The sequence below is a fragment of the Prionailurus bengalensis genome, chromosome D1, assembly GCF_016509475.1.
Source record: "Prionailurus bengalensis isolate Pbe53 chromosome D1, Fcat_Pben_1.1_paternal_pri, whole genome shotgun sequence".
NCBI lineage: Eukaryota > Metazoa > Chordata > Mammalia > Carnivora > Felidae > Prionailurus > Prionailurus bengalensis.
In genome coordinates, this window is record NC_057346.1 from 101,367,276 (window position 1) to 101,439,364 (window position 72,089).

The 72,089-nt window shown below is 36.5% G+C and overlaps 3 protein-coding genes and 3 pseudogenes across 3 annotated transcripts; 4 read left to right on the forward strand and 2 right to left on the reverse strand.

The window, feature by feature from the left end:
• Positions 1-903: 903 nt before the first annotated feature.
• LOC122484326 (olfactory receptor 4P4-like) lies at positions 904-1,842 on the reverse strand. The gene has a single exon (XM_043582287.1). The coding sequence runs from the start codon at positions 1,840-1,842 to the stop codon at positions 904-906; it is 939 nt and encodes a 312-aa protein (XP_043438222.1).
• Positions 1,843-16,997: 15,155 nt separating this feature from the next.
• On the reverse strand, positions 16,998-17,929 carry LOC122482745 (annotated as a pseudogene).
• A 12,946-nt stretch (positions 17,930-30,875) lies between these two features.
• LOC122482746 (olfactory receptor 5D13-like) lies at positions 30,876-31,808 on the forward strand. The gene has a single exon (XM_043579046.1). It carries the CDS (start codon positions 30,948-30,950, stop codon positions 31,806-31,808), a length of 861 nt encoding a protein of 286 aa, XP_043434981.1. The 5' UTR covers positions 30,876-30,947.
• Positions 31,809-43,997: 12,189 nt separating this feature from the next.
• Positions 43,998-44,938, forward strand: LOC122482747 (annotated as a pseudogene).
• Positions 44,939-52,829: 7,891 nt separating this feature from the next.
• Positions 52,830-53,780, forward strand: LOC122482748 (olfactory receptor 5D18-like). Its single transcript, XM_043579047.1, has one exon. It carries the CDS (start codon positions 52,830-52,832, stop codon positions 53,778-53,780), a length of 951 nt encoding a protein of 316 aa, XP_043434982.1.
• A 12,427-nt stretch (positions 53,781-66,207) lies between these two features.
• Positions 66,208-67,152, forward strand: LOC122482749 (annotated as a pseudogene).
• Positions 67,153-72,089: the final 4,937 nt, after the last annotated feature.

The window sequence follows — 72,089 nt, forward strand, 5'->3', positions numbered from 1 at the left end:
TTTTTATTTTTGGGACAGAGAGAGACAGAGCATGAACGGGGGAGGGGCAGAGAGAGAGGGAGACACAGAATCGGAAACAGGCTCCAGGCTCTGAGCCATCAGCTCAGAGCCCGACGCGGGGCTCGAACTCACGGACCGCGAGATCGTGACCTGGCTGAAGTCGGACGCTTAACCGACTGCGCCACCCAGGCGCCCCAATTTTAGGATTATTTTAAACTTGAATTTAGATAGTAAGTGAAAATCTTTTACTTTGAAAAGGTCCCTCGTTTGGAGAGATTTATATTTTCTTCCTTCCTGCAGTACAAGTAGTTGTGGTTACTCCTTGATTATATATATTTTATGTCAAACCAGTTAAAATAGCATGGATTCAGCCATACCAATCTTTGCTACCCATACACATTTTGGAGTGTCTTGTCTGGATGATTGGATCCAGGGTAGAATGTAGAATCCTGTCTGGTCTGGATGAAGCCAGAATATTTAGAAGTAGAAAAATAAGCAGAGAAGATACATATCAGAAGTATCTAATGCGTAAGTAGATCATTAAGCCATGAAGGTGGTTCCTATAAGGGATGAGAAGCAGAGCTATGTAATAAGATATTTATAGATTCATTCAATAAATATTTATTGAGCTTCTATATGTGATATAGACTTTGCTGGCTACTAGGAAATTAGAGTAAAATAAATACGATATGCCCTTACTTTCATGGAACTTAAAATTTAGCGAAGCAAGAAAACAAGGGAAGCACACCCGGAAAGGAATATGAAAGAGTAATCCACTGATGGCGTTTTGCTGTTTAAGGCTTGCCTTTTGCATGTTGTGACTGATTTTTCCATTGGCAAAGAATCAGAGAAAGGGGGTGTGTGATGAGATGATACACATTTACATTTAAAGATGATGAGCCTTCAAATCATTGACTTCCCTTTCCAAAACCTTGCACCGCACCAAACTTTCCTTATGGCATTTTTCATCTCTGTGTTTCTAAGTGTGTAGATAAGAGGATTGAGCATGGGGACGATAATTGTGTAGAAGAGTGCGAACACTTTATCTTCCGGTAAAGTTGTGGCAGGTCGAATGTAAACAAAGATGACGGGTGCAAAAAACAGGATCACAACCGTGATGTGGGAGCTGCAGGTGGAAAGGGCCTTGTGGCGGTTCTCTGCAGAATATGCTCTCACATTGCATAATATCATGAAGTAGGAGGCCATCAAAACCACGAAGATCCCCAGTCCCATCAGGCCGGAATTGGCAATGACTAAGAAACCAATTTTGTGTGTATCAGTGCAGGCCAGTTTCAACAAAGGATATACATCACAGAAATAGTGATCTATTTCATTGGGGCCACAGAATGGCAGAAAAATTGCAAGAAGAAACAGGCCAATGGAATGCAGAAACCCACCTGCACATGATGCTCCGAGAATTGAGTTACATCGTTGTCTACTCATGAGGATGGCATAATGGAGTGGTTTGCAGATGGCCACATAGCGGTCGTAGGCCATTCCTGTGATGATGCAGACCTCGACCCCCCCAAAGAAGTGAGTGGTGAACAGCTGTGTCATGCAGTTATGATAGGAAATGACCTTCTTCCCTGTCAGTAAGTCAGTCATTAGTTTGGGTGTCACAGTGGAGGTGTAGAGGAGGTCTGAGAGGGCAAGGTAATTAAGGAAGAAGTACATGGGCTGGTTAATTAGCTGACTGTAGGTGATAGAAGCCATAATAATCAGATTCCCCAACCAGATAGCGAGGTAACAGAGTAAGAAAAATAAAAAGCAGAGGATCTGGACTCTCTTACTCTTAGAAAGTCCCAGGAGAATAAATTCAGTAACATTATTCCTATTTTCCATGATCCGATGCTCCAGAAAGGTATCTGAGAGGACAAAAGTAATGAAGCAAATAATTGATGAGACAATGGAAATCTAATATTCAATTAAAATGGCCTGATACATATTTTAAGACCTTAGCCATTTGGAGATCCACTGAAATCACTCATTCATTTAACAAAATCCTTTTAAATATCTAGTGCCAATACTCGTCCAAGAACTTTGGATAGCATGGTGAATTAAACAAAGTCCGAGTTTTTGTGTAGTTTGCATCCTTTTGTGAGAAAACAGGAAATTATGCTCCCTAAGAATAAAAGGGGGATATCTAATAGTGTTAAGTATTTATTCAAGTACTAAGTCAAAGTATATGTATTAATGTAAATAGTGTTAAGTGTTAATTCCATCAATGTTAAGTGAACAATTTTAGGATGTAAACTGGAGAATTTACTTGAACAGATGGCTTCTAATGAGGTCACAAAAACAGTGGAGGGCATGTGAGTGATTTATACAATGCTGGGCATATAGTCAATGTTAAATAGATACTAACTAAAAAAACTGGGGTCGCTTGGGTGGCTCAGTCAGTCAAGTGTTCTACTTCAGCTTAGGTTAGGTCATCATCTCATGGCTTGTGAGTTTGAGCCCCGCCTCTGGCTCTGTGCTGACAGCTGAGAGCTTGGAGTCTGCTTTGGATTCTGGGTCTCCCTCTTTCTCTGCCCCTCCCCTTGTGCTCTGTCTCTCAAATATGAATAAACATTTTAAAAAATTAAAAAAAAAAGAAACAACTGGCAAGTACACAGTTTGCTAGAGGCTTAAAGGAATAACAATACAGGACTAGAAATGACCATTAATCCACTAATCAAGTAATTCATGATAGAACTAAAGAGGAAGTTATTTTTCTAATTTGCCCTGTAGTTTTGAGGGGTTTATAAGAGAAAATAAGTATAGAAATTACTCCATGAAATTTTTATATTACTTAAGAGTTCTTTGTAGCATAATGTAGCTACTGTTCTGTTTTTCCTATTTCTTTCTCTTGCAGGATTATAAGAAAACCAACCTTACTTTTAAAATTTTATTGTTGGTTCAGTAATTTTTATTTTATTCTTTTAAATGTTTATTTATTTATTTTGAAAGAGAGAGAGAGAGAGAGAGAGGGAGTACCTGAGCAGGGGAGGGGCAGAGAGAGAGGGAGAGAGAGAATCCCAAGCAAGCTCCATGCTGTCAATGCAGAGCCTGATGTGGGGCTCAATCTCATGAACCATGAGATCAGGACATGAGCCAAAATCGGGTTGGATGCTTAACCAACTGAGCCACCCAGACGTCTCTGGGTCAGTAATTTTTAAATGAATTAAAACATGTTTATACATCACTGATATCTTCTGCTTTTCTGTTAAATTGGATGTATTCTACTACAAGAGAAATTAAACTTAACAATAATTAAGAGCCAAGTAGTTGAAAAATATTAACTTTAGAATTAATACTTAGGAGTCAACGGTGCTTCCTTATAAGAAATATATATCCAAAGTGCAAACATTCTTTAGTTTATATCAAGTTATGTTATATCCAAGATAAATTAATTTAAATATTTAAGTAAATTATTAACAATGGCTATTTCATAATTACACTACACAGATTTTAGTTTTCCAATTTATACTTTTTTTATTGCCCAAAACTTTTACCATGAACCTCTATTCATTTTTAGAAAAAGATATATTTTATAAATAAGTGTATTTTATATATCTAATGTTTATGATGTAAGTGAATTTGAAAGTGTCTTTGTAAATTTATCCTTTTATCCTGTCCATTTATCCTTTAAATGTAGTTTAAAATATTGAAGGATTATGGCCACTAGATTCTGGAAGCCCACTTAGATTTTTATAGGAAACTGAGGCCAGGGGTCACACTGAAAATTATTTATCCTTAAGTGAGAATTTATTGAGAAACAAAAATGTTTTGATTTTTATCAGGTTTTTTTTAGTTGAACGATAACACCCACAAATTTGCTAAATAAAAGGAATGTTTCAATTCTGTGTCAATAATACCAAAGATCTTGCAATGTCAGACAAAGAAATAAGGATTCAGAAAATGCCAAAGCATTACACAATTTTAAATACTGTTGTCACAAGACTGTGACTCAGCATGGGATGAAGAAATGATATGAGGGGCGCCTGGGTGGCTCAGTCGGTTACATGACCGACTTCGGCTCAGGTCATGATCTCACGGTTTGTGAGTTCAAGCCCTGCGTTGGGCTCTGTGCCGACGGCTTGGAGCCTGGAGCCTGCTTTGGATTCTGTGTCTCCCTCTCTCTCTCTGCCCCTCCCAAGCTCACGCTCAGTTTCTCTCTATCTCTCAATAATGAATAAACATTTTAAAAAATTTAAAAAAGGAAATGATAGGAAGATCAATGTAAATTTCTTTTGAATAACTCCATATTTTTTCTACTTATCAACCCGTTCAAAATAAGCAGTGTTTCAGAAAAGTTATTTGAATTGCCTTTTTTCAGGTGATCAATTATGGTTGCCTAAGTTGGAAATATACAAAAACGTGGGCTCCTTTAATTTCAAAATACGTCCTCAAACACAATACTTTAAAATAATGGAGTTGCTTTCCTCCATCATTTTCTTCCTTACCTTCTTAGAGAATCTGCCCACACAAGTGGCATGATTCTAGAAAATGATTTCTTCATAGTCTGTCAAATAGAAGCAGTTATACGACATTCCAGGTAATTATCTGGCAAGTGCACTGTACCAATAGATCTTTCCCCATTCTGTTAATTGCTTATTCCCTACAAATCAGACTCCCATCCATACAATAAAGAAGTTGGATTAGATAATCTTTGAAGATTAGATAATCTTTGCTCCCCTGACTTTGACTGTATGACTCCTGATTCATCAGTAGTTTGGGGAAGACATCTGTCTGCCTCCCTCATGCCTTCCCTGCTCCATTGGATAAATTGAAACTACAGAAAATATAGTATTAGCAAGTTCACTACCATTTCTGTACCTCAGTTTCCTTCTCTGTAAAATTGAAGTAACAATAATACCTCCTTATAGGGTGACATTTTGAAATAATAAAGTTAATAAGTGGGAAATTTCTTAGAGCAGTGTCTGGAAAGTATTAGGCGTTTAATAACTGTTAGCCACCTTCCACAATGACTGAACGTAAGATCAAAGCCCTAGAGAAAAATGTAAGTAGACCAGATCAGAAACTGTTATCTGAGACTATCCCTGCCTTCACAATATTAGGAATAACAAACTTTGGAGATGGACCCTAGTTCTTAACATAGCTCTGATACTTAAATGCAAGATTCTTCACTTCCTTGAACATTTTCTTCCTTCTTCCATAAAATGAACATTGCAGTGCCTAACTTACAGAATTACTGAGAAAGTCAAGTAAAATAATGCATATGAAGCTCAATGTTAAAAAACATACTAGTTGCTCCCGTTTCCTCCTTGCAACTTCCTGTAGTGTTATAAACGTAGGAGAAACTCAGGATATTCAAGCGGTAGGAGATCCCACTAATTAAGAAGTTAAGTTCTAGAGCTATATAAAATAAGATATAGGACTTGGCTCCAAAATTCATGGAAAAATCTTGGGAAAAATATGTAACCTAATTTTCCTTCATTCACAAAATGAGTAATACTGTAACTCTGAGGTCTATTGTAAAGATTTGATGAGTTTATTTATGTAAAAGCTTAGTACAGAACCTGGTATGTAAAAATTAGATATTTGATGAATATTGTTAGCATTAATATTTTCATTTTTGCCATTTCAGTGGACATAAATATAAATTAAGAATAATAAGTCAGATTATGATTCTTATTACAAATTGTGAATAGCTTATTAAAAGCACATATTTCAACATGGGTAAATGAAGGTTAAGTAGATAAGACATAGCATAGTTTCCCTGTCATAAACAATCTGTTTTTTTCTTACCTGAGGGCTGGGGTTTCTCACATCAGGATTAACATTCCCATAACATTAAATACAAAATCTTTCCCACCTTGTCAGCTGACCTTCAACCCAGAAACCTGAAGGTCAACTTCTCGCTCACTACAGTCATTTAATGCTTCTATTTTCTTTCTTTTGGATTCATCAACCTTCTCTAAATTAGATGGATGTTCAATTCCCCTTTCACCTCAAAAAAAATGTCTATATTAAACCTGGACAAAAAGAAATGTACCCCTTAGATATTATACAATGGAGCAGGTTGATTGAAAATTTTGCCATACACTTTTGCTTCTTCAGTCTTAGAATCATATGGGTATTTTAGTGTTTAATCATTTTATATTCAGCTCCTTTACTGAACTTCTGTCCAGGGACCTCCTAAGCCAGTAAACCCCTCTCCATATTCAATTATCCTCGACTATGGAATATCAAGGGATAATGAATAACTACATTCATGATATTCTAAATGAGGCCAAACAGATAAACCCACAAATACTTTGATAGCTGTTGAGGATGCGGCACTAATGACTAGAGCATCCGACACGCATATCTTCAGCCCACATAGCTACCGTGTGTTATAGATGGAAAACAAGGCGGAACTCTCCCCAGATCGTAGAGGTTGTATTTTCAGTGGTTATGGAAGTTTTCCCATGCAAAGATTTCTTAAAAACATCAGATACAAATTGCATTTGGAATGACTGGCGTATTCTTTTGAAGTAGAATGACTGGCTTCTTTATGAGCTGGATTTAACTTACCAGCTGCTTCGCTCAACAGACAGATTTCTTGTAAGCTGAGGCTTCACGCCTAAGATAAAATTGGAAGAGAAAAAAATTAACGTTGCTTTGCAATAATAAATCTTAATTGCATACAGTCTTATGAAGGAACTCTTGTGATATATCAACAAGAGAGATACCATTGTAAACTGAGCCAGATTTGAGATCTTTGCAAATTATTTTTTCATTTCTGAAAAAGAAATGTGTCTCTCTGACATTCATCTTACCTTCTAAAAACTTACATATATACTAAGTATATATATACTTTTTGATATTTATATATTAATGTATTTTTATATATTATATATAACGTATATATACATTATATATACATTATATATATATTTGATATAGATATTGAATTGGTATTTAAAGCAAATTTTGAGAAAACATGTTATATAGAATAGCTCTCAACATCTCTGAGGGTTTACAAGTTTCCCATCAGTATACTTTGCCACAAATATAAACCATTGCTTAAGTTTCTCTCTAGTAACAAAGTTAATAATTATATTTCCCTAATGCATAGCATCCAAAGCACTGAGATTAGATGTGGGACACGGGACTAGAAGGAAACGTCGAATGCAATGTTCGTATGTCAGTACAGGGCAGAAGTGGGTGACTGAGGGAATAGGAGAGCTAAAATGAGAAGCACCAGAGAGCCTTATGACCCAGATGAAAAGTACAGACTGTAGACCAAGGTTAAAGAGTTATTTTTTTTCCCAGAAAAACAAGCCTATTAAGGTGTTGGGATTTCTAACTGATGCTTGGAAAAGACTCCTTTCCTTTGCCACTATTCTTTCATGAAGCTTGTCTGCTCCCATGGGTTCTCTTGCTTGGTGTGCATGTAGCTTAGAAGTTTATCTCTGTATGACAACCTCCTTTATTAAATTAAATTCTTTTATATTGTTATATGATTATATTATTAAAATTTCACATGTGTATTTTTGAAAACACAGAAGAATATTATAATAAATAAGATGGTTTCCTCAATTTCTTCATTTAAAAAATATTTACTGTCACCGGGGTACCTGGCCGACTCAGTTGGTTGAGTGTTCAACTTTGGCTCTGGTCATGATCTCATGATTCATGAGTTCAAGCCCCATATGGTGTTTACTACTGTCAGCACAGAGCCTGCTTAGGATCCTCTGTCCCTGTCTCTCTGTCCCTCTCTGCTTTCACCCTCTCAAAAATATTATGGAAAGAGCCTAAATGTCCATCAAATGATGAATGGATAAAAAAGATGTGGTTTATACATACAATGGAATACTACTTGACAATGAGAAAGAATGAAATCCTGCCATTTGCAACAACGTGGATGGAACTGGAAGGTATTATGCTGAGTAAAATAAGTCAGTCAGAGAAGGACAAATATCATATGTTTTCACTCACATGTGGATCTTGAGAAACTTAAGAGAGGACTGTGGGGGAAGAGAAGGAGAAAAAAAAATAGTTACAAACAGAGAGGGAGAGAGGCAAACCATAAGAGACTTTTTTTTTTTTAATTTTTTTTTCAACGTTTTTTGTTTATTTTTGGGACAGAGAGAGACAGAGCATGAACAGGGCAGGGGCAGAGAGAGGGAGACACAGAATCGGAAACAGGCTCCAGGCTCTGAGCCATCAGCCCAGAGCCTGACGCGGGGCTCGAGCTCACAGACCGCGAGATCGTGACCTGGCTGAAGTCGGACGCTTAACCGACTGCGCCACCCAGGCGCCCCCATAAGGGACTCTTAAATACAGACAACAAACTGAGGGTTGATGGCGGGAAGGGGGGTGGAGAAGAGAGGAAAACAAGTGATGAGCATTGAGGAGGGCACTTGTTGGGATGAGCACTGGGTGTTGTATGTAATTAAGCTGATTTGACAATCAATTATATTCATAATATTATATTCATTATATTATATTCATAATAAATTAAAAAAAAGTATATGTTTACTGTCACCTACATCTAAAAAGTGTGAGTTGGATAAAATTCACTATAAAGAATGCATATATTGGTGGACAAGACAGTCTCTGCCTTTAAGGAGGCTAGAGACTAAGAGAAGAGGCAGATAATAAACCAAACAAATATATGATTACAAACAGCATATTCAAAAGCAAAGAACAGGGAACTGCAATTTTTTTTAAACATATGGAACCTTTATTAAACAGTAAATCTTTGACTTTTCTATGTTATTTGGCTACTGCAACTTGGTTGTCTCTTGAATTTGCATTGAAGTAATTCTACAAGACAATTGTATTTTCTCATCTTTTTTACATCTAAAAAGTCTTGTCTTTCTATCTGTTCTAAAACTGCGAAGACACGATTAAATTAACAAAAAATTTATTTTCTCCTTACCGTCTGCCTGAAAGCTTAATAGAAATTGTCATTATTATTGAAATGTTTTTAAACAGCATATGTCTATGAATGCATCTATTTTTATAGATTGCTTTTTACATTTTAACAATATTTGAAGACATCTGCATGCTCCAAATATTAATGTTCATGTTTTCTTCCTCATTTCAAGAAAGTTACGTTCAGTGGGAAATTCCTCTAATCTATTTGTGTTCTGAAAGTAATAAAAGAAAGAGTTACAATTGTATTAATATGTCTCAATTTCTATTTTTGAAATATTAATTATAATCTACACTATGTAGGAAACAGGTGTATGTTTGGGAGAAGGTGGGAGGCTCTAAACTCAGACTGCCTGGTTTCTTTCTTTCTTTCTTTCCTTTTTTTTTTTTTTTAATTTATTTATCTATTTTGAGAGAGAAACAGAGCGTGAGCAATGGATGGGAAGAGAGCGAGAGAGACAGAGAGAGACAGAGAGACAGAGAAAGAATCCCAAGCAGGCTTTGTGCTGCCAGCATGGAGCCTGATGCAGGGTGTGACCCCACAAGCCAGGAGATCAAGACCTTAGCCAAAGTCAAGAGCCAGACGCCCCTCAGGCTGCCTGGGTTTAAAGATCACACGTTCTACTGGTTCTGGGAGACTTTACTGGAGGCTTAAAATAATAAATGGATTTGACATCATAGTAAAATATTTTAGAACTCTACAATACGCAGAGGCTGGTAAACATAGCCTACATTTGTATCACCCCAGACTCCTTGATGATAGGATTAAATTCTCAGTTTCTTCAAGTTTATTTCAACACTCTAAGTTTACCAGGTGTTACATTGTTAAAACGCCTTCCTTGTTTGCCAATTTAGCCTGTAGTCTCTTCCTTTCAAGCTGAAATTTTCCTGGAGAACATTTTAAGTATGTCCATATGCTCCACCCGTAAAAAAGGCATTTTATAAAATTACAATATTAGGCTTTCAGCCCAGAAACAATTTATCTCATACGTAGCTTTATTTATTTTTTATTTGTTGAGAGAGAGAAACAGAGTACTAGCAGGGGAGGGGCGGGGGGGGGGGGGAGGGACACAGAATCTGAAGTAGGCTCCAGGCTCTGAGCTCTTTGCACAGAGCCTAAGGCAGGGCTCGAACTCACAAACTGCAAGATCATGACCTGAGCTGAAGTCGGATGCTTAACCAACTAAGCCACCCAGGCACCCATAACTTTCTCTAAAGCAACCAATGGCTGCAATGATTTCATGAAGCATGCCCCAAACTGGGAATTAAAGATAATTTGTTTGCTATTAATTTAGTGAGATAGATGCTAAAATTCTGCAAGACAGCTTGATTCATCTATAAAATGGAGTAGATTATACTTCTATAAAATGGAAAATGGGAAACATGGTAAAAATATCTAGAATTAATAAGAAAATTGGTAAGGTAGCTAAATCTAAGATATGTATACACAAAATAAATAGATTGTATTTAATCTAGGAATAAAAATAGAGAAATAGAAAAATTGTTCACAATAATGAGAAAACAATGTTATTTACAAATACATTTTACTAAGAAACTCTGGATCAATAGGAATAAAATCACATAACCTTAAGTAAAGCCATATAATAAACACTGACAGAATCAGATCTCAAAGATTTAGATCAGGTGATATCATAAAAATAGCCGTTTCCTGAATTAATATATAAATGTAATTACGTTTTCCATTAACATCCAAGGATATTTTTGTTTTCGTTTTGATAACATAATCCTAAGGTTTCTGAAGAAGGATAAGTGCTCAAACAGGGGCAAAACCCAAAAACAAAAAACCCCAAACCCAGATCTCTATTAGTTGAAATTTCCCTCAGTTAATTGGGAACTATTCCCAACTGTTAATAGAAAACAGGTTAGGAACTTAAGCAAGTATTTCTTAATGTAGTAATAAGTCAATAAAAACAGCATATGCACACAAAGATCGTATTTAAAACCACAATATAGTTGATTGAACGATGTAGTTGCTGATCTAGTTGGGACCCACAATCCTTCTAGATTCTTGCTCCACCATGTTTTTTGTGAAGCACTTGTCCCTCTGGTTGCAAAACGGCTGCTCCCCCTATAGCTTTGGAAGATGCCATCTCTATTTACAGGCTAACAAAAAAGTTTAAGTTCAACAAGGTATAATACATTTGTCATAAATCCCATAGATTTGAAGCTGGCCCTAACTGGAAGGCTCACTGAGTCGAATAGTGGTTTTCATAATATGGATGTCTGGTAATGTGCAATTTACACATGAATCAATGTATTTTGTTTCTAAACATGAAAACAAAATAAGTCCACTCTGTGAGGAAAAAAAAAAAAACAAAACAGCACCAGTGGGGCACCTGGGTGGCTCAGTCGGTTGAGCGTCTGACTTCGGCTCAGGTTATGATCTCACAGTCTGGGAGTTCGAGCCCAATGTCAGGCTCTGTGATGATAGCTTGGAGCCTGGAGCCTGCTTCGGATTCTGTGTCTCCCTCTCTCTCTGTCCCTCTCCCGCTCATGCTCTGTCTCTCTCTGTCTCAAAAATAAATAAACGTTAAAAAAATTTTTTTTAATAAAAATAAAAAAAAAAACAGCACCAAAGACAAGCTGTGTTAACTTTTGACAACTTTTCGGTCGTATTCACGATGGATACTGTAGAAGAGAATTTTAGGGGCTAATATGTAATTACATATACACATACACACAGCCCTCACATTCTATTGAACATTTTTTCTCAGCTATTCTGTCTGTGTGCTCGTTTGCATATTTTTCTTTTTTCCCTTTTTAATTGTAATGGCTTTGCAACAGTTCTCTCCTTGTCTGTTTGGTTTTGTCCTAGAAACTTGAGGGTTGGGAGTTTCTTTCCCATAAATGTGAAGATATAAAAACTGCTTCTCTTTGAGTTTATAGCTCTTGGCTCATCCCCCAGAGGCCATATATTTCAAAATGAACTTAAAAAAAAACACATTTAGTTTTTAGAGAAGAGGTGTGAGTGGGGGAGAGGGGCAGAAGGAGAGAGAAAGAATCCTAAGCAGCCTCCATGCTCAGTGCAGAGCCAGATGCAGGACTTGATCTCATGACTCTGGGATCACGACTTGAGCCTAAATCAAGAGTTGGACACTCAACTGACTGAGCCACCCAGGTGTCCCCTGAAATGAACCTTTAACTGGCTATACTTTCTAAGCATCTGACAGGAAAGCTCACAGTAGCATCTGAAGAAGAGTGTTTTTGTATAGACTTCACAGACCCAGGTGACACAGGAATGAAATGAAAAGGGAACTGACTTGTGTAATTTTCAACTACCCAGAAAATGTTTCATTCTGCTCTTCATCCTTGAAAGGAGTTTATGTCATAACCATCCGTATGATCCATATAACTCAGCATCTTCATAGAAATGCCAATTCAAGGCTATTAAAAGACTCTTCATGGATTTACTAGATTGTTCTTAAAAATCAAAAGGTTTTAGCTAATATTTCTGAAGGATTCTAACAGATAAAGGATATTGTCTGAAAAGATGCCATGGCCATCCCATCCCAGGCTGTGTTTTAAAAAAAAGTAAAAAAAAAAAAAAACATGGTGCCAAGTCACAACAAAGAAGTTTTCAGATGTGTTACAATGGAATTCTTTTGTTTTTAATTAATTAATTAATTAATTTATTTATTTATTTATTTATTTTTGGCTAAATGAATACACTGGCTAAAATCCAGTTTGAAAACCTCATGTCATACCTGGGGGATGTGTTTGGCGATGAGGGAAATGCATAAGTGTAAAACTCTTTTCTTTTTGCTTGTTTATTTATTTAGGGCGCATGAGCAGGGAAGGGGCTGAGACAGAGGGAGAGAGAGAATCCCCTACAGGCTCTGTGGTGCCAGTGCAGAGCCTGACATGGGGCTCGATCCCACAAATTGTGAGATCATTACCTGAGCTGAAATCAAGAGTTGGATGCTTAACCGACTGAGCCACCCAGGTACCCCCAATTTTTTTCTTTAAATAGGCCTAGCCTATCAGGAACCAACAATAACATGCAGCTTGCTTTTTTGGTTGTACAATTAAATACTCGCTTTTGGTTGGAGGCGACATTATGCTGCGAAGTATTTTAATATCAGTAACAGTATATACTATGAAATGCATTTCTGTTAGAAATTAGCATGATGATATACATATTAAACACACCCAAAACAAACCATAAGTGAACAATAGTTAAAACATAACATTTATAAATAGCAAAACCACCAAATAAAGTATATATTGTATAGATTTACTTATGAACAAATACATTGTGCATCTAGGGACAAAAAAATGTGTTTTATGTCACATAACATCTGAACATTAGAAATGAAGATACTTATAATCCTCTAAAAGCCTTGTCGTTTTCCCCCACTTAACATTCCCTTAAATGTATATACATTAAAGCAGTGATATTGGCAAAACTATCACCTCTTTAAGTGTAATGTTTTCACTTCCCCAGCAGGGTACATTGGCCTGTAGAACAGTAAGTAAGAGAGCAGGCACTTGTTCTAACTATAGGCTTATGTTCATGTTTTAGGAAGGAAGAAGGGGAAAGGAAAGAAAACAAAAATGTCAAGACGTAAAATTTTCCCAGAATTCCCCAAGAAGCTCCCATTTAGTTTTCGTGGACGACGGCTGCATCACTGGTTGACCTAGTTAGAAGAGAGACTGGGGAACCACCAGCAGAACAATCTCAGAGCTCTGATAGAAATTTTTTTAAAAAGGAGAAATCTAGGTAGGCATCTGGAAACATCTGAAATAGTATACACAATAAGAACCCTGAAAGGGCATTTGCTTTCTCAGATTATCAGTTCAATAAGGAATTGGTTTTAGGAAGGACAAATACTTTTTGGAAGAAGATTTGGAACCCAGAAAAATTTCTTAATATATATAAAGAATGTATTACATGATAAATATATAGTTCTATTAATAGGCTCCCTTCTTTTAGGTTATATTCTCTGTCAGAGTGATTTTTCCCAGCATATGTATTTAGCGTTTATTCATTCCACAATATGTGTTGGTTATTTGTTATGTACTAGCCGTTATTCTAGGAACAAAGTGAAAACAAAACAAAACAAAACAAGCAAACAAACAAAAACAAAAACACAGATACCCTGGCTTCATTGAGTTTGCATTTAATTGAGACAGCCACTAAATAAAGTAATAGGTTAAATGCTAATAAGTATTTAGTATTAATGTGTAATAGGTTAAATACGAATAAGTGTAACGATTAAATCGAACAATGAAGAAAGATAAAAAGAGTCTGAGTATAGATGTGAATGTGTGTGGAAATTTTAAAGAGGTTGACCAGTCCATAGACTGATGAATGGATAAAGATGAGGTATGTATGTATGTATATATATGTATTACTGAACTATAAAAAAGAATGAAACCTTGTCATTTGCAATGACATGGATGGAGCTAGAGAGTATAATGTTAAGTGGTCAGTCAGTCAGAGAATGAGAAATACCATGTGATTTCACTCCTGTGTGGAATTTAAGAAACTATTGAAACTATTTAAAACCACTAGATTATGTGAGACGACCAAAATAGAAAACAAAAGAGTTCTAAGGCCTGAGCCCTGTGACAGTCTGACACAGAGTTTAGTGAGAAGAACAAGTTCAATGAAGAGAAACTGAGACATAGTTTTTACATGCATGGACAACCAGAACTATGATGACCCCAAGGCCAAGTCAAAATGTCTCAGGGTAAAAAGAGAGATCAACTCTGTGAAATTCCAGATACATCAACGTAAAAACCATTGACAGTGCTGCAAAGGACAGTTTCAGTGAAGGAAGAGAGGAGGTAATCTGATTTGAGAAACTAAATAAACCTGAGCGTAGGGAAATTATATACAGTGAGTACAAGATGAGAAAAAAAAATCAGAATTGGGGACATGGGAAAGAAAAATAAAGGACAAAAGAGGATTTTGTTTGTTTGTTTCATTTAATTTATTTTTATGGTTACTCTAAGTAGGCTCGTGCACATCTGTTCAAGCCCTACTCTGGAGTTCCAGTAGAAATGTCAGGAATTAGACAAAGAACAACTAAGAACGTATGTTAGCGTATTTTTCAAGAATTTTAAGTATGTGATATTTTCACTTCCATTTTTTGGGGTATTTTAAATGGAGTCACAACAATAGGCTATTCTCCTCTTTATGTTCTTCGCCCATTTTAGGAAAGCCTCAGCAATAATAACCCATCTTTATTTAGCATGTCTCCTGTATCAGCCCGAAACAAATTCTGCAAAGCATTCATGTGAGAAGAGTTTCTAAAAGAACTTGAGAGTTTCTCCTCTGTTCTAATTAATTATCCAGTGGTCTGATTTTAATCCTAGCCATTTATTTCTTTTTTTAAAAATTTTTAATGTTTATTTATTTTTGAGAGAGACAGAGCTTGAGTCGGGGCAGGGCAGAGAGAGAGAGGGAGACACAGAATCCGAAGCAGGCTCCAGGCTCCAAGCTGACAGCACAGAGCCTGAGGTGGGGCTTGAACTCGAGAACCTCAAGAGCCGTGAGATCATGACCTGAGCCAAAGTCAGACTTTTAACCAACTGAGCCATCTGGGCATCCCTCATCCTACCCATTTCTGATTTGAGGCAAATTTTAATTTTTTCCAGGGTGACTTTCAATTACCACTGAAAACAAAAACAAAACAAAACCCGCCTTTAACTTTTATGGTGCTAAAGAGTGCACCATTGGATGTAAGTGTTGTTTTTCTACCTGCCCATTCTGAGAACGATGTAATTTCACCAGTAACAGGAATGTGACATTCATGTGAGTGTTCCCTAACTTTTCCTATCCTCATACCTCACGTCTCCAGAGAAAAGTCATTTAACAGAATGGTTGCTTTTCTGATGCTGAACAGGGGATAGGGCCAACAACAACAACAAAAAAACTCATCTTTTTGAGCGCTGTCAGTGTTTCAGCCCTTCACTTATCACCCTCAGAAGACTGTTGTTATTTCCATGTTATAGATGATTTCTTGGGCATAGGTGTTAGTCCTCACAGTGGATACCCAATTCTGGGTCTAGAATTCATGTCTTAATCAACACACCAGAAGGGGCTAGAATTAGCTAGGGAGGTGCAGTTAGTTAACCTGTGAACAGAGCTGGAGAGGAAGGGCCTTAGAACAAACAAAAAGGTTTTGACGTGGGGCTTGGGATGGACTGCTGGTTTGGGGGCATGTGAAATGCTCTAAAATGCCACTGGCTACAAAATGATTGGAGTAGATTTTTTTTTTTTTTTGAGCACTACTGTTATGGTACATCAATTAGATCTTTCAGGATATTAAGAAAATTCTTCAGACATTTTTGGTGCAAAAAAGTGTTTTTATTAAAGCATGGGGGCAGGACCTGTGGGCAGAAAGGGCTGCACTGGGGTTGTGAGGGGTGACTGAGTATGTAAGACTTTCAATCCTGTGGAGGGGAGGGTGATGTTAGGGTTCCGGAAGATCAAGTCTATAGGTTTCTGGGGGCCTGGTTATTGATAAGATGGCTTTTTTCTGGCAAATCATTAAGACAGTTGTAAACTGGTGGAGGCTCATGGCCATCATGACTGCCATCTCTATCAGTTAGCCATTTATTTTCTTGTTTTTCCCTTTCCTTTGTTCTTGGGTAGCCAGGAGTGCCTGAAGAATCTCGTGGGGTTGAGGGGAATGAGAGGTGGGGGGTGCGGAAATTGCCCAGGTTTTAACTCGCGTTTGCCCTCAGCTTGCCTTTTGCTTCCTCATCATAAGTAAAAGATGAGAGTTTTTTTTTTTAAGGCATTGTTTGGTGGCTAGAATTGGCTTTATTGAATATAGCCATATCCAAAAATGAGCTACATGGGTTTGTAGTGTTCATATGTGTGACACTGCTTGGGTCGTCTGCTAATAAATACCTAGGTTAGTTGCACAGACAAAGGATCAACAGGGGCAAAGGAGATAGAAGTAAGAAAACTAGAAAAGAAAGCATAGCAGAGAGGAACCTGGATAAATCCAAGGAATCCTAATATTTTGCTCATATTTGGGGCTATACATGTGGCTACATACAAGACACCCAGGCGAGCACTGCGCATCTGAAAGGTTTCTGAGTGGAGAAGTCATGTATTCAACAAGTTCCGTGGTGAAAATCAGGGATGCCTTTCAGCTTCTGTCCTCACTTCCCATGACATGGCCCCAGAGTTTCTTTACGGAGTTCTTCATCCCCATGTTTCTTAGTGCGTCTATGAGAGGGTTGAGCACGGGGGCAATGACAGTATAGAAAAGAGCAAACACTTTGTCCTCTGGTAAGGTCGTTGCTGGTCGAATGTAAATAAAGACTAAAGGAGCAAAAAAGAGAACCACCACGGTGATGTGGGAACTGCATGTGGAAAGGGCTTTGTGGCGATTCTCCGCGGAGTAGGACCTGACAATATATAGGATCATAGCATAGGATACCAGCGAGACCACGAAAGTCACCAGACCCATCAGTCCTGAGTTGGCAACCGCCAGGGAGACCTATTCTGCTCGTGTCCACGCAGGCCATCTTCAGCAAAGGATACACATCACAGAAGACATGATCTATTTCACTGGGGTCACAGTAGGGTAAGACGATGGCGAGGAGAAACTGACCAAAAAGGAATGTAGGAACCCACCCGCACACGAAGCCGCGAGCATGGCATTGCACTTCCACTCATGATGACTGCACAGTGCAGGGGCCTGCAGATGGCCACGTGTCGGTCATAGGCCATCCCGGTGAGGACAAAGACCTCGATTTCCCCAAAGAAGTGCACGGTGAAGAGCTGTGTCGTACAGCCACTGTAGGAAATGACCTTCTTTTCTGTCAGCAAGTCAATGATGAACTTGGGGGTCACAGTGGAGGTGTAGAAAAGGTCTGCCAGGGATAGGAAACTCGGGAAGAAATACACAGGGTGGTCAATAAGTTGACTGCAGGTGAGAGAAATCACGACAAGAAGGTTGCCAATCAAGATGGCAATGTAACAAAACAAGAACAGTAAAAAGCAGAAGACTTCTATTTCTTTTTTCTGAGAAAGTCCTAAAAGAATAAATTCTGTGATGTTATTCCTATTTTCCATGATCCAGACCGGTTTGTAGCTACCTGCAATTAGATAAATTATTAATTCTTGTGATATATATTTAAATATGATGATCCATATGATTCATTGGTAAGGAGCTGGTTATAATGGAAAGCATTCGAAGGTTGATGAAAATAGAAATTTAATTGTTATCCGTGAAGGTTTTTCTGCAGGCCTTTTTGTTCCTTTCTTGAAAACATTAGTTAGTGATAAACATCTTAGGTGCCTGAAATGAAGACGAACTTTGTAAAATATAGGGTGTTTGCGTTACCATTCTGTTAACATGTATTATAAAACATAACTGGATATCATGCCTCAATAGAATTACAAAAAAGGTATTTTTAGAGAAAGAAAAAAGATATCTCTTGGCTGTTCTCATTCTTCATTATTGAGAAAATACACATGCAAATGAAACATTGAGTGAAAACGAAAAACTGCAAATATATATAGTATAATAAGTGGGTAATATTAGATGTGAAAAATTTCTTGCCATATGTCCCGTGTGGAAAGGGAATAAATTAAAAAAAAACCAGCCCATATATTTAGAAACGTGAAGGATTTACACATGGGTATAATCAGTTCTATTTTTCTTGTGCTCAATTTGTAAATATGCTTAATTTACAAATGAAGGATTTGTTACATTTCATAGGCAATATATGGATAACAAGAGAAGTATAATTATCTCTATTTTTCAAAACATTATCATTTGAAATGTCTTTGACATTCATCAGGGCATTTGAGGATAAGGGTAGTAGGAATAGCTTGGATTTTAGAGTCTCCCGTAATGCCTTACTCACTTGCATAAATTGGCTTCTTTTTAATGTCCACAAATTGTTCACCTCTTCCTAATCACCCATGCTGAAAGTGTGTGCTCCCTTCACTTAGCACATTTCCAGTATGTTCCTTCTTTTCTCTCTTTCATTCCATTGAATGAAATGTAATACAGTAATGTATTACTACCCTCTCACTGTAATATAGTAATGTACAACTGGCTGTATTAAAAAAAATAATGCTTATTTATTTTTGAGAGGGAGAGAGACAAGAGAGTGAACAGGGGAGGTGCAGAGAGAGAGGGGGAGACACAGAATCCGAAGCAGGCTCCATGTTCTGAGCTGTCAGCACAGAGCCCGACGCAGGGCTCGAACCCACAAACCTAGAGATCATGACCTGAGCAGAAGTCGGATGCTTAACGGACTGAGCCACCTGGAAGTCCCAACAACTGGCTCTATTAATGTCTCTTTGGTATAACCATTAAGCCTCAGGACAGAGAAATACCTTTCTAGTGATAGACTTTCAAGTGTCATTGATAGGCTAAGGAAGAATTATTGAGAAGAAGCTAAATACACTCTTGTTTTAAATATTATAACCACATGAATGCATCCAATCCAGTTTGTGAGAAAGATGGGGGAAAAAAAAAGATGTGGACAGGACCTACCATTTAATTTACCTTTTGAAATACAAAATCTGTGTACTGCATGACTCAAAAACTATAATCTATGTTCCTGAACACTTCAAAGTATTAGTTCCCTTACTGTCAAGTATTTCTATAAAAAGTTGACAAGCAATGACTCCTATATTCTACAAGACTCATTCTGCATTTTTACAGCATAGATAATAATACCACTGCATCAGTAGATATATCCCTTAAAACACTGGGCTGTTTGTAAAACAGAACAAAACATTATCTCCTTCATCTGGATGCATTACTTCTTAACTGGATGATTTTAATATGCTGCATTCCTTTTATTCAGTTTCACCCTAAGTGAACTGGAGGGGCAGGGGGGTTGTTAAACCAGATCTTTTAAGGAAGCATCTTCTGGGCCTGACCTGTCCGTGATTCTGACCTCCCTTAGGAGGAGTCAGCAGCTGGCTACTGATGGCCAGTTGTCTTTCTTCCAAACACATCAGAATAAATGAATAGCTTCAGCTGGTTGTCCCTCTTATCTCCTTGAAGGGCAGTTGAGTTAATTGTGCAATCAGAACAAAATGGCCTTTCTCCCTGAAAGAAGCAGGATCCATCATAGTCTGCTACTTTCAATACCCTAAACACAGTTTTCTTTATGTACACCCGTATGCCGAAATCTCTAGCAGTGTCTGTAAGCTTAAACTTAAGTATCTTTTCCTGGAACCCCGAAGGGCTTTCTGCAGTACTGTAACTGGACCTTTACCATTCCCCATCAAGGCCCTGTTCAGTCCTGCCGGTCAGTTCAACTCCTCTTATTTCCAGAGAGATTTCACAGACTCCTGCAGCCCACTCCTGCAACGCACACTCAAATATTCCAAATCTTTCCTATTTAGAACTAACAATGTCATTCCATTTTGTTTATGTTTTTATTGTTTTTTTTTAAATTTTTTTACATTTAATTATTTTTGAGAGACAGAGAGAGACAGAGCACAAGTGGAGGAGGGGCAGAGAGAGGAGACACAGAATCAGAAGCAGGCTCCAGGCTCCAACCTGACAGCACAGAGCCCGACGCGGGGATCGAACTCGACAAATTGTGAGATCATGAGCTGAGCTGGAGTCGGATGCTTAACCGACTGAGCCACCCAGGCGCCCCTAAACATATTTTTTTTAATGTTTATTTATTTTTGAGATAGAGAAAGTGTGAGTTGGGGAGGGGCAGAAAGCGGAGACAGAGGATCTGAAGCAGGCTCTGTGCTGTGAGCAGAGAGCCCCACATGGGGCTCGAACGCATAAACTGTGAGATCATGACCTGAGCTCAAATCAAGAGTCAGCGGCTTAATCGAGTGAGCCCCTCAAGCACCCCTAGGAAGGTCCTTTTGATTTCTACCACTACCTTATTTGTCAGTAAACAAATTACCTTATTTGGTAATCACGTAAATCTCAGCCCTGTGATATTCCCTCCTTCCTTGCTTAGTCCATTGGCTTATTGTGGAGATGACACAGTTGGATATAGTCTTATATGTTAACACTCGTGTTACTTTCCTGAAAACCACTGGTCTCCTCCCTTGTGGTCCCCGAAACGCACAGACGTAAACCTTGCTGTGTTTTATTCTCCACTCTTTCACCCATCCTCAAGGAATATTCAGATCTTCTTTTATGCACATCCTATTGTTGAATTTATTGTGTTTTACTCATGGGCTGAAATATACTCAATTTTTATAACTACTCAGGTACAACTGAAAAAATTATATTCTCTGTTAACTGGAGTTCTGTGCGATATTTGGGATTGTACAGTTTGCAACTGTAGCATTAGGAAATGCTTGCTGTGTTTTTTCTCTTGAATTAAGAGTCTTTCTACACTTCTCGTCTCTTCTAGTTTCTGCTTTATGGAAATTGTTGCTTGATCATTAGATATATAGATATTAATAACTGCTGTAACGTCATTGTGAATTCTAGCTTTTGTAACTGAGTGTTTGTTGCTTTTACTACAGTTAAAGCCGTATGGCCTGCATTCTTCTTTGCCACTTGCCATCATTTTGACGTGGAAATGTTTGGGGTCAGAGCCCAGGGACAAGAAACGATTCTTGAGATGTCTTCAGTGCAAAGAGTAGTTTTATTAAAGCACAGGGACAAGATCCATGGGCAGAAAGAGCTGCACTGGAGTTGTGAGGAGTGACTCCTTATATACTTTAGAGTTGGGGGAGATAAAGACAAGGGAAGTTTCCAAAAGGATTTTCGTAAGCTAAAGAAGATTCACGGGATCCTGGAGGCCTGGCTATTGTCAAGCTAAGATTGTTTTTCCCTAATGCCATCCTCTGCCAGCCTCAAGTATTTGTCAATGGGCTGCAGGTTATAAGGAAGTTTAATTTTATCTACATTTCCCTTTTGCCTTTGTTCCCCACGACAATTTTGGCACATTGTTTCTTTTTATATGCTTAATATCTTTATTCAGTTTTAAATGTTTTCTTTTTTTTTTTAGGGTTTTTTGTTTGTTTTTTTCAGATGGATTTATTGGTTTTTTTTTTAAATATAATTTATTATCAAATTGGCTAACATACAGTGTGTAAAGTATGCTCTTGATTTTGGGGGTAGATTCCCATGGCTCATCGCTTACGTATAACATCCAGTACTCCTCCCAGCAAGTGCCTTCCTTAAGGCCCATCACCATTTATTCCATCCCCCTACCCAACAACCCCACCAGCAACCCTCAGTATGTTCTCTGTATTTAAGAGTCTCTTAGGGTTTGCCTCCCTCCCTCTCTGTAATGATTTTAGCACGCACATAGAAAAGGCTACTAATAACACCAACGATTTTAACAAAATGAACACACATCTGTAACCAGCATAGAGACCAAAAGCAGGACGTTAACAAAACGCAGAAAAATACTTGCTCTTTTCTCATTTACTAGCCCCCTTTCACCAAAATTCAAATTCAAATTTCTAATACCAATATTTTCTGGTTTTAACTTTATGTAAGTAAAACTATACAGAATATATCTCTTTTATTTGTTTGCTTTCTTTTTTTGTATCTGGCAACTTTTGATCAACATTGTGTTTATAACATTTATTCATCTTGTTGCAAATTCCTCTATTCTTTTTGCTGTATGATACTTAATGTATGAATATACCCCAAGTTTTATCCATAAATATGTTGATGGCTTTCTAAGTTTTGTTTTGTTCTGTTTCTTACTTTTCAGGTATTATAAATAATGGCATTTTGAACAATCCTGCATATTGTTTGGTGAACATAAATATTTCTGTTGGTTATATATTTGGGAAAATTTTCTGGTACATTATGCGTGTGTTCATCTATTTTAGATTTTGTAAAAATATGTACAAAGCAAAGTCTCTCTGAAGAAAGCTCATGCAGCTATGATAATATGAACCATTGTAGGTTTTAAGTAAAATAAAATCACTAAAGATAGAGGATTATTTCACAGTGATACAGAGATTTACCTAATAAGAAGAGATTACAATTCAAATGTCCATTCACTCAACTATAGGTCTTCAAAATAAGTAAAGGAAAAAATCCAGAGCTATAAGAAGAAATAGACAAGTCCTTCATCATTGTGGGAGATTTTAAAATACTTTTTTCAATTAATGAATAAATAAGCAATATGATGTCTAAGCTCTAAATGACATAATTTATGTATTTGACCTACTTAACCTATATAGAATACGACTATCAACAAAATCAGAACATACGTGTTTTTCTGTGCATGTAGAAAATTTACCACAATTGAGTATTTCGTGGGTCATAAAGCCAACTACCACAAATTTCAAAGGACTCAAATCTTTCAGAATATTTTCTGTGAGAAAATTAAACTAATTTAGAAATCACTAATTTATTCTTTAATTTTAACTTTCCTGAATCTTTTTGCTTATGTTTCTCATGTTGATAGCACAGTGTTAGGTTTAACTTTGTCATTACATCTATTAATATAATCAATGTGTGCTGCTTCCATTTTGTTATATTTTATGTCATACATATGATATTTTACATCATGTATATGCATATGTATAGATATGGATATTGTGTGTGTATGTAAATAGATAAATGTTTTTTTCACCACTTAGCTTTGGCTTGAGTAAGGTTTGTATTTTTGTAAGGATTTTTATCCTTATAATAAAATCCTTATATATTATTAATCCCCTTTTGATTTGTGTATTTACTCATTACAAATCAATTATGATGGATTGTTAATGTTCTTTATTCCCCCAACTGTGTGATTGTGTAAGTGACCGAAAGCCGACACACATTATTTCTAGCTCAAAATTAATCCATGTGAAAACAAAGATAAAATTAAAGGTGAGTCAGTGTTTGAATGTGGTCAAATGATTTACCATCTTTGAATATTTGTTCCCTTGTCTCTGAAATTAAGGTATGTGGAATGAATAGTCTTCAAGGTATATTCAAGCTATGAATGTGTTTTCTATGGGTTTCTGTTCCTCTCTTTAAAGCAAATAATACACAGGGATTTTAATGTCTTGATTCAAATTTCGGTATCATCCTGCCATCTAGTGGATATTCTATTTGTATCACTTATAAGAAAAAGACAACTCGGACTCTATTTTGACCACATGAAAAAAATCTACCAATTACAATGTAATTTCGTTGAAAAAACACAAATAGATGATAATCAAATCTGCGATGTTGGGGGTAATTGAAACCAACATTTCATTCTCATTACGTCAAACTAGGATAAACTTTTTAAAAAATTAACTCTTGTGTAATAAGAAATAATACTGGACTAGGATTTAAGAGATTCATTATCAAGTCTACCTTAACTCTTTCATCTTTTCTGAAATATATGCCATATTGGAGACTCAGCTTAGATCAGGGAAAGATGAAGAAAACTGCCTGTAATTACATTAATTGAGATTTATCTTAGATACAGAATATTAGTCACGGGCATATATTTATACTTTTTGTTCTATATACCTGTATATCATAGATGGATATTGGAGGCTATTTTGAACTGAATTTCTAACTTGTTATGATATGCCATATTTATATACTTACATGTGCTTGCTTGAATAGTCCCCTCATTTATAGATAATAAGTAACAGAGATTGAATTGAACCAAATCCCTAAGGTAGCAAGATTAGAAAATGTCTATTTAATTATTATAATAGCTACTTTTATTGGAAGGGCAGTTAAGCCAACCTGTGAGATAGGTGTAGGTTATGGGTTTTGAGAAGCATAAAGACAATTTAAAAACAACAGCGTATTTTGAGAACTCCAAAAATGAAGTGATTTTAGTGAGAGCTCCTACCCAAAATGAGGATTAGTCACAGAATAGGAGAAATACAGAAGGACGCTATGGAGTTTTATCTGCATTCTTCCTCTTGAATCACACCCTTCATTCTACTTACATTAAAGTTTATTTATTTATAGTCCCTACTAATACCCTATTAGTGAAATTGAGCAACCCAAGGACTCTAAAAATCATTCATGCTATTCTAGTTTTGGACAGTATAGAGAGAAAGTTCTTATTTTTTTTGGTTCTAAAATTGTTTTCCCTGTGTTTTTCAAATTAATGGAATTAATTTTCTCTCTTGAAGATGCAGGAAACAAGGCCAGTCTTTTATTTTTATTTTTTTACACTTTAGCCTTGAAATATATAAACATCATTGGTCAGAGTCCCCTCTCATTTTTCTTCTGTATTTCAGATGTCTTCAAGCACTTGACTGGCTTATATACATAGGTATGTATATATGTATAGATTAGATATAGATATAGATATAGATATAGATATAGATATAGATATAGAGATATCACTGTTAACTACTTGACTTTGTAGAAACCTATACAAATACCAATGATTATTGGGAAATGATGGCCTACCTGCATTGAGATGCCATCAAGAGCATTCTGCTCCCTTCCAAACTAGAATGAAAACAGGAGTTACCTGTATCTGTCTACATGATCTATTAGTGCAGCCAAATTGAATGTGTGATTATATTAGAACTACATCGGTTGCATTCACAATGCTTGTACCTTTTTACAAACAAGCTCTTCATTTTTCCACTCTTGTCCTATCAGCATGGAACCCTATTACAAGGTTCATTGACCTACAGTGATTCCAATTGCATTCTTTATACCATTTGGTCCCTCTGATTCTCCAATCTCATCTGCTACGCTACCTGCATAAATTCTATTTCTAATTGATAGAAACGTAAGCATCCAAATTCCTACCTTGGCTCAGGCTACCTTTTCTGATTGAAAAGCTTTTGGTTTTCTCTCTTGTCCCTGTAATTCTTTTTTTTTTTTAAGTTTATTTATTTTGAGAGAGAGAGAGAGAGAGAGCCAAGGAGGGGCAGAGAGAGAGGGAGAGAGAATCCCAAGCAGGCTCTGTGCTGTCAAAGCAGAGCCTGATGAGGGTGAGATCATGACCTGAGCCAAGAGCTAGTGTTGAACGCTTAACCGACTGAGCCACCCAGGTGCCCCTGGTCCCGTAATTCTAACATTATAGTTCATCCCGAAGTTCAAATTCCTATTATGATTTTGCCAATCAGTAAAAATCTTGGACTTTATTTAATTATTTCAGCTTCTGAAGAGTACCCCTAATGTACTCAACGAAAGCTTAAAGTAAAAACCAAACCAAACTGAAACAAAACTGAAAAACCTTACGCATGGTGATGATGTAGAAAAGTTCAGTGTCTTCTTTTCAAGTTCTTGTTCCTCTCACAATACTTACATTATAATAATCGCATTATTATAAGCCACAATTTGGAAGCAGCCTAGGTGTCTCTATCACTAGTCAGAGAACATCTGCCTACCGATCCGGAAATAACTTTGGAATTTACACAATCAAGTAATAAATTTTATTGTGTGGTTTAAGAAACTACGTCCCACAAACCAAATCTGATTTTTTTGTGTTTTTTTTAAAATAAAATTTTATTAAAACAGAGACATGCCTATTGAGTTGTGTATTGCCTATGACTGCACTCATGCTACAACACTGAATAGTGGGGCTTGGGACTGTATGGCTCACAAAGCCTAAATTATTAACGTTATGGCTTTTTATGAGAAAAGTTTGCTGACGTGTTCTGTTACAACAAGTCACTGAGATTGAGATGTTTATATGTTAAGATATGATAGCTTCTTAAATAATAGATATATTACTCTTTCCATAAAGCCAGATTATAAACTGAAAAATAGAGTAATAGTTTTTTTTTTTCAACTTCAATAATAAGTGTAAACATTGAACGGTATTGTGGTCACATTTGGAAGAGTAAAGCAAACTGTCTCAGCTTGAGAAAACCAATGGTTTTCATAAAAATGAAGCTTGTGATACAATGTTAAATTTTTAAAAGGAGGGGCGCCTGGGTGGCGCAGTGGGTTAAGCGTCCGACTTCAGCCCGGTCACGATCTCGCGGTCCGTGAGTTCGAGCCCCGCGTCAGGCTCTGGGCTGATGGCTCGGAGCCTGGAGCCTGTTTCCGATTCTATGTCTCCCTCTCTCTCTGCCCCTCACCCGTTCATGCTCTGTCTCTGTCCCAAAAATAAATAAACGTTGAAAAAAAAATTTAAAAAAAAAGGATAATGAACAGTATAACTAATATGATTCTTATTGCATACATTTCATACCCCAATACATACGGATAAATATATAACCTTATATAGAGAGTGATTCACAAGTACTACAAAGAATAAGAGTAGTTATCTCTGGATTGTCGCATAGCAGCTGATTTTTCTTTTTGACATGGCGGCATTTGACAGGTATTTAAAGACAAAATGTAGGGTCTGTTTCAACATTTTTAAAAGAGCACTGGATTAAAGTTCATGATGAAATTATTCCCCAGTCTTCAGAAGAAATTATATGCAACTAAAATATCACATGGGACATTACTTCACTTAATTGCTTTGTGTCTGCTAAGGCAATACTTCCATCATATTCTCGAGGGTTGACATCCCTAGGGTCTTGGTGGAATATATGCAAGATAAGTTTAGTGTTAGGATTCAGCTTTCTGATCTCCCTTTCTCTCTGTCATCTCTGAACTTATTTTTAATAGATTAGAGGAAAATTCATTTCTCTGAAATATTCATTACAATATACTGTAGACTTCTTTGACTATTTTTTCAGGTTTGTTACTTTTTTTATTTGAATTCTCAGCAGGAAGTTTTCTGGAGCCCATTGATCACAACAAAGAAGCTTCAGTAAATGAGTAAGCCCAATTATTCTGCACTCAGGTGAGTTGATTCCATTCTTACGTATTTTCGTTTAGAAAGAAAATGGTGTGTTCCAATAATGTTTGTAGGAGACAAACACATTTGTAAATCCAGGCATCCTGATAATTAACTAACTAACTAACTCAGTTCTTTATCTCTAACCACATTTATTATTATTCACTGACCTACATCACTAAGAAGTTATTTTCAGCTTTATTGCACCACAGTATTCTCATCTTTCTCTTTATAAACAAATTGAATTTTAATAATAAGAATTATAGGTTGCAATATATCATTTGTGATATGTGATACTCCTCAAAATAATTCTCAGAAAAAAAGAACAATTTTGAGGACGAGGCCTATATTTTATAATTTTACAGTTGCTAAATGCCTATTACGGTGTCGAGTACATAGTAGAGATGCAATGAGAAAGCATGATAGATGTCACTAAAGAGGAGGGAGAGGGTGTGCATAGCACCTTATGTGCTCATTCAGCTGAATGTGCTGGACACTTCCTGGAGCCAAATGGGGGTCTGTGAACTTTGACCCCAAGGCTGCTGGTATAAATATAAGGAGTACGGGAAGTGGAGTAGAAAGCTACATGTGTGGAAAAGATACGTGGGTAAGAAGGAGCTAAATATACATCAGAAATTATAGTTATCTTCAAATTTTTGTATTTGAGTAAATTGACACACAATATTGCATTAGTTTAATTTCAGGTGTACAACAGAGTGATTCAACATCTCTATATGTTGTGCTTTGCCCACCACAAGTGTATTACCATCTGTCACCATACACAAAATATCATACAATATCACACCACATCATACATCAATGGACCTAGAAAGTATCATGCTAATGAAATAAGTCAGACTGAGAAAGACAAATACCATTCAATGCCACTCATATGTGGCATGCCAAACAAGACAAAACAAAACAAACAAAACAAAAAGCCAAGTAAGTAAACTAACAACAACAACAACAAAAACAGATTCAGATTCAACAGATTCAACAAAAACTCTCTATGAATACAGAGAACAAACTGATGGTTGCCAGAGGGACGTGCGGGGGCAGGCTAGGGACAAAATGGGTGAAAGGGGGTGGGAGATACAGTCTTCCAGTTACATTTATTTTTGATGGTGATGCTATCCTCCTCAGTTCTGAATTGCTCAGGCTTTCCTACCACAGACAGAGGGAACTAATACAAATTTGGGGAGAAGTGTGTTCAATTCTGGAATTGGCGCTTACTGAGTTTTATATTAAATTGAAAAATACACTCAGGAAATGATAATAAATGTGGTGGAAGATGAAGTCACAAGTATCAAAGGACTCTTAAAAGAGCAATTGAAGAAGAAAAAGTGCAGGGGAATGGGAATGATGTCTTTATATATATGCTTTTCTTCATACTTCTAAGTGCTATATCTGGTCCTAGAGGATAAAACCGGAACAACTGAATGAAAAACACGGAGAATTTCATTTTGGCCGATAATACGGCATAGAATTTTCACTGAATTCTATGTGGAATGGCCTTCCCTGTTGTGCCTTGTGCTATTGTAGATTTCAGTAAGTGGTCAGGAAGTGGGTTTTAGAGTAACTAATTACACTGGTAGAAAAAGGCAGTTTAGGCATTTTGGAGGAACACAGGACAATTTAAGAGAACAATTCATTGCTTCCTTTCTTCCCTCAAAGGTCCTCGTTTTATGCTAATTCAGGAAGTTCAGGATTTTCACTATTTCTGTTTGTTTTGTAGGACTTAAGATGTGTCTCAGTGCATTGTGTGTGGTGCTGATTTAATAGGCATACCTAACTTTTTTACTATTATTATCAACTTTTACCCCAATACGTGTGTATTATATGCCTGAGTTTACTCTTTCACATGCTCGTATATTTATTTATTCAATAAATGTTATTGAGTATCCACTCTGGTTCTGGTGTCCCAAATTTGTTTCCATGAATTTTATTTTGCCGTGGAACAGACAATGATAAATGTTAAATGATTTTTTAAAAAGTAAGATGCAATTATGTCACAAATGTGGATGAAATTTGTATTTTGAGGGCTTATACTTCTTATAATCGCCGCGAGAGTATGACCATGGCCGTGAAAAAAGGGTCAAGTGGAGAGAAAGATTTTGTAAGAGATAAGAAATTAAGAGAAAAGGGTATTGGAAGGATTATCTTTATGTCTATGAAATCAACTCAATACAAGAAAGAAAGAAAGAAAGAAAGAAAGAAAGAAAGAAAGATCCCTAGTCAAATAACAACCACACTGTAATACTTCAGGAAGCAGGTGGCAATCTTTGGAGGTTTTGAGGTAGACTAAGTTTGATGATAATCTGGTAGAAAGATTTCCAGCACAAAAAAATAGCCTGCACATATTGTAAATAAGTTTATTTGTATCACACATCTCATGAAATATCTGATATTACAATGCACCAAGAAAGGGTAATAGATTTTCACAATTTTCCATACTTAGGGAAATGTGGCTGACCAAGTGTGCTACTTTTCTGTAGGACATAGCTAAAATGTGGGGACAGAAATGTGTGACGGAGTATAAGAAGTTTCCTGGAAAGGAAATTCAAAAAATAATTATAGCAACAATAGTAAAAAAGTGTAATCTGGTCATTTCTCTGGATCATTAATTTTCTTTTGAGTTCTAAGTTCCCATAGACAGGTTAGGCAGGAAGAGATTGTAGAAATTATGATATGTATGTCTACCAAGAGAAGCATTTTTTTTTGTTATTAAACATTTTTTAGTTTTTAAAGTTTATTTATTTATTTTTGAGAAAGAGAGAGAGAGAGCACAAGTGGGAGAGGAGCGGGGGAGGGAGGAGACACAGAATCTGAAGCAGGCTCCGGGCTCTGAGCTGTCAGCACAGAGCCTGACGTGGGCTCAAACTCATGAACTGCGAGATCATGACCTAAGCCGAAGTCGAATGCTCAACTGACTGAGCCACCCAGGTGCTCCTAAGACCAGTATTTTAACTGAATTCTGATTCATGAAATAAATCAGACTGGTCTTTCTCATGAAGTCACCTGCTTCTGAAGATACTGGGTCTGATCATTCGAAATATATCAGGGGCAATTCTATTTTTGTTCTGTCTCTCTTGACTGCCATCTTTTATTATTCTATTTGTACAAATTTCATATTTACCCTGTAATTGTGATATTAGTAAATTCTAACTTCATTTTTCTTGTTTTCTTTTTTTTTTTTAGTAAATCCTAATTTTAAAAATAAAGGTTGAAATCAGGTATTTTCTATAAGACTATTTATGAATAATCACTAAATTTCTCCTTATTTCCTCATTTTAACCTTCCTTATTTGGATTTTGTTTCTGACGTTTCTGAGTCAACTTTCTTGTTTTGTCCACAGGAACCAAGAAAACCAGAGTGCTGAAGTCACTTTCATTCTCTTGGGCTTTTCAGAATATCCAGAACTCCAGATGCCCCTGTTCCTGGTATTCCTGACCATCTATACAGTCACTGTTTTGGGAAATCTGGGCATGATCATGATTATCCAGATCAATCCCAAACTCCACACCCCCATGTATTATTTTCTCAGCCATTTATCTTTGGTTGATTTCTGTTACTCTACAGTAGTCACACCCAAACTATTAGAAAACTTGGTTGTGGAAGACAGAACCATCTCCTTCACAGGCTGCATCATGCAATTCTTCTTTGCGTGCATATTTGTGGTGACAGAAACCTTCATGTTGGCCGTGATGGCATATGACCGATTTGTGGCAGTTTGTAACCCTCTTCTGTACATAGTTGTCATGTCTCAGAAGCTTTGTTCCTTGTTGGTGGGTGCATCATACTCCTGGGGTATAGTGTGTTCCCTGACTCTTACTTACTTCCTACTGAAATTATCCTTCAAAGGAAATAATATCATAAATAACTTTGTCTGTGAGCATGCCGCTATCATCTCTGTGTCCTGCTCTGATCCCTACATGAGCCAGAAGATTATTTTAATCTCTGCCACATTCAATGAAATAAGCAGCCTGGTGATCATTCTGCTCTCCTATGTTTCCATTTTTATCACTGTCTTGAAGATGCCTTCCACTGGGGGGCGCCACAAGGCCTTCTCCACGTGTGCTTCCCACCTGACGGCTATCACAATCTTCCATGGGACCATTCTCTTCCTGTACTGTGTTCCCAACTCCAAAAGTTCATGGCTCATGGTCAAGGTGGCTTCTGTCTTTTACACTGTGGTCATCCCCATGCTGAACCCACTGATCTATAGCCTCAGGAACAAAGATGTGAAGGAGACAGTCAAGAAGTTAATCAATACCAAATTATCGTGACACATAATGTAAAGTGGCTTGTCACATAAAGACTTTTGAGTTAGTGCACATGACCGTTTGACCACCTACGTAAATCTTCGATTCCTTTTTAAGTCATTGAAGATTGAGTTTATAGAGTTACCCTGAAAACATATGGTTTATCGTGGGGAAGGATACATCAAATGTAGTCTAGTCAATTAAGAGCTGATCAACACTCACACACTAATTTTAAAAGTAATATTTCTTCAATTTTACACAAGGAACATTGATACATTACAAATACAAAGAAGGCATTATCTCCGCCCCACTAAAGTTCAGAACACTGCTTAGTAAAATTGTATTTAATATAAATTTTATATTCTCTTTTTGTATACAAAATATGAAAATAAAAACTAATAACTGTATAGTTCAGAAACAGCTTTTGCTAAATCTAAATTTATCATTCCTGTTCATCTTGTGTTGTGAGTTAGCTATTGATGCATAATAACACAATGACATAAGATTTTAGTCATGTCACATTAGGTAATTATTTATTGGTTGATTGATTGGATAGCCCTGCTAATATCAGCAAAATCATCTTGGTTAACTTGATATCGTCTTGTCTAACTGGACAACTTACTTCCAGTTCATAGATCTGCATGGTGATTGGGTGGCTGTGCTCTGTGGATCTATGGTCCCCTTTGAACCACGGGACTAGTTAGAGGATTTTCTTGCAGTGTTCATGGCTGAATCACAAAAAAGAAAGCGATATAACAAAAGATGCTTCAAGTTCCCTTGTGTATCATGGCTATCAACATTCTATCAGCCAGTGCAAATCACATAGCTGAGCACAAAGTTGATGGTTGCCAAGGTATATCTAAGCTGCAAGACTGAAAAGTTTCATGGCAAAGAACATACATACAGGGAGTCATGAAGAACTGGGTCCAATATTTCAATATTCCTGAAGTTTATGGTAAATCTTACTTCATGGAAAATATCCTTCTCCTGTATTCCAGATAAATATAATATAACTGTCTTAATTTGACAGAACTTTAAACACATTGGTGCACCATTTGATCGGCTTAACTACATGACTGTATTGGTTATTGCTTGCAGATTGTGATTGATGACTCCCAGGATAGGTAACGTCTTGGTAAATTTCCAAGTAGCATAGTTCCAATCCAACTGCACACTATATTACTGGCTTCACCCAAATCATGAGGTTTTTATTTCCAAATAAAATATTCCAATTTCCTTTATATAAAGCTTTGCTCTTTATACACCTATTCATCTGATTGTTTAGCAATACGTAACAATATACGAGCAAATCATGATATATAATTATGGGCTTTTGTGATTTATTTAACTTTTAATTCTCTATTAACCAAGTATCAAAAGCATTCAACCAATTCCAGTAGAATACCTTTATAGGCTGTGTGTGTATGTTAATACAAATATTTTAAGGATAGAAAAAATGTATTTAGGGAGTGTGTGAAAGCAGTATAGAATTAACTATATGTGGCATATGATATAGAGCTTTGGATTTAAGGTGTTAACATTTAGGGGCGCCTGGGTGGTACAGTCGGTTAAGCGTCCGACTTCAGCCAGGTCACGATCTCGCGGGCTGTGAGTTCGAGCCCCGCATCAGGCTCTGGGCTGATGGCTCAGAGCCTGGAGCCTGTTTCCGATTCTGTGTCTCCCTCTCTCTCTGCCCCTCCCCCGTTCATGCTCTGTCTCTCTCTGTCTCAAAAATAAATAAACGTTGAAAAAAAATAAAAAAAAAGATGTCAACATTTAAAAAATATCATAGATGTGAGGTAAAATGTTATTTTGAAACTAATTGGATTTGTGCCGTGCAGGACAAAAGTAAACTCTACAGAAAGATCTCTGAATAACTGCAAAATCTTTTTAAATAGGTTACTGGTTTATTCTGGAAAATGCTTTTGAATGGACACTTACTCACACAAATGTAATACAGAAGTTCTCCAAGAATTTCAAAATTATAATTTTAATCTGAATGTGCACATTTTAAGTGATAAGTGTATGATTACTAATGTATATTATTTCATTGGAGGTTCTATAAAGTCATAGTAATGAGCTATTTATTTCTATGTATGTTATACTCTTCTTTAACTTTTTGTTAGTAGTTTGGATAGAGGCAAATTTTTTGTTTGGTTTCTGAAGGCTGTGGCAAGACTCTTGGTAAAGATATTCACAAGATCATCTTGTACATCAAAAAATGTACGAAAGTAATAGCCACTTAATGGAGGAGCTGTTATAAGTTGAATGTTGACCACGTTATGTACATATTAATTTTCATATTGTGTTTAGTAATAAATAAGAGTTCAGGAAATTTACTAATGTTGGACAGTTGGCTTATGATATGAATATTTCAGTGGTGATAGGTGATATTTTTATTGTGTATCTGGTATTTCCTACTTCATCATCTTAGAAATAGATGGAACCTGAAAGAGAAAAAGAAAAGCTACATGGACAATTAGAGGAAGGGATTGTGGCTCTCCTACATCAGTGCTCTGTTTTCTGGATATTACTGCTTACTTAGTTCATTCAAGTTGAGGATAGTCTTGAAGAAAAAAGTTGCATTCAAAGCACAAGGGATGTGAAAGCAGTCCTGAGCTTGTGCCTCTGATAGAAACAAAATCCTGGAGTGATTTTCTGGTTGCATTTGGTGTTTATTTCCCTACTGCTATAATTGAAATTCCAGGAATGCCTTACAAAAATAAAAAAAAAAAATAAAGCCTTATCTCCAACGTAAATAGCACATTAGAGAAGATATAATTCCAACTTTACATACATTTATCCCAGCAGGCAAACAAGGGAACACTTTCCAGTTCATTGTATGCCAGCATCCCCAGATAAGGAAATTATAGAACAACATATCATAAATATGCATGGACAAATATTTAAAAGATCATAAAATTTATTGGTATATAAAAAAGCTAATACATCATATACAAGAGGGAGTTAATCCGGGAATGCAGGAATGATGTATAATTTGAGTCCATTATTATAATTTGTCCCATGGACAAAATAATGTAGTGAAACATAGTTACCTCAATAGATGTAGAGAATACTTGATGGGATTAAGCAACTATTTATGATAAAAATACTCAGTAAAGTAGGAATAGAAAGGACAGATTGTTAGAAGGAAGAACTCATTTACTTCTTTCTGGACAATAAGGCATCAATAGTGTGTAAGACTGGAGCACTAGAATTTTAGTTAGGATGAAAACAAACTATTTTCCTTAGACATATTTGAGCTAATTACTGCAGACACTTGAGGCAGAGAGAAAACATAGGGTCAAAGTTCATTTCCTTTCGATAGCTGGCTTCCTTTATATTGAAACAAAATTTTCATAAAATTAGCCATATTAGAGTCAAAAATTCAGTGTCATTAAAACATTCACTGTATTATTCAACCAACACCTCTACCCAGTTCCAAAATATTTTCACCATTTCAAAAGCAAATGTCATACCCATTAATCAGTTTTTCTCCATTCTGCCTCTCCACCCAGAACCCGATAATGACCATTCTGTTCTCTGTCATAATGTATTTATCCATTTTTATATTTCATATCATGCATTTATCCATTCTATATATTTCATATTTCACGAGTGCCTAGCTTCTTTCATTTGTCATGTTTTCAAGGTTCATCCACGTTGTAACATACATCAGTACTTTATCCCTCTATATGGTTGAACAGTCATTCATCATATGTGCATATTACAGTTCATACATCTGTTGAAGTACATTTATTGATAGATATTTGGATTGCTTGACCTTTTGGCGTTTGTGAATAGTGCTATTGTAAACATCTATATGCAAGTATCTGTTTGGGTGCCTGTTATCAACTGTATTCGGCTACACCTATTCAGTTTTTTCCTATGAGTGGAATTGCTGGGTACTTGGAATTACCCAAACTATAAGGTTAAAAGGCCCCATACGCAAGACTACACTCACTTTTGACACAAATTGCAAGTTAGAGGAATCCCCAAAACCACCCTTAGGTTTATTAATTTGCTAACAGTTTTCAAACAACTCACTGAAACTCCCGGTTTATCCAGTGATAAACCACATAAACCAAAATAAGATCAATAATCTGAAGGAAGAAACACACAGAACAGAATCTAGAAGAGATCCCAAAGAGGAGCTTCCAGTGTCCTTGGATATGTGATCATTCCAGCTTCCACGTGTGACAATACACATGGATCATTGGCAATTAGGGAAGATCACACAAGCCTCAGTGTTCAGCTTTTATTACAGTTCTATTACATAGGGTTGATTTACTGACTGTCCACATGGATGATCTCCCAGCCTCCAGGTTGACTGTAGACAAAAGACCACTATAGGCCAAGATTGACATATGTGGTCAGCCCCAACTTAAGATCAGGTGTGGCACTGATCATAAACAGACCCTCCTATCAGGTAAGACATAGATCACCTCCAAGAAACTGAGACTAAAAGCCGTACTTGCATTTGTGCGAGACCAATTTTTTTTTTTTTTTTTTTTACTACACATTGAGTCTAATAGTCTATTTATGTGAGGAATAACCAAACTGATTTCCACAGTGCCTGAACCATTTTGGGCTTCCAAGAACAATGTACAAAAGCTCCAGTTACTCTATATCATCACCAATGTTTGCTACTGTGCATTTTTTTTTCCTTTTTAAATTGTAGCTCTCCAGGGGCGCCTGGGTGGCTCAATTGGTTAAGCGCCCAACTTTGGCTCAGGTCATGATCTCACGGTCTGTGAGTTCAAGCCCCGCGTTGGGCTCTGTGCTCAGAGCCTGGAGCCTGTTTCAGATTCTGTGTCTCCGTCTCTCTCTGACCCTCCCCCGTTCATGCTCTGTCTCTCTCTGTCTCAAAAATAAAAAAAATAAATAAATAAACAAAAATAAATTATAGCTCTCCTAGTGAAGAAGTGGCATGTCTTTGTGGTATTGATTTGAATTTTCTTAATCACTAAAGACGTTGAGGATCTTTTCATGTGCTTGTGGGGCATTTGTAGGTCTTGGGAGAAGTGCCTATTTAAATCATTTGCACATTTTCTAACTGGAAGGCTTGACTCTTGGGTGTTTGTTGTAAGAGTTCTACATATGTTGTGGATTCTACTCCATTATCAGATATATGATTTGTAAATCTTTTCTCCTATTCTCTGACTTCAATAATAGTGTGTGTTTTTTTTGATGCACACAAATTTTAAATTTTTATTAAGTCCAAATTATCTATTTTTTTCTTTTGTCATTTGTGCTTTTGGTCCCGTATTTAAGGATTCATTGCCGAATCCAAGGCTATAAAAATTACGGCTAAGTTTTCTTCTAAGTGTTCTATAGGTTTTGCCATTACTTTAGGTCTTTGTTCAATTTTGAGTTAACCACTGTATATGGTATAAAGTAGATGTCCAGGGGTGCCTGGGTGGCTCAGTCAGTTAAGCGTCCAACTTTGGCTCAGGTCACGATCTCACCGCTCGTGGGTTCAAGCCCCACATTGGCCCCGCGCTGACAGCTCAGAGCCTAGAGCCTGCTTCAGATTCTGTCTCTGTCTCTCTGCTCGTGCTCTGCCTGTCTGTCTCTGTCTCTCAAATATAAAATAAAACATTAAAAAAGTAAAATAAAACAAAGTCGATGTCCAACCTTGTTATTTTACATGTGAATATCCAGTTCTCCTTGCCATCACTTATGGAAAAAATTCCTTTCTCCATTGAATGTTCTTGGGATACTGTTGAAAATCAATGGTTCATGGATATATGGGTTTATTTCTGGATTCTTAATTCTATTCCTTGTATCTGTGGAGTAAGTTGTGAAATCAGGAATCATGAATCCCCCCCATATGTTCTTTTCCAAGATTGTCTTAGCTTTTGGACTCCTTTTAATTCCATATGGATTTAAAAATCAGTTTCCACTTCCATAAAATTACCTTTGGAATTTTGATAGAGATTTCCCTGAAACTGTATATAACCTGTGATGCTATGGCCAACTTAACATTAAGTGTTCCACGCTATTGCAGGAGGGACAAAACTTCTCTGCTCATCTTAAATTTTCAGCTAGGTCTTTTTAACAAAAAAGGTTAACAAGAGGGAAACAAAGTTTATTAATGCATGCAGTGCACATCACATGAGAGAAGTTTAAACATAAAATAATGCAGAGACAGCTTAGAACTGCAGCTTTGATAGCATCTTCAACAAAGAACAATGAATGTGTAGAGAGTCGACAGGACAAAGGAAAACAGTTGTAGGCTTCCAAGGGTAGCAAACTGTGGGAAGGTCATGGAGAATATGTGCAGGAAAGGGAAGCCTCTTCCACTGTTGGTGGGAATGCAAACTGGTGTAGTCACTCTAGAAAACAGTAGGAAAACTTCTCAAAAAGTTAAAAATAGAACTACCCTATGGCCCAGCAATTGCACTACTAGCTTTTTACCCAAAGGATACAAAAATACTGATTTGAAGGGGCACATGCACCCCGATGTTTATTGCAACATTATCACCAATAGCCAAATCATGGAAACAGCCCAAATGCCCATTGACTGGTGAATGGATAGAAAAGAAGTGGTATATATACATACAATGGAATATTACTCAGCCATAAAAAATAATGAAATCTTGCCATTTGCAAAGATGTGGATAGAGATGGAGAGTATTATGCTCAGCAAAATAAGTCAGTCAGAGAAAGACAAATACCATATGATTTCACTCAAATATGGAACTTAAGAAACAAAACAGATGAACAAGAGAAGGGGGGGAAAGAGAGAGGGAAGCAATCCAGAAGAGACTCTTAAAAATAGAGAATAAATTGACAGCTGATGGAGGAGAAGTGGGCAGGAGGTTGGGCTAAATGGGTAATGGGCATTAAGGAGGGCACTTGTGATGAGCACTGGGTGTTGTATCACAAGTGATGAATCACTAAATTCTACTCTGGAAACCAATATTACCCTATATGCTAACTAACTAGAATTTAAATAAAAACTTGAAACAAACAAAAAAAAGAAAGTAATGGACTAAGATTGTTTGCAGATTTCTTTGGGCTGATAAGTGTCTGTTTCTAGTAAAAGGAAAATTTATATTCTGCTTTTTGGCAGAAAAGGGGACGGTACAAAGAACTTTCCTTGCATTTGTTGCTCTACTTGCCTTCAGCTCAAAAAATTTTTTTTTAATATCAAAATGCATATTTTAGCAGGGCATATTCTGGATTCCTTCCCTATGAATGCACCGTATCTTTTCATTTATTTAGATATTCTTTAATTTGTTTCAGCAATGTTTTGTAGTTACAGTATACACGTCTTTCACCTCCTTGTTAAATTTATATCTAGGTATTTGATTCTTTTGAGTTTCATTTAAGTGGAATGTTTTTCTTAACTTCCATTGAGGATTGCTCATTTCTGCTATTTAGAAATGCATGTTTACTGTGTGCTGTGAAACTTTGCTGAAATTGTGTCAACTGAGATGATCATGTGGTTTTACTGCTTTGTTCTTAATGTGGTACATACGTTAGTTGGTTTTCCTATGTGGAACTACACTTGTATTTCTGAAAAAATATCACTAAGTCATGTGATATGACCCCTTCAGGATGCTGTTGGATTCAATTTGCTACCCTTTTGTTGAGGAGTCTACCAACCTTTTTAAAAAGCGTTAACACCAATCCTTTTAAAACTGTTCCAAAAAGTAGAAGAAAATCTTCCAAAGTCATTTAGTCCAGCACTATTACCCCAATACTGAGGCTAGACAAAGACACTGCAAGAAAATTACAGATCAAGATCCCTGATGAACATAGATCTATATCATTTTTTATGTGTGGATCCTCAGATGTATTGTTTCAGAGACTGCTGACTATCTTTTATCCTTGATTTTCTTATGCATTATATAAATTGGACTCGATAAAAATTGAGCTTCTGAAGGATGTATTTACAGAGTTTTTAACTGCCTCTTCTATACTTAGAGAAGAGAATCATAACCTCAGAAGCACCATGTTGATGGTGAGCCAGGGGTTATAAGAAACCTGAGCCCCGAAATTACTATATGGAGCATAACTGCCTGATATTCAGGAATGCAATTTGAATCTTCCATTAGTGAGAAAGAAATATGCTCTTACTGCATCTAGCTACTGGTATTTTTGATTTATGTCTTTCATGCATGTTGGATGGAATTACCAAATTAATGAATATATCATCCTTTCCATAAATTGGCATTTTAGGAAACCTACAATCCAAAATTATTTCAGAGTCAATAGTAAATATAAATATCCGAGGACACTGTACCTGTATTTGACAGGCCAAAGCAGATTGTCTTCTATTAATAAAACCCATAGTGTGACTAGAAAAGGAAGTTTTCAGTGTATTGCTAACTAATTAAAAATAGACAATGTAATTTATTATTTAGAAAGCTCTATATTACCATACACAGGGACATAAGTATACTTTCATAGGAAAATAGAAAATATAAATTCAACATGAATTACAATGACTATCTCTAGACTATTACCTATTTTTTTTATTTAAGAGACAGAGAGAGAGAGAGAGAGAGAGAGAGAATGCAAGTGGGGGAGAAGGCTAGAGGGAGAGAGAGAATCTTTTTTTTTTTCAACGTTTATTTATTTTTGGGACAGAGAGAGACACAGCATGAACGGGGGAGGGGCAGAGAAAGAGGGAGACACAGAATCGGAAACAGGCTCCAGGCTCTGAGCTGTCAGCCCAGAGCCTGACGCAGGGCTGGAACTCACGGACTGCGAGATCGTGACCTGGCTGAAGTCGGACGCTTAACCGACTGCGCCACCCAGGCGCCCCGAGAGAGAGAATCTTAAGCAGGCTCCATGCTCAGCATGGACCCCAATATAGGGCTCAATCCCAAGACCTTGGGATGATGACCAGGGTGGAAATCAAGAGTCGGTGCTCAACTGACTGAGCCACCCAGGTGTCCTGCTAGACTACTGTCTTACAAGTTATTTTTTTCTCATGCATTTATTTTTTTTTAATTTTTTTTTATTTTATTTTTTTAAATTTTTTTTAAATTTTTAAAATTTTATTTATTTTTATTTATTTTTGAGACAGAGAGACAGAGACAGAGCATGAGTGGGAGAGGGGCAGAGAGAGAGCGAGACACAGAATCTGAAACAGGCTCCAGGCTCTGAGCTGTCAACACAGGGTCTGATGCGGGGCTCAAACACATGAACCATGAAATCATGACCTGAGCTGACATCAGACGCTCAACCGACTGAGCCATCCAAGAGCTCCTTTTTCTCACACATTTCTGTATTTTACATCAATGTAAAGATATACAGAATCTTGTTTATTTTCCTTAAGCTTAATGTTGATAATGCAAACACCTCAGGGCTTCAGGAAAATGATACACAACCAAGATATCACATGGGACGTGTTACAACTAATTACTTGAATTACAGTCTGCAAGGCAGTACCTCAGTGATATTCTCTAGTCTCTGTATCCCTAAGGTCTTACTGGCATATATTTGTGACACTGTTTGGTGCCCGGATTTAGTTTTCAGGTGTCATCTTATCTCTGTTATTTCTGAGTTGTCTTAATAAATTGGAAAAAAACAAGTAACTATCTGAAACATTTAATGAAACATACTGTAGACTTCTCTTGCTTTCAGTTCTGTTTCTATTAATTAAATACTTTGCAGGAACATTCCTGGAGTTCATTCATCCAAGTGAAGAATTCTTCCCTAAATGACTCACGCAAACCTTTCTGCATTTAAGTGAGTTAATTTTGTTTTACTTTAGAAGGAAAATATGGAGTTCCATTAATCTTTGCAGGAGACAAGCATGTGTGTAGGACAAAGTGCCCACAGACCACTTAGTTCTGTGCACAAAGGGTTTGTGGTATTGTATTCTAATTCCTTCTTTCTTTCAAATGTTATTCATCCTGTTTTCCTTATTTTGTAGTCACTCTACAGCCAGCAAGGCAACAAACACTTGGCAAATCCAGAATAACAATAAAAAACAAATGGGCCTTGTCTTTCACACTGCCTACAATCTCCAAAGAAGAAAGTAATAATAACAACCTTACTTTAAATGATAAGCTACAGCATATGGCACTCGTTAGTTATAAACAGTAGAGTTTATAAAAAGGCAAGAAACAATGAGCAATGTCTCTAATAGTAGGTGGTAAAATAAAATATGACAATAGTGGGAATAAATTGGGAAAATAAACTATGGGCAAATGATCACGTATTATGTAACAGGTCTTCATAAGTCTGCCATGACTGAAGAAAAATGTGTCAGGTGGCAATGAGATTGAATTTCTAGATCCAAGAAGTTTTGGAAAAGCCAGCTGAACATTGTAAATTGCCTGCATTCACTTTTAAAATGTATTTGGAGTCTTAGAAGTCACTGGTTGTCAGGGTAAAGTAATCGTGGAAAATTATTCTCACAGTGTTGCACGGAATATTTCAAATTGAAGGAATGCTCCTGGGGTATATGTCCATAATCTAGCCTTGCAGGGCTAAGACTTTTTAAGGGAGTGTCACAGTGGCTTTGCTGTGGGATCGGTCTTTGAGATATAGCTTTCCTATAGGAACGAACACATGGGAAGCAGAGAAAGCAATAGTGTGTTAAGAAAACCTATAGCAGAATGGGGAAAATATAATTATGCATCTTAGATTAAATGCCCCAATGAAATTCTATAGCGTTTCTATTGTATGGGTTCAGGAGGAAAGAATTTCTATATTGTATGTGCCCACCCGTTGATAGATGTCCATACTTGGCCCTGATTTTTGTAACAATGTAAGGTTTTTGGAATCCTACCCATTACTCAAAATTTCATTAAATAAGAAAGCTGAATATCAAGTATGCATTGCACCATGTCTTGTAGCCTTGAATTCATTATGAAAGTATCTACATCCATTGTAGTGATTTAAATTTTATATTACAAATATTCTCATTTTACTGTTGAGAAAATGCCTCATGGCAGCAAGTAATTTTCAAGAAATATCGTGTGTTGTTTGAGATGGGTCTTTGTCCTGACACGTGTCCTTGGAAAAGCTTTAAACTTAGTTCAAAACGACAAATGCATTTTTGTCTCAGTGCAGCATGAGATTTATGCACACTGTCCGGTATTTTGAGAGTTTTCACTGTGTACCACCTATCCAGTTTCCAAAATTTACCACACTGGAGAAAGAAGAGATTTTTGTTCAATATCGTTTTAACTGTCTTCCCTAGAAACGCAGCACATATTTTGCTGTGAACATATCTCGATGAATAATACAATATGACATGAGGGATACTATTAACAATTTTCAAGATTAGTTCAACATAAGCGTATAAGTTTAGTATACTTCTACAGCACAGCTGTATCTGTGTTGAGAATATTGGATTACCAGGAGTAACAAGGGCATTGAAAAGGAGATGAGACAACCAAGAAAATCTTAAATTGACCATTTTGCATGAATGCTAGCATTGAAACTTTTTAAAACCAGTTAGAAGTTGATTTTCTCACAGTTTAAGGGGAGAGGCAGGTAAGAAAGTAAAGAAAGTCATGTAATTCTTTGCTTCTACTGTTGACCCTTGAACAAGATGGGAGTGAGAGGCACCAACCTCCATGCAGTCAAAAACCTACATATACCTCTTGACTTCCCAGAACTTAACTATTAATAGCCTAGTGTTGACTGGAAGCCTTCCTGGTAACATACACAGTCGATTAGCATGTATTTTGTATGTTGCCTGGTTTATGCTTGTATATATGTATGTGTGTGTTTTGCATTAAATATTGTATTCTTTCCATAAAGTAAGCTAGAGAAAAGAATTATTAAGACAAGTTGTAAGACAGATAAAGTACTTTTACAGTACTATATTATATTTATTGGAAAAAATAGCACATAAGTGGGCTTGCACAGTTCGAACCGTTGTTCAAAGGTCAACTGTATTTTTACTAAGCTCAAATTCAGGCAAAGAGAGTGGCTTATGAAGTCAGCTGCCTATGATAATACTGATTTTATTATCTGAAATAGAGCAAAGTCTAGTCTGTTTTTTATGTTCCTGTTTTAACCTTGGTTTTGATGATTCTAGCCACACAAAGTTTTTACTCACTGTGTAATTGTTACATAAGTCAATACTCACTTTTTAAATGTAACAGTGGAAGGAAGTCTACTATTTTCAGCAACACTCTTAAGAGACCCATTGAGCCTCTGAACTTGTCTTTTCTTCTCTTATGTATTTCAGATTCTGGAACTTATTTTCTGGATAAACTTTTATATTTTGTCCACAGGAATCAAGAAAACCAGAGTAGTAGAGTCACCTTCATTCTGTTGGGCTTCTCAGAATATCCAGAACTCCAGATGCCACTTTTCCTGGTATTCCTGACCATCTACATAGTCACTGTTCTTGGGAATCTGGGTATGATCATGATCATCAAGATCAATCCCAAACTCCACACCCCCATGTACTTTTTTCTCAGCCATTTATCTTTGGTTGATTTCTGTTACTCTACAGTAGTCACACCCAAACTATTAGAAAACTTGGTTGTGGAAGACAGAACCATCTCCTTCACAGGCTGCATCATGCAATTCTTCTTTGTGTGCATATTCGTGGTGACAGAAACCTTCATGTTGGCCGTGATGGCATATGACCGATTTGCGGCAGTTTGTAACCCTCTTCTGTACACAGTAGTCATGTCTCAGAAGCTTTGTTCCTTGTTGGTGGGAGCATCATATTCTTGGAGTATAGCCTGCTCCTTAACATACACATACTTTTTGTTGACTTTATCCTTTTGTGGAACTAGCTTCATAAACAACTTTGTCTGTGAGCATGCTGCCATTGTCTCTGTGTCCTGCTCTGATCCTTACATTAGTCAGAGGGTCATTTTAGTCTCTGCCACATTCAACGAAATAAGCAGCCTGGTGATCATTCTTCCCTCCTATGTTTCCATTTTTATCACTGTCATGAAGATGCCTTCCACTGGGGGGCGCCACAAGGCCTTCTCCACGTGTGCTTCTCACCTGACTGCTGTTACAATTTTCCATGGGACCATACTGTTTCTGTATTGTGTTCCCAACTCTAAAAGTTCATGGCTCATGGTCAAAGTAGCTTCTGTCTTTTACACTGTGGTCATTCCCATGCTGAACCCACTGATCTACAGCCTCAGGAACAAAGATGTGAAAGAGGCAGTCAAGACGTTAATGTTAAATTATTCTTTGATAAAATGTAAAGCCAGAAATATGAATTAGTCCTTTTTTTAGAGTACTGGTAAGACTTATCCAATAGAAAATCAGTCCATAAGGGTATGATACACTTGTAATTGACAGTCCATAATCTGTTCACTCTAATGTTTAGTGAAATAACTTTAAAATTACATATGATGTTAGGGATAAAAGATTAAACCAAGTGTTTGATTCATAAATTGAAATACAAAAGTGTCTGTGTCAGTATACATGATCATGTAATTGCTCAGACAAATTTCAGTTCAGTTTAAGTCATGAAGTGTGGGGTTTTTGAGATGGTCTGAAGAGTTATGGTTTATTACAAGGTAGTTTACTTCTTAATGTAAAAATAGTACCTTAAAAGCTGTTCAACATAGGAGCTCGGGGGTGGCTCCGTCGGTGAAGCATCTGACTCTTGATTTCAGTTCAGGTCATGATCTCATGGTTCCTGGGATCGAGGCCCATGTCGGGCTCTTTGCTGACATCATGGAACCTGCTTGGGATTCTCTCTCTCTCCCTCTCTCTCTCTCTGCCCCTCCCTTGCTCATGCTCTTTCTCTCTCTCTATCTCAAGTTAAATAAATAAACATTTAAAAAGCTTTTCAACATAAAACTCTAAGGTTCCAAAAACAAAAATTATATTTAATTCCACAAGAATCATCTTGGTACTGGAAGATTCACTGAAAAATAAAAATAAATAAAAGTATATCTCCCTTAAAAGGTCCAGAATACAATGTAAATTATAACTGGCAGTACGAACAAATATAAAATATTTTCTATGTCTGTAGTAGCACAAGAAAACAATATACATTTTGGAGATACATGCCCATCACTGTAGTTTTTCTCTTTGTGTCAATGTAGTTGTACTTTTTTTCATTTATTCAAAATTTTATTGTAATAGTACTAGGTACATTTTAGGTTGTAAGAAATAATTTAGAGAGATCCCAGGTAGTTTTTACTGATTTTCCCCTATGATCATATAATACAACAATCAGGATATTAATAATGACACAATGTACAGATCTTACTCAGGCATCAATTATTTATTGATGAAAAACAATCATAAATTCCAGAAGGATGCAACAATAGCAGTCCTTTAGAACCAGTGAGTTGACGAAAGTAACTCGGCTGATAGCAGCTGGGTCACTTGAGCATCAATACTGAGCTAACCAGATCAGCTAACCTCAATCTACAGGCCTGTAGGTAGGTCATCTCTATTGGACTATTCGGTTAATGGTCTACGTTGTAAGCTGAGTCACAATAAAGTATGCATAAAGCAAAGGTATATTATAAGTGCCTGTTTGGGTCTCACCTGTTAACATGTTAGGAGTTAAAGCAAATCACATGGCTAAGCCCAAGGCCAAGGGGTGAGAAAGGTATCTACATCTTGTGGAACTGTTAAGTTATAAGTCAACAGGGTATATATAGGGAGAAGTAAGGAATCTGGCTCAAAATCTACTGAAGATTGACCAAAACATTTGCCTCATTGAACATATTCTTTGATAATGCCAGATAACTTTATGGCAGATAACAGATAACCCATGACTGTGGTAGGTTTCATCCAAGTTTTCTAATAATTGACTGGTTATTGTATTCCTTTAAGCAAATGCCTGGGATTAAATATAATAACTCATGTTTTCTTTGTTGTCTTAATCATGATTAAAGTTTATAAGCAAAGACTAGAGAGACATTCATGTGTGGTTGCTCTAATTCAACCACTTAAACATTACTTGTTTCTCTCCATTATTTAGAGTCTTATTCTCATATGGAAATTAAATGCTCTTTACCATAATGCTTTATGTGGAATCAGGTATCTTGTGTAAATTAGGGATATATACAAATATATAACAAAATTATAATCACTCATTGTTTATCATAGCAATAACAAAGGATTTACTTTAATTTTTAATTGTTTGTCAACCAAGGGCCCTAAGTAAATGTTCCATCAGGTTCTTTCACTGTGTGCATGCCTCTGCGTGTGTGTGATCTTTTAAGAACACAAAAATAAGTTAGGAAGCTTGAGCGTGTTATCATGGAATATTTGGTATATTCAGTAAGGTTTCTAAGGTTAAAAACTAGAATATATAATTTTTAAATATTAATTTTGAAGTTATGTAACTTGGGGTTTGGTACTTTAATTAGTTTTGTGTTTCTCAGTGGAAAACAAAATAAAAACAAGAAAAAGTGAAGAGCTGAAAAATCCTTTTAGAACATGATATTCTTTTATGTTGGTAACTGCTCTTACATATGCAGCTTATTTCCACAAATGTAATGTAAAGTGATTTTCAAAAAGCCTCACGTTTTACGTTCAGCCTGAAAGTAGACTTTCTAACAGTGAAGCTAAACACATTAGACAATATATTTGTTCACTAGTGGTTGTGTTATGTGATGGCTATGGGCTATTTTTTTTTCTACCCATGGATTTATATGCTACTCTTCCTTTAAAATTTTAGATGTAGTAGGCATAAATGTGACTTTCTTTCTGCCCAAGGCCTGTGACGTAACAGGTCCATATTGAACACAATTTTCTTTCTTTCCTAATATGTGGCCTAGAAAATATTCCTAGAGGTACAGGAATAACATAGGTGGACTTAAAATATTAGCACTATGACCTTTCTGGCTGAACTAAAGAATACAGCTGGCTTTATAGCCAAGATGATGATTAACTAACATATTCTAGCCCCCAGCTGAAGGCAAGCATGTTCAGCATATAAGAAACAATAAGCCTTAATAGTTGAATGTAAAATATATATATATGTGTATATATATACATACATACATATACATATGTATATACATATATACATAGTATAATATTAAGTGTGTTTCTATATAAATTCATGTAGGAACAGATAAGCAAAATTAAGAGACTAAAAAAGCATATCATAGCAGCTATAAGTATGCTGGAGTCAGTGGGATAGATAGGACTATAATTTTTCATGATTTTAATAAGTATAACCTCTATGTAGAGGCACATTATTTTTTAAGATGTAAAGATCAGCATGCCAATGATTTAAAAGAAATTATAGTCTGAGCTGAGGAAGAGGAAGTTCCCTCTAATTACTTTGTTTGTAGCTCATTATAGCACACACTGTCAGGATTCCCTGAGGTCTGTGCCCCCAAGGTTAGGTACTTAGAATAAAACAAACACCATCATGGAGTATAGTTTCCAGGTCTGTCTACTTCTGAAGGACATCTCTATGTTCCCTCCAAAATTTCTTGACAATTGCAAAAGTGGCATTTCTTGGGATCTTTATTGAATAAAATTTTGCAAGAAACATCAACTCTGATCAAAGAACTGAAACATTTAAACAAAACTTTCAGTTTTGAGACAGAAAGTATAGGCAGCTTATTAATACTAGCAAGGAAGTCTTCAATAAAAATGCATCAGGAAAATCTGGCTTTTGGTGAGTTGATTCAACCTAGGATTATCTTTTCATTCTGATGTGAGGGACATTGGAACCCAGCACGTTGTTGGCCGGAGCCACCTATGTGAGCTGAGTAACAGCAATTTCGACTTGGTTTGTGTGTATATTCAACTGGCTGCATTCTACTTGCATTATTCCCAGAACCGTTGTCCTGAGCTGGAAAGTTCGTCTCCAATTGCTAACCACATTGTGTGGTTTGACAAGAAATGTTAAATGCAAGTCTTCTCCTAAAGAAGTGATACTCTTCAGGGAAAAAGCTAAGGTGCACATGCAAACATGCACATACACACACATGCCCATAAATGTAGCAAACGTGCCAGGCACTACACATACATTGTGGTAATAGACGTGGAAAGAACATAGAAGAAGAGAAAAGGCATTTCTGTTAACCAGCAGTTTTTTTGGAGGGGCTATGTGGTACTTCAGGAAATGGTGGCACAACGTACAACAAGGGTAGAGGTGCCATTTCAGAGGGATGAATGGTGGAAGATTAAGAGTTACAAATGCTTGTTTTTGTACAATAAGGATTTAAGGCCCCACTGTGAATGAAGCACTATGGTCATGGCAGACGATGTGGTTATATAGTGCCTGGAGATATTAAAGACATCTGGGCAGAAGTTTCGATTTGATTCACTTAGTATAAAATGCTCTCAAAAATGCTTACACCATTGCATTCCAGGCTAAGTGTGAGTCAACAAAAGTTAATCTCATAGACTGGACTCCAGTTGGAAATCTTATATACAGGTGAGAGGATAGTTGGTGATAGTAAAAATGAAGAGGGAGGTACACTTAGACTATTTCTCTCTTTTCACCTTTCCCTGATTGCCTTTCCCACAGTCACACATACGACAGGCAGAAGAGACAGAAAGAACCAGGCAGGGTTAGGAAAGCAAAGGAAAATGAAGATTCTGTGTTGCTGGATTAGAAATGGATACGATTGTGAATCCAAGACTCAGTGAAACATCTCAAATTAAAGAGTCCAGGAGATACAATTCTTTTTAAAATAGCTTTCTGAATATGCACCGCAAGAATGTTTAAAAACTTGGAACTTGTACTATTTTCATAGAGATTAATGGCAGTAGAAAATTAACATGGAAGGAAGCCGATATCTGTGGAGATCTTAACCAAGTGTAGGATTTCTTGGATATTTTAAGGTCATACGTCATTTAATATGTTCACGCTCAACATTAAATGAGCTAGCATGGTGCTACCACCCACATTTTGTATATGAGAGTATTGAGGCTCATATGATTAAAGAATTTGTTAAAGTTGCTTATGTAATATACAACATAGGCTGAAACTGAACTAACATCTGTTTCCTAAATTCACTTTCACTATAAAATAACATGATGTAAGGCTGTCTTTTCTCCACCCACTCAAATTAGCCCCTTCTCTGAATGGGGCTAATTTTCAAAAAAGTTGATAGTAGAATTTTATAAGAAAAGTTTCTGATATGAAAAGGTAAGTGAGATATTTTATTTTCCTTTTTCTGCACTGTGAACAAAGATATAGCTTCTTTATTCAATCCCAATCATACTCCCAGTACCAAGCTAAGTTAGTTAAAAACAATACCCTACTTAGTTTGACAAACTTATCACCACAACATTACCTTAACAATTATTGCCTTTATGCATTTTTTTTTGTACCTGTAGAATTGGTGAACTAATAAATCTACAATGGGAGCATGTTCCTCACAAGGGGTGTGGAATGGGCGAGGAAGTCTCACATTCATTATGAGTAACCTGGAACTCTTAACTCTTGAACTCCTTAAGACTTCCTGGCATTCTTTCCTGACCTTGAACTCCTCTAGGTCGTTAAGGCATCCTGGAATTCTCTCACTTAAAGTTTATGTGGGACACGTATTGAACACAACATGTGCACTCTTGAGAAGTGGCGGTGAAAGCATATTTACCAACAATTTAACAAATAGCCCAAGTAGTAATGAGAATGGAGTGGGCACTGGTGATTGGTGATATGAATGGAACCTGAAGACCTTATGGGTGGACAGAGTGGCTCGAGTAAAGGCAAGAAGTAGTGAGATTAGCAGCAATTCAGTTAGATTAAAAGGCCACGCCAGGGGTGAAGAGAGAAGTAAGGAGTCAACAGTGCATGAAATTTAGTAATAAATGCACAATCCTCAACTTTGTACAAATGTTTCAAGTACACATGTCTGAGATTTGTTGCTTACTGTAAATCCTGGACAAAGCTTGGCAGGGCAGTAAATTGACCTAACACAGTTCAAATATTTGAGTACAAATACCCAGGCTCTATCTATCTATCTATCTATCTATCATCTATCTATCTATATCTATATCTATCTATCTATCTATCTATCTATATATTTAAAAACTTGGAACTCATACATATACATACATATATATACACACATACACATATGTATACATATATAGCAAGTGCAAGCAGATTGCAGAGTTCATTGCCTTTTGGCACTCCATGATATCTCTGAAAAGATTAGTTTAGTTCTTAGTGTCAATATCAGCTCAAAGGGGTCCCTGCTATACCTAGAATATTGACTAGTTTGTCCAAAATATTTAGAAACCCATGTGAGGAAGAAAATGGAAAAACAAAGCACAAACAATAAACCAACACTAACATTGTTTACCTAGAGAAGAAACGAGAAGGGATCTACCTTAATGTCTTCAAACATTTGAAAGTCTCTTTATAGAGAGGATTAGCTTCAAATCCTGTGAACTCCAGAGAGAGAGAAAGATCCATTTGGACTTTGAAAGCACTAGAAAATACGATAGGAGAATACTACTTAGGATAAACATAGAATTGAGTATGATGGTTACTGCTTTGATAGTTTCACTGACGAGTTTGAAGAGAGATCATTAGGTGTGAGGACAGGAGCTTTAATGTAAGGAAAGGGCAGTGGAAGTGTTACTAAAGAAGTCTGAACACAAGACATGAAAATACTCAGAAATTCTTTGCCTTTCAACTGTACTAAGTCTTGTCTTGGTTTAGAGTCCTCACAAAGATCACTTATTCTTTAGGAGGTAGAATATGACTAACAATTTAGGGAGTCTTTCACTTGAACTAGACCAAGCTCTACAACTAAACCATGATGTATTGGGTTTATCTAGCCTTCTGGCAATAATAGCAGATTGTATCTCAGAATTCTTAACTTGCATGAATGTGACCCAATAAAAGCAATCTAAGTTCCCGAATTTAGAGAGGACTTTTGTTTAAATCAATACACGTAACTAAATATATGAAGTTCACAACAGGTAGACCCAATCTTCTATGTGATGGAGAATGTGACTGCATAGCTAATTCTCTGTTCCTGGATTAGTGGTAGATTTAACAATATGCTGTTGTGTGTTATAGACAAATAAAGTTGTGCGGGTTCACAGATGTGTCCAAGATGGCAGGATCATGTTCATTATGTCTCCACACCCACTTCTAGAATCCGTTCTTTAGGATTTGACCTTGTGGAATTGGTAATATTTAAACTCCTGCTGTTTTACAGAAACCAAATGTTTATATTTCTTAATCTAACACATTTTTTTTATTCTTCATTGACCACTACAGATAGACTTGCCACATTAGAACAAAGTTTTTGGTTGTTGTTGTAAGTGATATTTCTTTCTCAGTACCGTATTGTGTGTGTGTGTGTGTGTGTGTGTGTGTGTTATAATCACTGATAAATAAGCATATTTTTTCCATTTTAATACAATAAGCACTACAAACTGTATAACCAACAGAAGAGGGTTGATGTGAAATTTTCAAGACTATATGCAAAATACTCCCTTAGAAAACAGTTATAAATCATTGAGTAGTTTAGGCCTTCAAAATGACCACATGGTGGGTATGTAATTGACAGAATATAGTCATCCATGGAATTTTTGACCAGACCACTTAAAGAAACTCTTAAGTCCTTGATAATGGGCTATATCTAGAATAGGGAAATACTCAATATATAAATACAAAAATTGTGAAGGTCTGATGATACATTTTCCCCCAAAGATATTTACAGTTATGTTTTTCTTTATGTATTAAAAGTGTTTAATTTTCCCAACTTGGCTTCTGACATGATCATATGAGTACTATGATGTGCTCAGAGGTTTGTTTGTTTGTTTGTTTGTTTTTTAATTTTGCTATATGTCTCCTTTGTGCTCATATAATTATATTTTATCCTGGGATATTCAACGTTGTAAGAATCATATACATCTACAGGTTATTTATATAACTTAATACTATTGATTAGTCCCATTTTTTTTCTTATTTTCCAGATGAGGAAACTAGAGTACTGAAGGATACAGCTAATTGCACATAATTGAAAAGTCAAGTAAGACTCCAAAGTGAAACAGAGCACTCATGTGTACGCACTGACCCCATTGCCTTCACTGGCTTGCATTGACCTGTCCTGACTTCCTTTTACTCTTCCTTCTCAAGTTCCGCTGCTCAATTCTCTTTTCTTCTCCTTTATTTATTTTTTAAAATCAAGAACCATGGCACTGGATGAGGGAAATCAGAGCTCTGTGACTATATTTATCCTCCTGGGTTTCTCGGAGTACCCACACCTCCAGGCACCCCTCTTCCTCATGTTCTTGACCATCTACACAGTCACTCTGGTGGGAAACCTGGGCATCATTGTGGTTGTAAGGATCAACCCCAAACTCCACACACCCATGTACTTTTTCCTCAGTCATCTATCCTTTTTGGATATTTGTTATTCCAGTGTATTTACACCAAAACTTCTAGAGATCTTGGTCATGGAAGACAGAAGTATCTCCTTCAAAGCATGCATGGTGCAATTTTTTTTTGTTTGTGCGTTTGTGATTACAGAAATGTTCATGTTAGCGGTTATGGCCTATGACCGGTTTGTGGCTGTTTGCAACCCCCTGCTCTACACAGTGGCTATGTCTCGGAAACTCTGTGCCCTCTTGGTAGCTGGAACCTATGTATGGGGTGGAATATGTTCCCTGACACTCACATACTCTCTTTTGGAACTATCCTTCTGTGGTCCCAACATTATACATCACTTTGGCTGTGAGTATTCTGCCATCCTTTCTTTATCCTGCTCTGACCCCTCCTTTAGTCAGAGGATGTGTTTAGTCATTTCTACATTCAATGAGGCTTGTAGCCTCCTGATTATCCTCGCCTCCTATATTTTTATAGTTGTCACCATAGTCAAGATGCCATCTACTGGAGGACTCCAGAAAGCCTTCTCTACCTGTGCCTCCCACCTGACCACCATCACCATCTTCCATGGGATCATCCTTCTTCTCTACTGTGTGCCCAACTCCAAAAGCTCGTGGCTCCTGGTCAAAGTGGCCACTGTGTTTTTTACTGTCATGATCCCCATGTTGAACCCTCTTATTTACAGTCTTAGGAACAAAGATGTGAAAGACACAGCCAGAAAGTTAATTCATACCAAACTGCTTTCTCACTCAATGTAATTTGGATTCTTTTTTTTTTTCTTTTTTCTTTTAGAGACGAAGAGAGTTGTGGAAAGGGGCAGAGGGAGACAGAGAGAGAATCTTAAGTAAGTTCCATGCTTAGCATGGAGTCTGAAGTGGGACTTGATCCCATAACCCTGGGATCATGACCTAAGCCAAAACCAAGAGTTGGACACTCAACTGAGTGAGCCATCCAAGCGCCCTTAATTTTGATTTTTTATACACATACATATACACAATTACTTTTAAATACTTTTTATATGTTGCACTAAAGGTTACTAATTTTTCTTCAAATAACTGGAGAAAATGTATTCAGATAATTAGTTCATTCATATACATCTGTGACATTAAATCTCACTGTGCTTTAAAAAATTGCTTACAGGTTAAAAGAAAAGAAAGAATGAAAATTCTTCTCAAGTTCCAATCCCAGAGGGTAGTGTGCTAAATAATGGTCCTCCAAAGAGGTTTTCATCCTAACTCTCAGAACCTGCAAAGATGTTGCCCTTCCCTGCTCCCTTTGTTCCTTCTCACCTTATTCTTCCCTTCTCATCCTTCCTCTTGAATCATGAAATATGACAAACACATAGAGAAGTAATTCTGAATAATTATCCCATGTGTTACTTTCTGTAGGAAAGTAAAGGCAGAGCATTATCAGCATTTTTCAAAATTTCCATAAGCACTTTCTCATCACTGCCTCTCCAGCACCTCTAGGAGCAAACTCCTTTGTGGAATTTGTGGTCTTCAAAGCTGCTTTTTAGTTTAGCTACAACTCCTAAGAATAAGTCTGAGAGTATAAGTGCTAGCTTTCCCTCCTTTTGAAATTCACATAGATGAAATCTTAGAGTATATATTCCATTATGTCTGGCTGCTTTGGCTCAACATTTGTTTTAAGTGAATGTTTCAATTTATTAGCTGTAACCGTAGTTCATTTTTTCTTGTTGAAGAATGTCCCATAAAATAAATATGCCATCATTGGTGTATCTATACTATTAATGGACTTTAGTTATTTCCTCTTCTTGGCTTTTATGGAAACATTGCCAGGAATGTTCTTGCACAGGCATTTGCACATAAGCAAGCACTTACTCTGTGGGATGTGCCTATGTGTGAAAGTTCTGGATCACAGACAGCTGGTTTCTCCTCTTTTACTAGATACAATCAAACAATTTTCCAAAGTCAGTGTACTAATTTACATTCCTCCTATATCACGTGTGGTTCTAATTATTGCACATTCTTGCCAACATTTAATATGGTCACACTAGACATGTTAATATCTTCAAAGTTCATAGGTGAGTATTGGTATGTCATTTTGGTTATAATTTAAATTCCTCATAGTTTCAATGTGGTTGAATTTCTTTTAATAGGGTTATTAGTAGCCCTTTGGTTCTTTTTTCTTTGTGAGATGCCTATTTCGTTTTTTTGTCCATTTTCCTATTAGGTTGTATTTTATTATAAATATGTAGTTCATTATGCATTTTAAATAAAAGTCCTTTTTTTTTTGGTAAAATTGCCATGACTATTTTCTCCTAAACTGTGGCTCTCTATCCACTCTCTCGACGATGTATTGAGGGACACAGATTTCCTTATGTTTAATGAAACAGGGTTTATCAAACTGTGCTTCCAAGGTCCTATTCAAGATATATTTATTTCCTCTAAAATAATGAAGATATTCCCATATTTTATGGGTTAAGTTGTCCTAAATTTAGTACATTATTATGTCTTTTATATTATATTCTATTTACTCTTGGATTGTAGACTTTAATTTTCCTTTTACACTGACTTTTCAATGTATTTCTAAGATAAAACTGGAATTAAATTTTGGTGTGATATGAGAATCAGCTGATTTTGTATTTTAACTTGTGGATGCATATTTTCCCAGAAATATTTATTGAAAACCACTCCATTAGCACTGATCTATAGTGCCAGGTTTTTCATAAAGTAAATGTCCCTATATGTACAGTATATAAATTTTCTACATGCTTCTCTGTTTTATAGCTAAAACCATCCATAACTAATAAAGCGATTCCTGAAAATTTAGTTTTTTTTCTTACAGGTTAAATGATATTTATTTATTTATTTATTTATTATTTATTTATTTAAGAGAGAGTCTCAGGGGAGAGAGGGAGAGGGAGAGAAGGAGAGAATCTTAAGCAGGCTCTACACTCACCACAGAGCCCAATGCAGGACTAGATCCTGGGATAGTGACCTGAGCTGAAATCAAGAGGCAAACACTCAAGCAACTGAGACACCCAGGCTTCCCTAAAATCTCACTCTCTATAGGTTTTTTGTATATTCCTCCTGCTTCCAGATTAACAAAGTTATCTGCTTCATTTGTCTGTGTTTTTGTGTGTATTTTGGGTTTTTGTGAGTGGATGTGGAATTTCATTAAGCTATTTTTTCTTCATCTGAGTTCCTTTAATATTTTCATATGGTAACTTACATTTTTTGAATTTTCTAATATCAACTCAAGTGATCTTTTCCAGAGAACATGAATTTAAAAGTTATAGAATAGAATATTTTTTTCTATTAGCGGATCAGTTTGTGTCAATATTTTATCTGTAATTTAAAATTCTGTGTTCATAATTGCTCTGCAATTTTCTTTTATTGCATTGTCCTTGTCAGTTTTGTACATCAAAGTTGTATTGGCCTCTCTAGATGAAATGGTAAGAATTTCTCCTTATTCAATTCAGTGAAAAATGTTCCTTAATAGAATTCACTGAAAAATAAGAGAATTTTTAACTGCATAGTAAAGTTTTTAATTACTAGTGCACTTTTTAAAATAGTGGTAAGAAAATTATAATCTCAATTGCTTCTTGAGTCAGTTTCATTGTTTTCTTTTTCCTTTTTCTAAGTTTTTAATTTAAATTCAAGCTGGTTAACATACAGTGTAGAACTGACTTCAGGAGAAGAATGTAGTGATTCATCACTTATATATAACATCCAGTGCTCATCCCGACAGGTGCCCATAAGATACCTAGGAATAAACCTAACCAAATAGGTAGAACATCTGTACCCTGAAAACTCTAGAAAGTTTATCAAAAAAATTGAAGAAGACACAAAGAAATGGAAAGACATTCCACGCTCATGAATAGGAGGAACAAATATTGTTAAGATGTTGATACCACTACCCAAAATAATCTACACATTCAATGCAATCCCTAGCTAAATAACACCAGCATTCTTCACAGAGCTAGAACAAATAATCCTAAAATTTGTATGAAACCAGAAAATATCCCAAATAGCAAAGTAATGTTGAGAAAGAAAACCAAAGCTGGAGGCCTCTCAATTTCAGACTTTAGGATGTATTGCAAAGCTGTAATCATCATGACAGTATGGTACTGGCACAAAATCAGACACATAGATCAATGGAACAGAATAGAAGACCCAGAAATGGACCCACAAATGTATGGCCAACTAATCTTTGACAAAGCAGGAAAGAATATCCAATGGAAAAAAGACAGTCTCTTCAGCAAGTGGTGCTGGGAAAACTGGACAGCAACATGCAGAGGAATGAACCTGGACCGCTTTCTTACACCATATATTGTTTTCTTTTTCTTGGAGCTCACCCACTCATCATTGCCAAGTTTTCAAAGTTGGTGGCACAACTTTTTTCATAAAAGTTTTTTATAAAGTTGAAATGGTCTATAGTTATGCTCAGTTTTCATTACTGACATTAGTTATTAATGCCTTCTCTCCCTGTCTCTCTCTTTTGCTTGTTTAGATGTATGAGAGTTTAATATTATCAGGTTTCTCCAATTTTAGATTTGTTGATTGCTTCTATTTTATATTTGCTATTTATTAAATTCTTCTGTCTTTGCCTTTTAATTCTTTTTTCTTTCTTCAGATGCTTTCCTGCTGAAAATACCTGTGACTCCTCTGAAGGCTCTTTTTCTCCTGTTTCCGGGAGTGCCCTCAATCCATACATAGGCCAGTGTGAAAGTGCCAAACAGTGAACATCTACAGGAATAGCTTTCAACCAGTGGTAGTATATGGTAGTGAGAACATAAAGATCCCATCTTCTTCATTCCTTGAGGGGGAACAAGTCTAAATTAGGTTTTACACAGTCTTCTAGGGGCCCTTATTGTGACTGACACCCAATTATCCACACAAATAACCTGTTCATTTTTGGGTTGTCTCTCTTCCTTACTTAGTTACTGGTGCTTCCTAAGATCATCTTCCAAACAAACTACTTGCATCCAAAACTTGTTTCAAGGTCTGCTACTGAGGAAATCAACCTTGGATAGAATGGAAAAAATCTTCGGAACATCTGTAAGAGATATATGTAATAACTGTATAGAAAGAGCTCCTACTTACAGTAAAGTACAAAAACCCCAATAAACATTTGCAAACAATCTCATAAACACACATTAAAAATAAATTAAAACAAATAGCAAGAATATGGATTAAATAAAACTTTCATAAATGCTGAGTATGATTGCAAAGTTGAACAAAGGTTTTTTGAAAACTCTTTGGAAGTAGGAACCCATAATTCCAGTCCCCAGTATTAACCAACAGAAATGCATATATATTTGCACCAAAGACAGGGACAAGAATGTTCACAACCACACTATTTCCAATTGCCCCAAAGTGAAAATGATTTATATATCCCTAAAAAAATAATTTTTGGTTGCGTTTATTCAATTGGATACTGTATAGAAATGAAAAACAAAAAACTACTGATATTCAGTACAACGTTATGGAATTTCACAGTCATGATGTTAAGTAAGAAGAATGCAAACATCAGAGTGTATAAATCATATTATTTTATTAACATAAAATTCATGAATAGTCAAATTAGTTTACAGTAATGTGTCAGTATAGTTGCTGCTCTTTTGGGCTACTCACTGGGAAGGCATAGCAGTTGCTTCTAAGTGATATTTTGATAATAACTGATATCATGATCTTGTTGGTAGGTGTGCAAGGTTTTTTTAATTAAACAATTCATTGAGTTGAACTCTTAATTTTTCACGTCATTGGATTTAAGTTCTGAGTAGGGAAAGGGTTAACAGTGGGCAAGGATAGATAAGGGATCCTTGGGGAAGCTGTCTGCAGCTGCAGCTGGGTTTGGTGAAAAAAAAAAGATATCTTTCCATGTGCAACAACGTGGTTGGAACTAGAGTGTATTATGCTAAGGGAAATAAGTCAGGCAGAGAAAGACAAATATCATATGATTTCACTCACATGTGGAATTTAAGAAACACAACAGGTGAACATAGGGGAAAGGAGGTAAAATTAAGATAAAAACAGAGAGGGAGGCAATACATAAGAGACTCTTAAATACAGAGAACAAAGTGGAGGCTGCTGGTGGAGAGGTGGGTGGGAAGATGGGCTAAATGGGTAACAGGCATTAAGGAGGACACTTGTTGGGATGAGCATTGGGTGTTCTGTGTAAGTGATGAATCACTAGGTTCTACTCCTGAAACCAATACTACACTGTATGTTAGCTAACTTGAATTTAAATAAATAAATTTATTGAAAATCAATCAATCAATCAATAAAGGATAAATGCATTCTAGACCTGCCAGGTGCTAAGCACCATGAATGGAGTCTCACAAACTGTTCCTGATAAGGTCCCAATAAAAAGTCAGAGAAGATTCCTTGGCGACAACCCAGTAGGGACCCTCTCACTCTTGAGAGCTTTGTACTTTCACTCCATAAACTCTATCGTTTTGTCACTATCCACTTCCACAAGATTCATTCCTTGACTCCATGAGACAGAGACCAGTGTCTCTCCTACCCACCTGTAACAGTTCTACTTCAATAAAAATGTTCTCAAAGAACTTGGGGAAAAAAATGTAGACTGGCAATGTTGTAGCTGAATTCTCCAGACATAGATGTCGCGACGGAATTTGGCATGCAATTTTCATGGGATACATAGCTATAGAAGGAAAGGGAAGGAGGCGGAATGGAATTCAGGGACAACTTAGATTGTGATACAGCCACCAAAGTCCTGCCTATCCTATGGGGAGTTTTGGCACACATATTATATATCAAAGTCGATCCACTGGGTCAGGTCCCCTACCCATGCATAATCTGTCATGTGGGCATGATGACTCTGTAGAGCTGAAGTCAATCTTGGAATTCACAGCTGGGAGAACATATCTTTCCTTGAAGAGGGATCTATCTGTACTGTGCATCTTTGTCCCACCATAGCAAAGTGTGGGGAGTCAAGGACTCTCACATTGCTGGTGAGCATGAAAACTGGTAGAGAGCAATTTGGTAATAGCTATCCTAAGAAAATATACACAGCAGTACTGCTTCTGAGAATTTATACTAGAGATACTTTGAAAAACAAAGTAGAGGTATACATTCGGATATTTTTAAAGTATTATTTAGAACAGCAAAAGACTAGAAAACCTGAAATGCCCATTAATATGTGTTTGGCTTATAAGTGATAGTATTTTTTTAATGTTTATTTTCCAGAGAAAGAGTGCAAACGGAGGAGGGGCAGACAGAAAGGGGGACAGAGGATCTGAAGCGGGCTCTGAGCTGACAGAAGCAAGCCCCTTGCTGGGCTCAAACTCACGAACCATGAGATTATGACCTCAGCTAAAGTCAGAAGCTCAACCGACTGAGCCACCCAGGCACCCCGCTAAAATAAGTTCTTTTTCTCTAAACTCTACCTCAAATAATTTTTTTTGCATTTCTTTTTTTATTCTTTTTTTAATTAATTAATTTTTTTTAAATTTACATCCAAGTTAGTTAGCATAATGCAACAGTGATTTCAGGAGTAGATTCCTTAATGCCCCTTACCCATTTAGCCCATCTCCCCTCCCACAAGCCTTCCAGTAACCCTCTGTTCTCTATAGTTAAAAGTCTGTTATGCTTTGTCTGCCTCCCTGTTTTTATATTATTTTTGCTTCCCTTCCCTTATGTTCATCTGTTTTGTATCTTAAATTTCTCATATGAGTGAAGTCATATGATATTTATCTTTCTCTGACTGACTAATTTCATTTTGCATCAAACCCTCTAGTTCCATCCACATAGTTACAAATGGCAAGATTTGATTCTTTTTGATTGTCACATAATACTCCATTGTCTATACATACCACATCTTCTTTATCCATCGATAGTGTTTTTTTTAAAAAAAGAACATACCATGTAGTCATTCAAAATGTTAGCTCATTTTTATATATACCTACATCGCCAAAATAAAATGTTCCAGAAAAACTGAGCAAGAACCACACAGTAGTCCTAATTCAGCATCATTTATGTTAGGAGTGCATATACGTTTCTCTGTACATATGAACATATAAATGCACTGCAGTTTCTTGATGATTCAAAACAAACAAATAAACAAACAGAAACAGGTAGCACTGTTTACCTCAGGTAGAAAAACTAATGGGTTGACAGGCAGAAGCATGTGGGAGATTTTTTTTAAACTTATCTTTGGAATCACATTAAGAAAATGCATTATCTAAAGGAAGACCATTTCATGTAATTTATCATAAATATCTTTAATGCAGAAATTGATGATTAAAAAAACGTTGGCATGGTCTCTCAATTTTATAATCACCAAGGTATCTGCTTCTATCTTTCTCTTTTTGTAGATTAATTGATAGATGCCTATATACAGAGATATGAATACCCATATATACAGATAACATACAGATACAAATATATATTAATATATTTGTATTTAGTTCATTTCAATATTTACATATTTGATCTATGTATTTCAGGTTGTAAATATATTATATTACAAATATCAGTATGCCACATTGAGAGCCAGATTATACTGAACCTATAAAAATTGAACTAAAATTTCATTGAGATTCATCCCCACTCTTTTATTCCATAATTTTAGAGGACTTGCTATTGTCTTCTTTGAATTGTAATATGATACATCACTTCTGCTTCAATAATTACTTCAACCATTTCTGACAATGTTCATATTTTATACCCTTAGCTTGGTTCATGAAATTATAAACTTTCAATCTATTTTCAGATTTTGATTATTCTGTTACTTATAATTAGCTTAGACTTCCAGAAATTTTCCATTGCGATGTATTGTGTACAGGGAGTTTCAAATACTACAGAGAGTTAATGATCTGGGGAATGGTCCAATTTCTATTTCTAATTAGCAACACATGCTTGGAGTACTTACAATAACTCCCAGATCATTAATATCCAGAATGCAATTATCTTTATGAAAGTACATTCTCTGACAAGGTAGACATTAGAATCTTATGATAATCCCATTTTTATTCAAGAAACAACTGAGATGATATGCAGAGCTGCTTTGTAAATTATAGTTGTAATTTGCAAATATAAATGGCTAAATCTATATTATAAAGTCTTGAGTTTCTTCTTTTCATAAATATTGAAAATAGGTATTGAAAATAGCCAATAGGTATATGAAAGAAAATTATTGATGTCACTTAGTCATCAGGGAAATACAAATTAAAATGATAAGACTCACCTCACATCTGTGTGTGTGTGTGTGTGTGTGTGTGTGTGTGTGTGTGTGTATACAAGTGTTGGTGAAGATAATGAAGAAATTGGAACCCATATGCACCGTTGATGGGAATGCAGTATGGTGCAGTTGCTATGGATATAGTTACGGAGATTCTTCATGAAATTAAAAATTTAACTACCGTGTGATTCAGTAATCCTATTTATCCTAAAGAATTGAAATCAAGATTTCAAAGAGTTACTACCGTTTCTGTGTTCTATTGCAGAACCATTAGCAATAGTCAAGATGCAGAAACAACCTAAATGTCCATGGACAGATAAATGGATAAAGAAAATGTGGTATGAATATACAGCGGAAGACAATTCAGCCCTAAAAATAAAGGGAATTCCACAATATGTGACCACCTGGATAAACCTTGAGGACATTATGTAAGTGAAATAAGCTACTCAGAAAAAAATAAATTCCGCGTATATGAGGTTATCTAAAATAATCAAACTCATAGAATAAAAGAGTGGAATGATGGCTTCTGGGGACTGGGGGAAGGGAAAAGGAGGAGTTACCAATCAGTGGTTATAAAGTTTCAGTTAAGAAAGATGAGTACGTTCTAGAGATTTGCAGTACAAAATTATATTTGTAGTCAATAATACTGTGTTGCACACTTAAAAACCTCTTAAGAAGGTAGATCTCACATTAAGTGTTCTTACCACAATAAAATGAAAATTTTATTTAAAAAAATTTTTTTTATATTTATTTATTTTTGAGAGACAGAGTGAGACAAAGTGAGACTGGGGGAGGGGCAGAGAGAGAGAGGGTGACACAGGATTGGAAACAGGCTCCAGGCTCTGAGCTGTCAGCACAGAGCCTGACGCTGGGCTCGAACCCACAGACTGTGAGATCATGACCTGAGCCAAAGTCGGACGCTCAACCGACTGAGCCACCCAGGCGCCCCTAAAATGACAATTTTAAAAAGAAGTATTAGTATGTTATGATCACTAAAATCTAAACTTTATATAGGTTCCTTATTTTTTCCCGTTAATGCCTTCTTCGTTTTCTGAGGTCCAATCCAGGATACCACACTGCATGCAGTTGCTGTGTGTCCCCAGTCTACTTTGGTCTGTGACAGTTTTTTTACTCTTTTTTTTTTTTCTTGACTTTGACAGCCCTAAGGAATACTGGTTAGGTATCCCATAGAATGCTTCCAAATAAGAGTTTGCATAATGGTTCTTTTCATATTAAGCTGGAATTATGGAATTAAGAGTGTCCGAAAGGTGAACCCTTTCTCATCACATCATATTAAGGGATAAATGATATCCACATTGTTTCACTGACAATGGTCACCTTCTTTTTCCTTAAGGTAGCGTTGGGGCAGTATTCCACTCCAAACTTACTGTGGAATTTAAAATGCAAGTGAGTTCTTAACAGCTGTTTCTCAATTGTTCTTTTTTCCCCTTACTTATTTCAAACTCAACAGCTGACGTTTTCTTCAGTTAATACATATTACTTCAATAATTCAAAATTTAAAAGCAATTAGTGGAATAGATGTGGTGATGTAATTATCCTTAATGATTTAAGAGAAAATGCATATACCACGATGACCCAAGGGACGGTGTTTCAACGAACCGTAAGATTTGTGGTGCACTGAGGAACACTCCAATTGTAATTCTCTGTAATCTATATCTTCAGAGTTATGGAGGCAGATATAAGACCCAGAGTTTGGCAGAGTTTAGATTGTGGATTCAGCTTTTGGTTTTTTCTTTGAATTCCCAAAGATTTCTTTGGTCCTGGAAATAAAATGCCTTTTGACTGGTTATACTTATTGAAATATACTACCATTTTTTTTCACACCTCAAGCCTGTTGCTACTGTAAAGAATGTTTAATTACTAAGAAGAAACATGCCTGAGATTCACTGATCATAAAAAAAAAAATTCTCAGTAAAATAATGAAGAACTTCTGGTGTCAGGTCAGTTCATTTCTTTTTCAGTAGCTTTCAATTTAGGAAGAAAACATGGAGCTCCAGCTCATATAGATTATTCCAAAAATTATACGTGGACCCCTTTCTCTGGTCAGAGACCTTTTAATTTTCATTCACGAGGCATGAATGTTTTTGAGAATTAAATTTCATATGACAGAAACTAGCAACAGTGAGCAATGGGAAAGACACAGAAAATCATGGGGTATTTGTTGATTTTGTATTTCCATAGGCCTGGTCTCTGTTTGGATACAAACCTAATCCGGTCCCATCGGTTTTCACCAAAACCTTTGAAATTGCTAGGGTTGGGCTACCAAGTCTTTTTCTGAATAACTTTTTGGTATTGACCTAAGAAGCGTGCCAAAAAGCCAGAACAGTAGTAGCAACAATGTCCCTAATAAGCCAGCGTTTTGCAAATAGTTTCACATGTTGAAGGGAACTCATTTATTAAAATAGCCTGAACAACAATGGATGTTTACAGTGTATCTGCCTGGTCCTTCTTGCTGTTGGAAAAAAAAATGCTGCTGATGGATGCTCTATGTGTGGGGTTGCTTGTGGCACATGGAAAGGTAGGCAGCCACGTTGCTGAGTCTGGAGCTTGATGCTTCAGAAGATGAACAGATTACCCATCTAACTCTGTCGTAGTCTCATGTCTAAATCTTGGGACCATTCATTTTATGGGCTTCCTGCTCTAACTTCCTTACCTTCCCCAAGTTTGCCTCACCGTAGGAGAGGGCTTACTTCTATTGGTTAAGAAAATGTGTAATTTCCATTGTATCACAGGACATATTTTGTATGGAGCTATTGTTGGTGAAAATAAGATACTTCTGTTTCTCAAAAAATATACAATTTAATTATATATTTACGATTGTATAATATATAACAAATTTAATTAATCTAAATTAATTAATGAATTAAAATAATACATGGTAAGCAAAATATCAGTGAAAGGCCTACAAAATTACCCCTGTAGGCCATGCACCTTAGTGGAGGCTTTGATGGAAGCCAGATGATTATTTCATGAGCAAGAGTTTGTAATGGATTCTCAAGCATTAGGAAGATGGCACAGACTAGATACATTTTAAGGTTTATTCCGACTCATAAATTCTGTGCATATTTAATTCTGTACAATGCTTAGAAAATGGTAAATATGTAAAAACAATGAATACTAAGTGTTATGTGGCACCATTTGCAATGCCAAGTGATCTTGATCCTTAGTATGGTTCTTAGGACCATAACAAAGTGCTCCGTGCTTCTTGTCTGCCTCTCTCACTCTTACAATTTCTTTTTGTGCCCTAAGTTTATATTTCAGTCCAATAGTAATAATACTAAGAAGGGCTGAATTTTAAACAATAGAATTATATATATATATATATATATATATATAATACTATATATAATATATTGTTTTATAATTATATATTATATTTTATAATTATATTATAATATAAAAATATAATAATAAATATATATAAATAATAAATACATATACTTATTTATGTGCCTAGTAGTTCTCATAATTTAGCAGGCAGCAAAATCACCTGGAGACCCAGTCAAATCAAGAATTGTGAGCCCGGGGTACCTGGGTGGCTCAGTTGGTTGAATGTCCAACTTTGGCTCAAGTCATGATCTCGCGGTTTGTGAGTTGGAGCCCCACCTTGGACTCTGTGCTGACAGCTCAAAGCCTGAAACCTGCTTTGGATTCTGTGTCTCCCTCTCTCTCTGCTCTCTCTGTCTCCCCTCCCTTGCTCATGTTCTGTCTCTCTCTCTCAAATTTAAATAAACATTTAAATTAAAAAAAAAAAAAAAGGAATTGCAGGCCCCATCCTAGAATTTTTGATTCAGAAAGCTGGTGATGGGGTTGGAGACTTTGCATTCCTAACAACTTCTCAGGTGCTCTGGCTGCTATTGGTTTGGGGACCACATGTTGAGAGTCACTGTTCTGTGTCAACTTCACAGAGGCATATGAAGCCTCTTTCTTCTTTCTGTTTCTCCTTTCCATTCAGGTCTACTTTTAGAAATAACTTTTCAATCAACAGGAATCATGATGTTATCTGAAGGAAATCGAAGTATCATATCCTTTTATTCTTTTGGGTTTTTCTGAATACCCAGCCCTCCAGGTTCCACTCTTCCTGGTTTTCTCGTCTATCTATATGGCCACTGCCATGGGCAACGTGGGCATGATTATAATCATCAAGATAAATCTGAAATTCCACATGATCATGTACTTTTTCCTTAGTCATTGTCCTTTGTAGATTTCTGTTATTCCACCATAGTGACACCTAAATTGTTAGAGAACTTGATTGTGGAAGACGGAACCGTATCTTTCTCCGGTTGCATTATGCAGTTCTCCTTTGCTTGCATATTTGGAGTAACAGAAGCTTTTATGTTAGCAGCAATGGCCTATGACCGTTGTGTGGCGGTCTGTAACCCCTTGCTCTGTCTTACTATTATATCTCCAAAGCTCTGTGCTCCGCTGGTGGCTGGGTCATACTCATGGGGTATAGTGTGTTCCCTGACACTCACATATTTTCTCCTTGCATTATCCTATTGTGAGTCTAACATCATAAATAATTTTATCTGTGACCACTCTGTAATTGTTTCTGTCTCCTGTTCGGACCACTATATCAGCCAGATGCGCTGTTTTATTATTGCCATATTCGATGAGGTGAGCAGCTTGATGGTTATTCTGACGTCTTTTACCCTCATTTTTGTCACTGTTATGAGGATGTCTTCTGCAAGTGGGTGCCGGAAAACCCTCTCCACCTGTGCCTCCCACCTGACAGCCATCACCATCTTCCATGGGACCATCCCTTTCCTCTACTGTATCCCTAATCCTAAAACTTCTTGGCTCAGAGTTAAAGTGGCATCTGTGTTTTACACAGTAGTGATTCCCATGCGGAACCCCTTAATCTACAGCCTTAGAAACAAAGATGTGAAGGACACATTGAGATTAGTTGTTGCAAAATTGCTTTGTCCCTCAATATAATCTTGTTAGATTAATTATTTTATTCCTGAAAAAACAAACAAACTGATTTACTATGCTAGAGATTGTTCAACCCTTGTCATGCAATTGATGATTCAAATCATTTTGCAATTAATATGTTTCAGTGAATATATTTATGGCAGGGCATTTTATGATAATTGATTTTGTACACATTCATTTTTAGGGAAATATCTCCAGACGTGTAAACCAAAACTTAAACAAATAAATAAACTCTTGGATCGTAATATTTTTGCAATGTTTGTAGGTTATTTTAAACTATTTTATCATGTAGTATGATTTCATATTTATGTTTCCAAAATAAAACTAATCACCAGTTCATCAAATATGTGCAGGTCGAGAATGGTTCCCTCGAATCACAATCAGGTGGCTCGTGTTCCAGGGACGGCTTTGGAGGGGTGTGTCAGCTCACTGTACCTTGTACAGAAGCCAACCTTTTGCTATTTGTTGTATTGAATGGCAGAAGTTGACTTTAACTCATGAAACTTTAAAGGGACCCAAGCATATCTGGTCACTTAAAGATAAGACACAAATAGAATGGATCCTCAAAAAACTGATGAAAAGAACTTCATCAACATTAAAATCTGTTGCAAACGTTCCTTGTTGGTAAAAGAGAGTGTTAAGAAGTAAGCCACAGGCTATGAATAAATATTTGCTATATATACATCTTTGCCACATATATGCACGTACACATGTTTGACAAAGGATTTGTTTGTAGAACATATGAAAGAAAGCTCTTTATACTCAAGACAAGAAGACAAAGGATCTAGTCAAAGGTGAAATATTTAAGCAGACACTTGACAAAACGAGGTAAATGAATAATCGTTACGCACATGAAAAGATACTAAGTATTATTAATCATCAGTGAAATTCTTATTAACACTGAGATACTGCTGCACATCGGAATGGCTAAAATAAATAAAACTGAAATATCATGTACTGGTGAAAATGTGGAGCAAGCAGATTGCTCACACATTTCGGATGGGGGTAAAACATAAAATGACTTTGGGAACAGTTTAGCTGTGTCTTCTGAAGTTATGTGAACACTTCCCATGGACCTTAACAATTCTCTTTTTCAGTATTCATCCATAAGATACGAAATCCAACTTATTTATTTTAACTGAAGAAAAAATTGTTCTCTCTGGTACACGCAATAATATAGGAAATGGAAAATAGGAAAAATAGCGTGTGAGGGATATTTTTGCCTTTTATAAACTTTTTTTTGACTTTTTTCCTTTAAAAAGTGATTTTTCTAGGAGTAGTTTGTCTTTCATGAAGAGCTCTTTCTATAAACCTATCAAGGATAAACAAGAGTTGGCAGGAAAGATATGACAAGTTTTTGTCAGTTTAACATAGAGAAACTTAAAGTTACGTAAATAAATAAAATATGCTACTATATAAACTTGTTAATATACATAAATCTTTTGCATTGTGCCTTTGGTAATCTTATAGCATCTATGTTACCAAGACTTTGAAAACTGTACCGATGAGGTATAATCGTCCTGTCATGTAACTGAGATTTGAGATAAGGGTGACCCTTGTTTATGGAAGAATGGTTTTCAAATTGTTATGAATTCTGAGAAAAGACAGATGCTGTATCCATGAGTAAATGTTTGGTGAGGACAAGAAATGAAGTACTCTTGGCTCTAAACAGAGGGAGATTAGAAGAATGATTTGTCATAAAAGTCATAGAAGTCATGGAAGTCTTGCTGATATAAGAGGGGGAAGAGAGGTTCTCCGAGAATAAGAAAGAAACCATTAAAATCATCCCATGATGCATCGCTGTTCCTTCAGCGTAGTTGGCTTTTGAGAAAGAACTAGCTCCTATGTAGCTCCCTCAGATCTTAAAATGTGTAATGTTTGTGTTCTGTCCTCGTGTTGGAGTTTAACTTTCTCTTCTGCAGCTTAATAGCCAGACAAATACTGTGAGAGGGGAGAGATGGTCAAGCCTTTGAGCAAGGTATCAATTCTCTTGTGAGATATTTTTTTCTTAAACACCATGACATTTCCCTAGGACATTTCAATCTGTCTCTCTGGTTCACATACCCAGCCTCCCACAGAAACCTAGAACATAACAAAGGCTCTGTAGGGAAAAATTAATAATGAGTTTAGGATTTCTTTACTTTTCAATTTATCAGTAAATTCTTTTTTTAAAACATTTAAAAATGTTTATTTACTTTGAGAGAGAGATGGGGAGAAGGGCAGAGAAGGAGAGAGAGAGAGAATCCCAAGCAGGATCCATATTGTTCACGGCAGAGCCAGCCAGACACGGGGATCCATCTAACGAACCATGATACCATGACTTGAGCCAAAATCAAGAGTTGGGCATGTAACCAACTGATCCACCCAGGCACTCCCATCACTAAATTTTTAGACAACTTTATCAAATAAATTTCCTGTGTCTCCACAAAGCACTGCTAGATTATTTTCTCAGTATTGACCCTCTGCAAGGGCCAAATCTCCTCAGCTTGTTCCTCGAACCAGCAAAAAATGTGAATGTGAAGGAACAGCTGGTGACTGTCAGTAAAAGAAGTCATATGAAGAGTTCTTCAAGCAAGAGGGAGACAGATGGATCTTGGAGAATAACCATAGACCATGGAAAACTCAACCAAATAGTAGGCATCCGGCATATGAATATGGGTTAAGGCACATAACATGCAAACATTGATTTGGCAAATGTATTATTTACCTTTCTAATTGTGAAAGGAAATCAGAAAGAATTCACATTCCCAGTGTGCAGAGGTGTAGTGGTGGGGAGCAGAGGCAGGGCAGAACTGATGCCAATCCCAGTGTGTGAATGACAATGCGGATCTCTGGGATTCATGTCACTTACCACAGATGTTTCTATTCCTTGTGATAAATAGCCTCTGTTGTGTTAGGGTCCCTGCAAGAGTAGGGTAAGAGATAGGTTGTCAGGGGCCCAGGGAGAGTGTTGAATGGATCTAATTGGGTGGTATTCAGGTAAAGTAGACCCAATGGATTGGTTGGCACCCATTGTTTTTAGAGAGTTAAACATGCTTCCAAAATACATTTGTCAGGTGAGTAGGTGGCTCAGTTGGTTAAGCATCCAACTTGATTTTGGCTCAGGTCATGATCTCTCAGTGATGAGATCAAGCCCTGTCTCAAGCTCTGCACTGACTGTGTGCAGACTGCTTGGATTCCCTCTCTACCTCTCTCTCTGTGCCCCTCCCTGACTCCTGCTCTAGCTCTTTCTCTCTCAAAATAAATAAATAAATAAATAAACTTAAAAAAATTTTAAAAAACCAAAATACTTAGTCATTTTTAAAAACGTATGGACACAAAAAGATTATAATATTCAACTGTATTAGTACAAACTTGGAAGAATAGATTGCCCATATTTGAAACACACACACACACACACACACACACATTTATTTCAATGAAGCAAATCAATATTTCCAAGGACAAAAATGATTATTTTATGTTAAATGAAAAATCCAGAATCCAAGTTCTGTTGTTTATACATCTCACAACAAATATATTTTGCAGAGAAAAAGAGAAAAATCATACAGTGAATGTTAATAGCAGTTATCTCTGAATGGTTGCATATTAGCTGATTTATCCTTACCTTTGTTTACTGTAGTTACCATATTTTCCAAGTCAGTTTGTATATTTTCTGTAATTACATTTTTAAAAGAAATTCATGCTGTAGACTTGGTGAAACATTGTCTCCAGTGATTTAGAAGAAATTGCATTCTTGTAAAACGCCACACAAGCTAGCACGCAATCTCATTTCTGAGTTTGTGATGTAAAAATAAAAGTTGAGTACTAATTCTCCAGGGTCTAAATCTCTGAGGTCATGGAAGCATACATAAACCCTACATTTCGGTCCTAGGAGTCAGATTCTCTCTCTCTTTCTCTCTCCCCTTTCTCTGAGTTTCTCTGGATACTAAGAAATATAATCCTGTCACACTAATTAAAATTTATTCTCTACTCCTGCAATATTTACCAACCGCTTAATATGTTTAATAATGTTTGAATTCTGAGTTGGAACTTCCTTGGAGACTGTTAATAATAGCACAGGATCTTCAGGTGAGTTGGTATCAGGCTGGCTGATCTATTTTGTGTAATCTTTCATTTATATGGGGGACCTGCAGCCTTGAGACAGGGTATACTCTTTGCTGGTCTAAATGACATAATGTCTCTGAAGTCGGTCTTTCTAACAGCTCCCGCTGATGAGCTGTGATTTCTTCCCCCTTCGCTAGGGTATCATCCCAATTTTTACTTCGAGAAGAGCTACCATGCTCCTAGCATAGTAGAATCACACTGAAAACTTCAAAAGAATATTGTAAAAACTGAGACTGTCCTCAACATCTCAAAGTCCTATAGATAGGAGATAAGAATAACATGTATAAAGTCGTAGTGAACGCAACAGATCATGACATTTTGATTTCCTGAGAATAATGCCCGTAAGTACAGCAAGAATGTAGAAAATACTGCTGGAGTGAAAAGGGAAGGTTTCTTTGTGATAGTAGTTTTCATGTAATGCAAGTGCTGCATCAACACACGGGAGAAAAAGAGAATATTTCAGGTCAAAGGAAAGAAAAATCACATAAACCATAGAACAAATGAGCACGTGTTGTTGATGATCAGCCATGGATATTGGCATTAAAGGAGGTTAGATGTTGGGAAATGGCTCGGGTCAGGCCTTAGGTGGAACTGAGCATAGAAATTTTGATTTGATAAATTAGTCGACAGGAAGAAATCCAAGTTGTCAGAGCTAAAGGCTGTCCTAATAGCCACAGTAATCAAGGGAAGAAGAATTTGATGTTCTTCCAGTGCAAGCTAGAAGCACTCCAGGGAAGCTAGCTGTGTTTAAGCTACTATAATCCAGCTGGGTAATGATTGCAGTTTGCCAAGTCTCCATGGGTGCCAACCTGATATTACAAAGAGAGGACAAG

What these genes read in the sequence shown, in the direction of transcription:
- LOC122484326 (XM_043582287.1), bottom strand. Translation starts at nt 1,842, where the DNA reads ATGGAAAATAGGAATAATGTTACTGAATTTATTCTCCTGGGACTTTCT.
- LOC122482746 (XM_043579046.1), top strand. Translation starts at nt 30,948, where the DNA reads ATGCCCCTGTTCCTGGTATTCCTGACCATCTATACAGTCACTGTTTTG.
- LOC122482748 (XM_043579047.1), top strand. Translation starts at nt 52,830, where the DNA reads ATGGCACTGGATGAGGGAAATCAGAGCTCTGTGACTATATTTATCCTC.